The following is a 60,948-nucleotide window of genomic DNA, read 5'->3' as shown; positions in this document are numbered from 1 at the left end:
CAGATTACCTCTCGGCCTGCAAAACGCCTGTGGTAACAGCACCACTGTAATCACCCGAAGTAGCGACAAGCTTGAACTTACATGTATCCTCCTGCCCGGCCGGAGGGAGGCCAAGCCCGGGCGCTGCAAGACGGCGAGGCGGGCAGGTGAGGGCTGGTGGCGGGACAGGCCCGGAGGGGCCAGGGCGCCTTCCTGTGGCAGTTCAAGTCCTGCTGCCGCTGAGAGGACAAGCCCTGATGACTCCAGGTGCGAAGTCTCGGTAAACACCCCCTCCCAGCCCACCGTCATTGCAAAGCCCAGCCACCGCCCAGCAGTCGCCAGCCCTGCAGCTCAGCCCCGCCCGCCCTCACCGCCCCAGCAAGACTACAGTTCCCATCGAGCCTTTCGCCTCCGTAACATCCGCCCTCCCAGAAGGCCGCGCGACGCCGCGTACTGCCATTGGTCGGATTTGAAAAGAAGCCGCGGCCGTGCCGGTTGCGCTGTGCCGGTTGCGCTGCACCGGCGGCCGTTGCCCTCTGAGGTGAGCGGAGCGGCCTGTAGTCGGCGGGGCTCGGCGGTTGTGCCCGTCCGGCGTGGGCTCTCAGGTAAACCCGGGAGTTGCGGAGCTTTCGCTTGAGGAGAGAAGGAGGCGGTGTGAGCTGGGAAGCAGCCTGGGTGGCTTTCGTGGAGGGCGGAGCTGAGGCCGCTTCCCCTCCCTTCTCCCAGCCGCCGTCGTGGGTACCGGTGTTACGGTGGGTGAAAAGTCACGGGAGGTGTGTGAAACCTCGGTGCGTGAGAGTCGCGGGGAAAGCCCAGTATGGGGCCGTGATGCAATAAAGCATAAAGCAATGCGGCAGCGTCCTGTAAGAACGCGACAATCGTGCAAAGCCTTGAAGTGAAAGGTTAATATTTTCAGAGGGAAAAAATTCCTTCTTTTTTTTTTCTCTTTTTTTTTTTTTTTTAAATGTAAGGGCTGATGCTTAATGTTTTATATAACCTGCTATGCTTATTGTGTAGTTTGGAGCCCTTCTTGTGCTGCCTGCCACAGCTACGGGCTGTGTGTGCTGTGGCCACGCGTTGCTGCCTGTGCTGCTCTGGATCCCCTTCTCTTGGCGTGTCTGTAGCTCTAACCTGTGTTGTCATGATAAGCAGAATTACAACAACATATCCCAGTATATAAGTACCTTTCAGTGGCTACAGCCAGGCAATATACCTGTTTATACCAGAATATCTAAGGTAATTACAGTGCTGCATGATACCGCAGTCTGTATCTTGGATTCTGTGTGCTGGCAGGGATTGTACTTTACTGAGACCCAAGTTTGTATGAAAAATTTTGGTTCCATCTTTGCATATATAACTTAATGTTTGTCTTTTGCCTCTTATGTAAAAAGACATAGAATGAGAGCATAATCTTCACAAATCACACTTTGAAATAATCTTATATTTAAATCAACTAAGATGTCAGTTATCTAACAAATATGTTTCTTGTCAAGGTCTTATAAGAGTGTAGCTGATGAATAAGACTTTAGACTGTGGCAACACAGTTATATTTCCTTCCAGTAGTAGCTTATTCACAGGTCAGTGTTTGTTCACTGTGATAATATTTCAGGCCAAGTATTTCCTGGCTTTCATACAGTTGCCTGACAAAAATAAAACCTCTCGATTAGAAGAAACAAAGTAAGCATTGCTGCTTAGCTTATGTATCACTGAGATTTTTCTAGCTTCATGAAGTACTGTATCTGGCTCTTACAGGCTAGACAGGAAGACTGAGCTGTTAAGTGTTTTGACACGTGCGGGCATGTTTCAGGTTTTGAGCAGCCAGAACGTTTTTGTTCCCCCAGCATAACAGGTAATACCCCTTGAGCAAAGGGGCTTTGAATCAACCCTGGTTTGTCTATTGTTTTAATGAACACTGTGTGTTTGCCATTAGTATTTAGAGAGTCAATGCATATGCATTGCTGTAGCATAGACATGGGCATGTAGTATTAGAAGACCACTGATTTGTTGTGTCCAAAGCTTCAAAACTGTAGAAGGCCATGTGGTAGGTGTCTTATTCCTATAACAGTTGCTGCCATAGTCTGTGATATCACAGGAAAAAGCAATAGGAGGATCAAGTGCAGACAAAATATACTGATTTTTTTTTTTTTTTTTTTTTTTTTTTAGTGCAATGCATTTTTAAAGGTTATTTTAAAGTTTACCTGCCTACTATCAACACTGAATCAACGTATTTTCATTTTCTATAGCAATTATTCACTGCCCAGATTTGGAGATGCACAGAAATAATTAAATTAGGAATTAATAAATGAATTGCTGATCTGTAAAGGGACTGAAAAAATTACTCAAAAGCAATATTTTAATTTGTGCTCTGGCATGAGGTCTTCTAATTTTCTACTGTCCCCTTAATAGCCTAATGTATTTATTAGTCTTTGGAATGTTTCTCAACTCTGTCTTTTATTAAGCTACATTGTGTTATGTTTGTAATACCAACTATTTATCAGGTCCTGCAGAGATAACCATGAAGCATGGGTTATTCTTGCAATGAGCTTTTATTCTAAATTGTCACTGTAATGGGATGATGGAGAAGTGGATGTGGAACAATATGATTGTGTTGTCTGGTTTGGATTCTTTTTTTTTGTTCATATCTTCCTTGTCAGACATGATTTTTAGCAAGGTTGTAGTGTATGTGTAAGGTTTTTCCCTGGTAAACAGTTGGTTTTCACTGAGAGAAGAGGAGCTGTTCTTGTTTAATCATAATGCAAACCCCTTTGCAGACCTTCTCCCAAACTATCAGAAACTTATTATACAAATTATGAAGAGGATGAAGAAAGCTTTCTCCTTAAAGAATTTGCAGCTATCAGTCTCAATTTGACTTGTCTTCTAAGGGACTTCAGAAGCTCTACATTATGTGGTCGAAGAGCAAAAAAAATAGTTTTGCTTTATCTTACAGGATGGAACTGACTTGTGGTGATGAGAAACTTTTCAGACCATCCTATATTACTAGTGCTGAGCTGCCTCAAAGAACAGGACCATCAAATGTGGAAGATATTAAAGCAGATCTCTCTGCTGAATTTTCTTTGGCTTCTTCAAGCTCAGACACGAGCCAGGTATGAAAACTTTAATGTTAGCATTCTTTGAGGAGATATATATTTTAAATAAGCTTAGTCCTTTCGTCAGTAAGAATAGTCAGAATTTTACAGAAAAAATGAAAAGCACCTTTAATATGTTTTTAATTTGGAGAAGATAAAAAGGATTAGACTAAGTTGTGTGGCACTGCATTGATGCCTTATTGGGTGCATCAGTTTTTTGTGAATGAGGCTAATTGCTAGTTATAGAATGTTTTTGTGGGTTTTATTCTTGATCTTTAGTTCACCTGAATGTAGAGTGTGTGTATATATATACACATATGTGTTGCAAGATTATTAATTCTAAGTTATCACAGCAAACTCCTACGAGGGTGTAATCCCTTGTCAGAACTGATGTAGTGAATTACTTATGCTACCCATGTCGTCAGTCTGTTCAAATTAGCCTGATGAAAATGAAACTGCCTTAACACACTAGTTAGCAAACAAAGAATTCAGCCAAATTTCTAACTTGCTCTCTGTTTTTTTTTTTTTTTGTTTGTTTTTAATTTAAGAGGAGCACTTTGGAGTCTAAGGAACACATACAAGTTTGCCTGCGTATTAGGCCATTTACACCGTTGGAAAGAGAAAATGAATTTCAGGTGTGGCATTTAGTTTAAAATAACTTAAAAGGATTGGGGTGGTGGGGTGGTGGTGGGGTGTTTTTTCTTGTAAGCTGAGATCTTTGTATTCTTTTAACACCTACATTGCTTGTGTTTCCTTTTAATAGGACTGTGTTTCAATTGAAGACTCAACGAGCATCATACTGAAGCCTCCCAAAAATTCTTTGAGTCGACTAAGTGAAAAAACTGCTGGACAGATGATGCAGAAGTTCACTTTTTCACATGTAAATGAATTGTCCTTAAAAGTTCTTTGTTTATTCCTGGAAAAAAGTTGTTTAACTTCTATTTTTCTTCATATTAAAGACTATTGACAGTTTAAAATATATTATTTAAGATTATGTAAATGTAGAGTTTAAAAAATGATTTAAAAGTCTCTATGATTGTGTAAACAAAACAAAGATGACAGGTGTTTCTTGGTAATGCTTAGGTGTTTGGACCTGAAACAACTCAAGAAGAATTCTTTGAAGGGACCATGAAGCAACCAGTGCAAGATTTCTTAGATGGATGTAATCGTCTTATTTTTACATATGGTGTCACAAATGCTGGGAAAACCTACACATTCAAAGGTATAAGTAGAAATGCATTCTCCTTGAATTAGCTTCATTTTTTTTTTAAGTGAGGATTACTTCTAGCAGAAATACAGTGTGTTTCAAAGAGACGGACCTAATGTCAAAATGAATTGGATTTCAAATTTGGTCAGTCTTTTTGAAACACCCTGTATTATAACTTTTCGCTTTATTTAAACTGTAGGCCCTATATATACCTTGGCTTCTCTTGGATATTAATAAATATCCGTAACAAATGTCACTAAATTGTCAGAGTCATTGCCAGAATTCACATAAATATATAGTGATATTCCTTTGTAAGGCTGTAATAATTTCAACCTGGTGTGTGTGACTCTTATTTTTTCCTCCGAATATCTAGAAAGTCAGTGAGGAGAGGGAGTTAGGAAAGTATATAATCTGTATTTCAGGATTTGAAAAGTGAAGGATGAAGCAGTTTTTTAGGAGGGCTCATTCTTTGCTAGGACCTGTTACTTTGTTCAAGTTAAGTTGAATTAAAGTGGCATTATGATAAACAAAAAATGTTCAAGAAGAGATAAGGACACACAAATGTAATGTGGCAGTACTTGAATTTGCTATGCTACTTGGTTACTAGCTTGTTCTGACCTAGGCAAGACAGCTAGTGCTGTAATTGGTAAAAGCCCATCTCTCTCAGGAGTAGGAGAAATTCAGAGGCTGGAAGATGATGGTGTGAGAGTCTGAGGCAGGACAGTGGTTTCTATCCCTCTCTTTGCTCCTCTTCTTCTCTCTGTATTAGAAATCAAAGTTAAGTGAACCCTTTTTAAAACTGCATTTGGTTTCAGAAAGATCAAGTGTGCACTGAGGCTTTTGTCTCCCTTTTGCCTTTCAGGTGCATAAATAGTATGTGCTGAGAGAAGGGTCTGGGAAAGGAGCAAGTTCTCACAAGACTCCTAGAACTTTTTGTGTAGTTTGTGGAACTACTACAGGACTATGGCTGGGAGATCAGTTGTTAGTTGTATTTCGGGGTTACTTAATTGGAGAGAAGTGAAGGCAGCCTAAGAAATGTGACTGAAAAACTGCAAATCTATATTAAATGTCTCTTGACTGTGGTTTGTTTGGGTTGTTTTTCTTCAGGCCAAGCTTATGCAGAATACCCCAGCAGGTTTTTTTTTGTTTTGTGATGGTGTGGGTTTTTTTTTATTATTATATGTTCCTTACTCTCTAAGAACATGAGCTGTTGCTGAAAGCCAAATACCTTTCAGAACACTCTAACACTTCTGTGACTGTAAGAATACAAAAAACCCCACTGTTTCATGCTGTAAAAAGGCCTCCAAATCTCTCGTGTATGCCCTGAGATTAAATTGCTTATCTTTCTGTATTCATTTATCTGTATAACTTGCTCACAGTAATAATTAGTCTTTCTTTGGTATGTTTCTTTCAGGGACAGAAGATGATGTTGGTATTCTGCCAAGGACTATGGATATGTTGTTCAAAAGTATTCAAGGAAAGCTATATACAGCAATGGATCTCAAACCCCATCGGTGTAGAGATTATATAAAGCTGACTAAAGACCAAGTGAGAGAAGAAACTGCTATTAAAAATTCAATACTTCGGCTAACAAAAGAGGTAGAGGAGTGCGGCTTTTTATACTGATGGATACAGGGATATTTAGATTGCTCGGTGTTACCCTGTGTATTTTTTCAGTGGGAAGATACCATCTGTATTTAAGTGTGGCTATGTCTATTTGCTGTCAGCCAGCTATTCAAAGTAGCAGCAAAGTGAGGAGCAGAGCTGATGAATCCTTTTCTCCTGTGGCTGAGTATTTGATAGGATGTAAACTCTAAGCTTTTCTTTTTTCTGTAGCTTGGGCACCTGATAATTTGTCTTTGGTTACTAGTGCTTAATAAAGACTTATTGCAAATAGCCTCTTCATCTGTGGGGATGCTAGTAGGTCTGTTCTTTTAAATGATTTACTGTCTTTCAGAATACTTGGAAGAAGTTAATGATTTTGAGGTTGTTCCCCTATTCCAGTTTGGAAAACATCCTCAAAGGAGGCAAATGGTCTTTATTTTTTAACAGATTCCTGTTGAGTAGTCTAGAAATACACTTAAATTTCATGAGTTGCCTGGAATTCTAATGCTGTTTAGTCCAATTACAGTTATAGGGAAATTATATTTCATGTAAGCATACCTTAAATTCTGAAGTGAATAATATAAAAAGAACTGAAGATAGGCCAGGAATTAGAACTAGAAAGAGATTACTGTGCTTTTTTATCTTTAACAAAAAGAATTAAGCATCTTCCAAGTGCTATGCTAGGTTATAATGGTGTTCTGGCTGTTGTAGGATGAAATATATTTGTTAACTTGATTTATTTATTTTTTTAAATCCATGAGTTATTAATTGTTAACTGGACTTTTCCAGTCTGGAAAGCAGGTGGCAGCAAAGCTCTTTAAGACTTTACCTCAAAAGCACAGGCATATGCTAAATCTAGCTCTAGCAGTCTTTATGGATTTCAGAAAACTCCGTCACATTTGTGTTTGAATACACATATATGTCCTCCCTAGTTTCTGGGTTTAACTCTGGCTATAAAAAAAATAATTCAGCTCATCAATTTGGTAGCAAAGTTTGCATCCACTTCAACAGAGACAGATTTGGGTAGGTGTTTCACATGTGTAAAGCTTAAATGTAAAAGGTTTGATTACATGAATATTTAAATTTCAGGAATCGCTTCATGGAATCCCAGCTTTACATGAGAGATACTTGTGACAAAATATTGAGAGAGAAAAAAAAAAAGCTCAACTCAAACTACATCTTTGGGGTTTTTGTGTTGTGGGTTTTTTTTGTAATACATGTTTCTTCAGCATACTGGTTTTGGCAATGAGTTGCATTTTTTTTTTTTTTTTTTTTGCAGTTCTGTGCCTAAAAAAAAAAAGTTTAAAAAAGCCCTAACACTGAGAATGGAGTGTATGTCTATGAAACCTCATAAGCTTTAGTTGTAGGGGTTTATGTTGCCCCCCCCCCCCTTTTTTTTTTTTCTTTTTAAGAGCTCAGAGGAAGATACTTTTCCTTTTCTTTTGAAAACTGAGACTCTATTTTGGCTATGAAAGGCTCCCACAGCCTGTATCATGAAGCAGTTAATTACTCACTTGGTTTTTTAAGTGGATGAGTGTTCTATGTTTACCTCTGTTTCTGAGGGTTGACCTAGTAAACTGTAAGATATTGAATCCTGGTTTACCAGATACTAGTAATAAAAAAAAAAAAAACAAAACTGGTCTCTCTGGATTCAGTAGGTTAAGAGTAATGTGTAAACGGTTACTGGACTCCTGCAAATAATCCTGTTAAATCACCCTGTTTCTGTATGGGCTACCACCACTCTATTTTTCTGTGGCTTGCTTTTTTTTCTGGTTCAGCAAGCTGAAATGCTATATACTGTGATAGGGCTTGATGTAATAAAAGTGTCAGGAATGAATGTCAAGGTAAGAACAGCCCTTCCAACAGAACTGTACAGGTGCATTGAACTAGTCATGATGTGTAGCCAGGAACTTTGTACTGACATATTGCAACTATGCTGTATTCCTATCTAGTAGGACAACAGAGCTGTTACAAAAGTAACTGGTGCTGTACTGGTGGAGTACTGTCAACAAAATATCTTAAATTCTCTCTTCTCTTTTGTAGGTAGACCATCAAAATAGCTTTGACAACAATGGACCAGTTGATTATAAGGGTATGTTTTACATTAAACAATTGCAATCAAAGCTGGCAAACATGCTTTCTGAAGGTCAATAACTGACTTCTGGCCTATGTTAATAATGAAATGACTACTTAGCATTTTTATATGCTTGTGTATTAGATAGTGAGCAAGTTATCTGGGCAGAAAACACAAGGATAAAGTGGTTAGAAGAATCCCTGGACAGGCATTAAATGAGATGGAACTGTAGCAAGGAAAAGTAGTACTACTTATGCTCTGGGTCCTAGTGATATCCTGACAGTCTTTTGGAGTACCTATATGGAATCAGATAAACCTAATTCTAACATTTAAAAACTACCTAAGTAATAGGTTCACTTTAAAAAGTTAGAATGAAGTGTACTTGTCAGTTTAATTCTGTTTTCTGAAGATATTGAAGAGATTTGAATAATCCAAGCTGTACATGTTTGATAGAATTTGCAAGTGGAAAAGGAAGTGATAGAGTAGGTGTCTCTTGTGAATATGTAGGTTAAGCACATGACTCCCAGATACTTAAGAAGAAAAGGGGTGGGAAATACAGTGATTTTGTTGTTGTTGTTGTTTTGTTTAGTGTGTTTTTTAGAAGGCTATTCTGATATCAGTTTTTGGTTGTTAATTTTTTAAATTGAATTCACTTTACTAGGCCTATATTAACTTGTAATGTTTTGTACTTGGCAGGTGTAGAAGAACTCTTAAATGACCCGGAACAATCTAGCACAACTGTGAAAAACTATGTTAAGTTTTCTGTTTGGATTTCATTTTTTGAGATTTACAATGAAGGTTTTTATGATCTTCTGATTCCTACATCAAATTACAAGAAGAGAAAAACACTACGTCTTGCTCAAGATGTTAAGGGATGTTCTTATTTAAAAGGTGATTAGAATACATTGCAAATTGCCAAACGTGTAACTTGAAAATTCAGTCTTTCTCTAATAATGTCTCTTCCTAGATTAGGAAACTCCTAACTGCATTCACTGTGGCAGTAGAAGTGTCTATGTTAAGTACAAAAGGCAACAATCTATGTACATAGAAGTATCTGTACTTTTAATAGTGTTTTCTCTTTATTCTTGACTATGACTCTTAAAAGCCTGTATGCACTCCACTGCCTTGATATTTCTTTGAATTGGAGAAATAGTGAAAACAACTGATAAATTTGTTAGTAATTTGTTTCCATTTTCTTAAAAAAGATACTCCAGAAATTCTTGACTATAGTTATAATTAGCTCAACAGTTTGGGGTTTTTTTGGTTTTGTTTTTTTTTTTTTTTAGTATTTTAAGTAGAGAAACAGACTTCTGAGAATATGTGAGGAAGTTCAGTCTGACTACAAATTACATTTTCAGTACTCTTGTTTGATCAAACCTGTGATGTAATTTGTTTTGGGTTGGGAAGGGTGGGGAATTAAGAGTTCAAAAATAACGGTTCAGTATTTGTTTCTGGTCATAGAAAAAATAGGATTTGAAACCTGTTTGCTTTGTTACAGGTTCTTTGTACAATCAAGACACCAATTCTAGATGAAAGGCTTTTTTTGCAGGTGTTTGTCCTACTGCTTTTATCTTTCATATGCCAGGCTATAGATTCAAAAACCTGAACTGGATGATAAACCCAGCTCCTTAATTTCTTCAAACACTAGAAAATGTGTGAAGTATGAAATAGTCTGCTTTGAACTATGCTTCAACATAATCTCTTTTTTATAAATCTTGGAAATGTAAGGCTGTTCCTGATGTTATTGAGGCATACCAATTAATGATTTTCCTGGTCACAGCTAGTATTTTTGCTAGTACAATTCTGGTGACCTCTAGTTCAAGAGGCCATAATGTTTATCTTAAAAGTTCTATTAGCAGGATTGTAGGTATTTACTCTAGTACATACCAAGATGACATATAGTCGTCATGTTGCAGACATAATTCTTTCTTCACTGATCTTTTTCAGTTGATGGCACTGAAATATGTCCATAGTTTCCCCCTCCCTCAAGGTTGTAGCCTAAAACAGAGAAGCTGTCCAGGTAGAATTCTGTCTTGATGACTATGAATGTAGGGCTTTCATACTTATAATAGACCCTACCTTTTGGCTTTTCAGTGTTTAGTCTAAGGTTTCTCACTTAATTTGGATGGAATGTATTTTTGTGTGCTAATAGAATGAAATGATGCAATATACTTGTCCTTCCTTTCCCAGGGAAGGAAGAATCTTGATCTTAATTGTCATCATATAAGTTCTGTCTGAAGTAGGCTTAGTAAAACATTCGTGTGTCTCAAGTAAATGTATTATTTGTGGTGTGCATACATTATCCCCTAATACCTCCTTTCTTTTTTGATAATGATATTTACAAGATTACCATGTTTGTTCTTTCTAAAGATCTGCAGTGGGTTCAGATTTGTGATTCTAAAGAAGCTTTTAAACTTCTAGAACTGGGATTGAAACACCAGAGTACTGCAAGCACAAAACTGAATACTTCCTCCAGCAGAAGGTGAGAAACCATTTGAGTAACATTGGGCATAGAATAGTGTGTGTGAGGAATAAGGAACTAAAATGTGTCTTGTGGCTTTTAGGAGGATAAAAGGCCTTAACGAGGTCTGGATAACTAGGTTTCAGTTTTGGCATTTTGTAGCAGTAATGTGTCCCAATGTTTCGAGCCATAAGGATTAAATCTTTCAATAAGATGAACATATACAAAAGCTAACAGCATTTTATCAAATACTCTGCTTCAAGCAAATGCACTGATCTTTATTCTATTTAAATGTCTGAGGAAAAAAAGCAAAAGTAGTGCTACATAAATATACCTTTAAAAGCTTGTTTCTGATGGAATATATGCTTAGATGTGTTGATAGGTTCAACAATGTTTTGAAAAGATGTTGTGGAGGCCAAACATATTTTGCAAGTATTGGTCTACTTTACTACTTTGCTGATTTTTAAATCTCTCCTTTTAGTCACAGTGTATTCACGGTTAAGATACTGAAAATTGAAGATACAGGAATACAACGAGTGACCCGAGTCAACGAGTAAGTTCAGAGCAGAGTCAATCTACTCTTTTGTGATTAAGTTGTCAATTATCTTCCATGTTGGTGTACTAGTACTGCACTATGTAACCTAGTGCTCCCTGGTAGAACCTCATGTGTATGTGGTGGTTTCCCCATGTTCTACACTCATACAATACTTGGCCATCTACCTCAAGCCATCAGGTTGCAACACTGTTCTGTATCTTGTCCCCTCTGCTTAGTACAGAGTTCTGCTAGCCTGCTATAACTGTGAATTCATCTAAGCCCTCAGAAGGAAGAGAACAGGGAGGAAAATTAGGAAGCATGTGAGGAAGGGTCTGGGAGGAAGTAGTGTGAAATTTGATAGGGGAGACAACATTGAAAAGGGTGAAAGGGTTTACGCAGATAAGACCAAGTAATTCTTCCTCTAAGTAATCATTTTAAAAAGTGAATAACTTGTGTGTGTTCTAAGGTAAGTAAACAGAATTTTCCTTACCTGCTTTCAGACTGTCAATGTGTGACCTTGCTGGTTCGGAAAGATATACCAAGACCCGCAATGAAGGTGACAGATTGAAAGAGAGTGGAAATATAAACACCTCTCTTCTGACTCTCCGCAAGTGTATTAATGCACTCAAGAGCTGTCAACAGGCTAAGTAAGTTGTTTTATGAATTGCAAACTGGTTGTAGTTTTTAGGTATTGCCTACAGTGTTTCAAAGTTATTGTTTAATATACACAATGCTAGTACTAAGTTTTTGGTAGAGAAGATGTACAGACTTGTAAATTCTATACTGTAAAGTCTTGTTATACCAAAGTTATATTCAGTTTTCTTTGTTTTGCTCTTTAAATCAATCAAATTCTAACATCCTTTAAATATACTGTCATAGATACTAGCAAATGAACTTTCTTCTTCTGCGCTTAGTTTTTCAAACAAACTCTGGAATAAGTTCAAAACCCTTCTCTTACTAGTGTCATAGTAAGGGTCAAATTTTCAGCCTTTTATTAGACCTTTGTGAACTAACTAAATTTTCATTCTAATGTAACATTTTTCATCAGCAGGCTATTGCTGTGCTATCATAACTGTGTGCTCTTTGATAAAATTTGTCTGTTTTTCCTAAATCTTGTCGCAACTTTAACACTCTCCTCCTGATCTAGCTAACCACATACAAAAGCAAGCCTTCCCACTGTTTATGCCCCAGTTCAAGTATCTAAATAAGAGTGAAATAAGAAAAGCTAGCTGTCTAAAACCAGTACAATATATAGCCACAGCTGGATGTAGCTGTCCAGGAACTGCTTTCCCCACAGGTTCTCATTTGAAGATCTATTTCCATCTGAGAAGTTAAATGAACTCTGTCTGCTGATTGATATGCCCAGATGTGCTTTGCCAAATTCACTTACTGTGTAACACTGATCCTGACAGCCTATTCAAGGTCTGTCATAACTTAAGATGATGAAGCTTTGCTAGCTTGTGTTCCTGATTTATCCTATTTTTTTTTTTTTTAATTTACAGTCTTTTTATCTTCCTGTTCTTTCCAGATAGAGCACGTTAAAACTAGCAGCTGCTTACAGGGCTGTTAATGTATTCACAATGTCTTTTTCTGATCCTAATAACTTGGAATTTTAACAATATAGAAGAAATGTTTTGAGGCATGATCTGTTGAAGCATTAATGGATGCCCCTTGCAAGTTGAATAGGAAGGAGTAACTTTCTTAAAATTATTCTTGTTTATCAGTCCTGCAGCAAAGCTCCTTATGAGCTGTATATGTATTCTGGTAGGAATCTTGCTGAGTTCTGTAGCATTTCCATATAACTGAATAGCCATCATGTGCCTGAAATGCAAGCGACCTGTTCAGTGGCAGGTGCGTGTTTAGTCATGTTTTATGAATTCTCGTAAAATTTCCTATAAGCGTCAAAAACTAAATCACTAGCTTTTAAATTCAAGGGCACAACTTCTGATTCAGGAAATGCCAAACTGCTGGGAGATTAGGGAAACAATTGTGAAAGTTATCTCCATGTGTTTGGTTTACACTCATTTTCTTGCTTAGGCACTTGCTTTTGTCCATTCTCAGAGGCAGGATATACTGAGTGAGAGATCTCTGGTAATGTTGGATACTGCATGCCTAGAACTAGATACATCCTTTTCATGAATATGGAAAGGAAGAGAGAGATGAGATATAGTTCGGTGTAGCATAAGGCTATGTGACCTACCCTAGGCTAAATGTTGAACGGGCTTTTGGTCTAACTGCTCTCATCAGACATAATGATAAAGCAGCAGCAGTCACCACAGCCATGCAATCTCTTCACAAACAGCTGTGTCTAGTCCAAAACAATTTTAATTGATTTAAAGACTACTGCTTTTGTAAATATTTTTAACTCTTCAGGCTGGATTGCATTTACACTAACCAGAAATTATCAAACTTCTGGTCATCTGTTCTTTTGTCTTTAAAGGTTGCAGCAGCACATATCCTTTCGGGAAAGTAAGTTAACTCATTTTCTTCAAGGATTCTTCACTGGAAAGGGGAAGGTATACATGATAGTAAACATAAGCCAATGTGCTTCAGCATATGATGAAACACTCAATGTGCTAAAGTTCTCAGCAATTGCACAAAAGGTAAGTGTGTTGTAGTTTGTTGATTAGTACTTCTGAATTGCACTTGAAGAGCAGGTTCTCTCACTTCTAAGAATATGAATTTAGTTACTGGATTTTTCTGTCTCATTGCAGTAATATTTTCTAGTTATTCCTAGTCAGGCTTTATTTTTTTTTGTAAAGCTTTTAAAAAGGCTTTAATAGACTGACTTTTTTTCTTTGGATTATGGGAGTGGGAGCATCTCCTACTGAAAATCCATAGTTCCTATAAAATGTCTAGCCTAAAAAGACACTTGCTGTATTTGGAAGAAATTTCTCAAGATCTAGGGAGATTTTTTTCCTCTGTGCTTGTAACATGCTGACACCCAGGAGCAATTCTAGCTGTCCAATAAACTACTGCTATCTTAATTTGGAGTATTGCTCACCTGAAATATTGACAAAAACAGGCTGAGCACCAAAGAGTTTGAAAGGTCATTTCTATGTCCATAGAGGCTTCACTGGGAATGTGGAGGTGAAGCAGAATGAGTAGAAGTACAGTGATATAACCCTGGTGAGGCTGGAAGATGAAAGTATTGAGGATCAGTGCTCTAAACTTAATGGAAGCAATGGGAAACATCTGTTGACAGTTAGGTATGTTCAAATGACAGGAGACCCTTTAGAGTGTTGGCTCATCTCCTCAGGTTAAGTAAAATACCAGAAGTAGTAGAGTGTAAGGGTGATTCAGCTGTTCAAGAATGAATTTGTAGGATGACACTTGTGTAACTCAACTGGAAACTCCAAGTGTAAGAAATACAGAAATTTGTTGGTGCATGATGTGGTGGCTCTCTTGTAGGTTGTCAAGCTAGTGGAAGCTGGTGTTCCTGGGATCAAAAGAAGGGTTAGACTAAAGTGACTCTTTTGTACTCTAGCTGAAAATTGGTCTAAATAGTGACTCTGAGCAGAGAGGATAGGTGGCTGTGGCAATACTATGCTCAGGAGGGCTACAGGAAAGTGCAACAGGTATCTCTTGGAAGTACCAGTAGAGGTATAAAAAATACTGATGTTCTTTATTTTCTGAGTAGGTTTTAGTTATGGACACGTCTATTCTTCCTCAAGATCAGTCATTTGGACAGAAATCAGCAAGAGAATCATCATTACTTAGTGACACTAAAATGCAGGTCCCAAGGAAAACAGCTACTGTCTTATGGGACAGAAGCCTAGAAGATGTGATTGAAGCTGATGATGAGATGGAGGAACAACATAATATGTCAAGAGAAGAAGCAGCGCAGACAGATGAAGAGAGAGTTCTTATTGGAAAACAAGACTATATGGTATGTGCCAGGACTACTTTAAGAATTAGTGTAGCACGGAGTCTTGAAGCAAGGTATTTTCCTAGTTTCTCTCACCTCTCAACTATCTTCTTTTTTTTCTAATCACCCTCATTCTGCCTAAATCCAGTGTTAAGAACTAAAAGTGGGATTACTTATGACTAAATGCCTATTGTGGGAAAACTCTGAAATAAGTGTCTAAATACATACAGAACAGTAAGAATTGCAGATTCAGCTTTCTCTCCTTTTGGTGACCTATGGTCAATGCACAGCAAGTATTACTTGTTTTTTAGCAATACAGGAGGCTGTTCCTTTGTATTCCATGCACAAGAAAACTCTGAAAACAGTTCGAGGAACAGCAATTTTAGTTACTTGTAGGAAAGACAAGGAAGAGGTAACAGAGGACTAGAGACTGTTTTGTGGAAGTTTCATTGATAGTGTCCCAGAAATGAACATCTGGGAAAACATACAAATCCTGTGGAGCTTAAGCCTGTTTTTTTTAAGGCAACTTCAAGAATTCTTGTAATAAACTTAATATTCTTTGCTAATGCCTGCTCTGTGCAAACTTATAAATTGCTGTGTTAGTACCAAAAAGATATTTCAATCTACTCATGAATCCTCCTGTTTTTGAATAAGCTAATAAAAGAACTGGAAGAATTTTGCAAGCTGGAAGAATAAAGTATAATTGTAGTGTTTGAGGAACGCGAAAAAAAAATCTCACTTCTGGGAAACGATTTCTTTATATAAAAACTTAATACTAATGGTAATTCTAGGCGCTGCTAAGTCTCCTAGAAGAGCTGAAAAACAAACTTATTACTGAAAAGAAGAATAAGATACTGCTGGAACTAAAAATTCGTGAAGAAGTGACACAAGAATTTACCCACTATTTTGCTAAGCGGGAAAAAGATTTTGAGTAAGTTAGCTTTAAGTGGTTTTAAAGTTACTGGTTTAAAAAATGAAAGTGAATTAACTTATTTCTTAAACCTGTCTCTTGGCTGTAAGAGACCACATTCTTCTGCTAGACTTATTGCCTTTTTTAATAGATCAATTTGTTTGGACTATGATTTCAGGAAAAATACTGTATAGGAAAGGCCTTGTTTTTTTGGGGGGCGGATAGGGGTGTAACCTGTAAACAGCGTTTGTTCCTGCAGAGCTCTGCCTAAGAGAAGAGCTTTGGTAGGATGTCTACAGAAAGAGTACACTTGCACATTCTTTAGTTAACACAGTGATATTCCAAACAGGTGTTCTGGCTCAAGAAGCTTGGGAAAAAATGCTTGTAGTTAAATATTGTCCATAATCTGCATATATATTTGTGTTCCCCTCCATCTTCAGAAGAGTGAGTGGGGGGAAATATACTTCTGTTTTGGTGTAGCAACACTGTTTTCTGTGTTGTTCTATCGTGCCAATTTTTTTTTTTTTTTCTAAAAAAAGTATGATTATAGGCAACTGTACTAATAACTTCTTAGCAGTTCATGCTGGCTAGCTTGTTGCTGACTTATTTTTCCTACTATAGAGAGTACCTCTCTCAAGAGCGAGAACTCCTTGAAGAAAATTCTGATAGGCGTCTGGAAATCTTCAAGGAACTTGTAAATGGTTATACTGAAAATACAGATGAAGAAGATAAATTGAAGGATCAGCCTTGCAGTGAACAAGCTGAACCTCTGGTATTTTTATCTGCCCTCAATAACATTCCTTTTATTAACTACCTGTTAGGGTGATGATATGTCTCAAGGGTTAGAAGGATGGCTTCAAGGAATTGCAAGCTGTGTAACTGTAGCCACAGCAAGATGTGTTTATCACATTTAATAGGAGTAGTTGCTGAACCTCAGGTATACATTTAGGAATCTTTGGGGTTTTCTGCACTTCTGCAACAAAGTAAAAATTACTATATTCAAAGAAACTGGGAGAAAAGCTGCCGTTATGGTATAAACACTGTTGCATTAAATGTCTATTTAAAGTATTTGAAGCTGACTTCTTAGGCTGTACTGTACTGGTCCCAGAGACTTTTTCTTTAAGGCTATTGAAGCTACAATTGAAGTAATGAGAATTGTGTATACGCTTAAGCCATATCTAGACTCTTAAACTGAGACCAGCTCTTCTGAGTGTGGAAACCTTTGTTTTTAGAAAACACAGATGAAAGATATAAAGTCATTGTTTTGTTTACAACTTAATTTGACCACAAACTTACTTCACTTCACAAACTTTTACAGATACATGAAAACTTCAGATGTTATTAAATGCTATAAAAATAAAATAGCTATTGATACTGGAGACTTGTGTGTGAAGGTAGACAAATTGATGATCAAATTGCATATGAACCCACAACATGACTTTGAAGCCAGAATTAACTGTACTTATTTGTTTGAATTCATAATGGTCTTCCAATTTTTCTGTAGAAATAATGACTATTGTGTAATTTGCTATTTCTAAATGGATATAAATTATCTTTCAGGATGAAGAACATAACATAGGGCCAGGCACCTACATTGATCTTGAAGGCATTATTGATTCTCTGCACAATGATGTCACTGATATCAAAAAGCAAGCAGAAGAAGCACACAGGTACATTGTGTCTCTAGATGAACCGCAGAAGGCTATAGGTTGGCTTGAAAAACAACTGGGAAAAACTACCACTGAACTAATTAAGACCAAAGAAGAGCTGACAAAGAAAACCGATGAACTATTAAAAACTGAACAACAACTGACTCAGAAAACCAAAGGTAAGCTGGGTGTATGCGTGATGCGAAAGACAGAAAAAAGAAATGACAGACTGCTGTAAAATAGAAATAAGTAGAAGGCAACATGAAAAAAAAATCAATTTATTCAAAAGCTATGGGGTACTGTTTAGTGCTGGAGTTAGGTTAGGTTTGGACTCGATGATCCTGAGGGTCTCTTCCAACTGAAATGATTCTATGAGATACCAGTAGATCTGGAAAAATGGATTAGTGAGTGAACTATCTAATAGCTGTTTATTTGATGCAAGTTTCTTTTCCTATTACAGACTTTGAAATGCAGATGATTAAATTGGATGAGTCTGCTGAGCAGCTTAAAGAAGCAACTGAGGTAACTTTGTCAAGGAAAAACTTGTGTGGAATTACTTGCTTTAATACAAAAATAAAGTAGTTTAAAATGATACTATAGTATACTTATAGCAATTTTTATATCAAGTGTAGCTTTACTGGTCTTGCTTCTAAATGCGTGATATAGCTTAACACTGACTGAACTATATTTTTTTTCCCAAGAAAATGAATACACAGAATAAAAGGATTCAAGAACTAATGAACATCGTGGAGCAAAAGGAGGATGTTATTACAAGACTACAAGATTTGATATCCCATTTAGAAGAAACAATAAAAGACTATGTAAGTCTTAAACATCTCAAGTTTCTTTATACAAAACCCTAAATATATGCTTATAATGGATTTAACTACTTGGAAAGTTGAAAGTTTCTATAAGTAATTGCTCTTTGCTTGAAATGGTAGCACATGAAGTTGGCACTGAAAATAAAGTTACAGTAAAATGTGGTGGGGGTGTTTGTGAAAAATGGGACTTTGGGAACTAGTGATCTGGAGTTATTAGTGGTGGTTTGTAGGTGCAACTGCAGAGCCATTCTGAAGAAAACAAACAAACCTCAAATTGGAAGAATTGAAGCACTGGGAGTAGAGGGATTATGTCACTGTCTCTTTATTTTTGCCTGAATGGAAGAGGAGGAAAGGAGGTTTTGCTGCAGTAAAGAGTCAGATTTAATTGAAGTTAGAAGTTAATAATATGAGAAGGACAGTGATTGCATAAATTGGCAACAAAAATCAGGGTGTTCCACCCACCACCACCATGCACAAACACTTTCAAAGGAAAAGCAATAATATGAATGTATTGAGTAGAGTTTGAACTAAGAGAGGATGTGATTAATAAAGCTTGCAATTTACTAGTCTGCTGCTAGCAGCAGACATGCCAGAAGACTAGCCTGGCTAAATGTCTATGGGTTAAAAAAAAAAGTAAGTAGGAGGTTTTGTTGAGCCTGATGTCCAGTAACATGAAGTAGTTCTGATAACATTTTAAAAGAAACTTAGTCAGCACTCTGATCCATTTCTCTCTTCCACTGTAAATGTAAGGTTTTGACTTGCATAGCGACTTAGCGTTCATACTATTGAAAAGCTCTGAGAGCGATAAGTCATGATGACTGCTTCCTATTACTGCTTCTTCCAAGGGCAAGGCTCCAACTCTGTCCTGTGTTTCTATGAGATTGTGTGTCATGAAACTTAAAACATGACCAAAAGCCTCAAATCTGCTCTATAGATTTTTTTTTTCCTAATGATTTACTGAAAGATGAGAAATTGGTCCTTGGCAACCAGCATCGCTTGCCAGTTGTGTCATCCTGCAAGTAAAGAAACTTTGTTCTCAGTGAAATATATAGCTTAAAGTATGTATGACAGAACTGACTAGGCTTTCAAGTTGCATTAGGCCTGTCATAATAAAAATGATATGTGGCTTTGCTGAAGGTAGTTAAAACTCCCAACTCTACCAAAGATAACAAGAAAGTGACAAACTTGTAGTGCTGATCATTTGCCCTTTGAACAAACTGGGACTCTTTTGACACTGGAAATTGTCTTCAGCTGGTAAACAAACTCCTCTTACAGGAAGTCTTGCATTTTTTTTTTTAGTTTCCTACTCTTGTTCTGTTTTCTGTACAGTGCAAAGCATTGTGCTTATTAGTATCTGAAGGTGTACCTGCTTTTGGTTTAAGTAACTCATCTGTAACTGACTTGTTCCTCTGACAATCCCTATATGTATTACCCAGATAATTTTGTGAAAGTATTTGCATATAGGAGATTACTAAGCTTTTTAAGTGCTCACTTTGTAGAACTTCAAAGTAATTAATCTTATTTTAACACAGGACAACACTGTAACTACCATTAAAAGACAATTGGCAGAAAAGAACTGTAACAAAGTGACTGAAAGCAGCCAATTCAAGGATTGTGATGAAACTGTACTGGAAGTGGGAAGAAAACGTTGCTTTGAAAATGAGACTACTGTGGAAGAAGAACCACCTACAAAGAAAGGTACAATTTCTACCATCCCTCAACATGGGGTCTTCCAAAAAAACTTGATTACTATACCAGAACAAAAGCAAAAAGCTGTCAAGCGTAAACATTATGGTATGGGGAGAAAATCCACTATGTTAAACTGTAAACGGAAGTAACTTATGTAACTCTCATCTGTTTTGCAGAAGGTCCTATACTGTTCACTCTTAAATGCTTAAAATAAAAGTTTTTAGTCTCTTTCTGCTGCTTTTTCTCACCTGTTAATGTACTTGCAGACTCAGCTGTAGTTCTTAAGCGATGTCTTAACTGTTCTTTTTGTACTAAACTTGCTGTTGCTGGACTTCTGGGAAAGTAGTGTCTCGTGGTCCAGTTTTAAAAAAAATTATCTAAGCAAGTGTCAACAGCATTAATAACTTGCTGATTGTTCAGTCATACAGTATGTGCTGTGAAACTTGGACTTTCCTTCTGTATGCATGCTGTGAACACACCAGCTCTGGTCAAGGGGACAGTGCTGGCAAAGGAGGACAGCTTTCCATTTAAATGGAAGTAAAATTATTTGAAGTCCAAAGCTGACATATTTGTGTGGCTCTCACACTTGCACTTCCGGTCTTTTTGTTTTCCTTGCTTTATCTGTGAGCTTACCAGTCTTAGAATAAGGTGAATAAACAAGCTGCATTTGAAGACATTCAAGGATAAGGGTGAAACTTAAAAGGACACAACTACTTATGTTATTCATTTCATTAGAGTCCATTTATCACTGAGACTGAGCTATATGGGACCAACTTCAGCACACAGCTAGGCTTCAGTTTCTCATAGAACTATAGAAAGCATACATGAAAGGAGAGAGTAAGTCTTCCCTTTGTGTCCCTTACTTTCTTGCCTTCCTTCTGCAGAACAGGTGCAAATGAGAATATCTTCCAGGCATTGTTTGGGTGAGGGTGGGGTAGAAAAAGAGGAATAAGATTAAAAAATGGGGAGCAGAAATTATTTATCTCCATGAAGAAGAATAAAACATGTTAAAAGGAGACTTGTCAAATTTACATGATCACAGAAAACTAGGACACAGGTGGTGAATAAATTGAATGCTGGACTGTCATCACATTATGCAGTGAAAGAACTAAGGAACACTCAATCCAATAGAAGATGAGTTTCACTTTATGGAACAAAGCACTTCATAGAGAGGGTAGTGAACTTCTAATATTTGCTGCACTGGAAGGTGGGAGAGACAGATAATTCTCATATTCCAGGAGTGGTTCAATAAGCTAACAGCCAACAGGTCGATACATAAACACTAGAAGAGTTAAGCAGGGATGTATTGTCTTGCATTCCTCTAACATTCCCAATTATTTTATGTCAGGAAAAATCTGTAGGAACTGGTTGGGCCTATCAACAATAGCAAAAGGTTGTCAGATATTAGGTGGATCTAGCAATGGTGTGTGTGATCCCCTAGGGCATTTCTGATGTTTGTACAGCTTGTTCAAATAAATATTATTGGAAGCCTGTCATAAGAGAAGCTTCTCTCTCAGCACCAGACACATTGCTCATTTGTCTCTACCATCTTTGGTTGGGGTGAATATTGAGTCCTAGCATGACTGTTTGATGGTGCCACCTATATAAAAGTTACAGGAAAGGGGTGCAAAATGAAGTTGATGTAGACTCCTTGATATGCTAGATAGTAGTAGGTTTGTTTATAATCTCACGACTGAAGCTTGTTTAAACAAACAAAACAAAAATAGAAAAGTGATAGCTCTTCTCAAAGATGAAATTACAGTTGCAATTAATGTCAGCACTGAGGATGTTTTTTTCTTGTTGTGAAGAACAGGCTATTTGCTCATGTTCTAGTTTAGAAAGCAATTGAAAAATAAAGAGAGAGGAAGGTCCCAAACACAAAATGGAAAAACTTGTGCTGAATTTTTAGCTTCATTTTTAACTGAAGGGAATATTGAGTATGAATAAAACTTTTTGGAAAAGTATACGATATTGTTGCTCTTCTAAATGTAGAATCGGTGATTGCTGGCTGTATTAAAGATATTATTTAACCAGTGAAGGTGGAAACTAGATGTAACTGTGGATGTTATCTAGCTCATAGGTATTTCTACGTATTAATAGAACTAGCTAGATTTTTCTACTAGTGGTACAGAGTAAAAGGCTGGGATAGAGCCATGGTAAAGTGTTCTTTAAGGCTCCTGAATACCTCTTGCTACAAAGTATGCCTGGAAGCACAAGAGGCACTTATTGCATGTTAAACTGCTCAGAGGGCTTTAACTACAAGATTTCAAAATGCCGTAAGACATGAGGGTGTGGCTTTCAGATAGTGACCATTTTCAAAATAGCAATTGCTATTTGGTATTACTAGTGACTTGTACTATTGGTTTGAATAAAACTGAGCTGTATGGATGTGGGTTTTTTTCAGGGGATATGAAGGAGAGTTGGGAAGATGACGTTCTAGATGAAAAGAGAACTGAATATGTGAAAACAAATACTTCTGAGAACTATGCAGAAATACTAACACTGAAGGAAAGAGTTGAAACCTTGGAAGGTCAGCTAGCTGCACTTGAAGAACAATGCAGAAGAGAAAAAACCAAAAATGAAGAGTTCAGTGAGCAAATAACAAACCTGCATCTCAAGCTCTCTACTTCTGAAGAAAGGGCCTCTGACTTAAGTCAAGAACTTCAGCAGTGTCAAACTGACTACCAGGAGATTGTTTCTGAATTGGACAAACAGAAAACTATAAACAGGGAGCAAGAAGAAAAGATTATTCAGCTAAATAATGAAGTAGAAGGTGCTGAACAAAATATAATTGATAAAGTTTCACAAATTACAACAATGAAGTCCAAAGTAGATGAGTTGTATAGATGTCACTTAGAGTCTTATGCTATGGATATTGATTTAGTTAACCTAAAGGATTCCTTAAACTCTCAAAAAGATGAACCAGACAGAGCTCAAGTGAGTCCTGCATGTGAGCAGCCCCAAACTGCATCTACAGCAGATCTGAGACGGGAAAGCTCCTTTCATTGTAGTGTTGAAAGCATGTGGGAAGAATGCAAAAATATTGTTAAGGATTCTTTACAAAAAGGTCAGCAGATTCGAGAACTACTACAACAAGTTGAAGACTTAAAGAAGGAACTTGGTGACACTAAGAACTATAACAATCAACTAGAAATAAAATTAAATGAGATTGCAAATCAAGATCGTCAGTCTGTAAAGGAAAAAGAACTTCTGAATCAGTTACAAGAGCAAATCCAGAAGAAAACCCAGGATTTTGAAAAACAGGCTGCAGAAGATCACAGAATAATTGCAGAGTTTGAGGAGGAAGTTACCAGATATAAGGGAAAAATAAGAGAGCTTGAATGCCTCTTGGAGGCTTTCAGAGCTAAGGATGACAACGTAACAGAGTTAGAAGTAGTAATTAAAGAAAAAGAATCTATTATTTTAAATCTAGAAGATAATATAGTATCTCTGCAAGAGAAAATTGCCAATTCAGACAAAAGGCTGAAAGAATTAAATGATCAAGAAGCCAGTCTGAAGGAGGAAGTTGTGCAGTTAATGAACAGCTTGGAGAACATGAAACACTCTCTTAAGGAAAAGGAGAAAAAGGAGGATGAGCAAATACAATCCATAAAACTGTAAGTAAATAATGAGATGTCATAGCCCATTTAGAATAGACTCAAAATTACTTTCTGGGAACATCAGTTTATTTTGACATAACACATTTGCATGTTTTTCTATTTCATTAGTAAAACTGCTTATCTAAGTTTTAATACACTACTTGACTTTCATATTTGCATATTCTCTTTGCTATGTTTTTCTCACCTGTTTGTATTTTCCTTCAAAAATATAGATCTAATCATTAACAACTATTGTAGGTGGAAACAGGAGCATGCAAGGAAATGAAGAATTATTTGGGGATTTCTAATAATTTTATGTTGCATACCCTTTCTGAAGGAAATGGTATAATTTAATGTTCTATCCTGTAACTTGCATAAAAATAGGCAATGTTTTATTTGAAAAGGACTGAATGGTAAAAAGGAAAAAAAGAACCCCAGGGAGGAAACAGTAGACAGCCAGTTTTGGTAACGGCTATTTTAGGTGAACAGAGTCTACTATAAGAACTTGAAGGAATAAAGGGTCTAGGAGAGTAGAGCTTCCCCAGCCCCCTCTATTTTTTTTTAAACTTTTAAAAAATAAGAGAATAAATGTGTCTGAGAGATTATGTTTGCTATACGGTAAGGGAATTACAATAATGTAAACATAGCTTTAATTTGTTATGTAGCCCTTCTTCTGATAAGAGTTTCTTTAGTTCCATGTCAGTAGCTGCCAGCATATATTCTAAAGTACCATTTAGCATGAAGGTCTGGGGATCACTGACTCTGTTCTTGTAAAGCTTTGAAAGCTTTACCTTTTGTGAGGCCTTGTTTTGTGTTGTCAGTTGTAGAATCTAAAAAACCTTCTATTGGTTTGTTTTAAAGTAAAAATCCAAGATGCCTTACTGTAAACTTTTAAAATAAATATGACCATTTAAAAGTAAACCTGTCAAACTTCTTAATTACTTTGTAGCACTTGTTACAGCAGTACTTCCTGCCATGTTATTGTTCTATTTTCTTTTGGTCTTTATTTATTTTGATCTTTACAAGGTCTGGGATGTAGATATTGAGTTTAAACTCACTTGATATTAACCTTGTTCCTTTTGTTACCCTATAAGGACATGTAGTAATAATAATATTAGTTGTGCTAATGTGCTTTAAAAAAAATATTCCAGTGTTCAGAAGTGAATCTAAGCAGTTTGTTACTTCAGAACCATATAATAAGAAGCTGAAATCCAAAAGTACCATTCTGAAGCTTGTAATTGATCTGATAGATCTGAAGTTCAACTCATGAATAAAACCAGCAGTCAAGCCTGAGTTAATGTGTAAAAGCTGATTCTTTGAGATGTGTAATACTAATGTTATTTATGTCTCTTAATTTCTAACACAAGGCTACGTAAAGATCTTTCTGAGAGCTCTGCCCTTGTACAGAGTTTGAAAAAAGATTTGCAGAGGAAAGAGGAAGAATATACAGATTTGAATGAGAAATTTTCTGATGCCAAGAAACAAATTCAGCAAGTAGAAAAAGAGGTTGGTAACTATAGGCCAAATATTTGTTCTACAAGTTTATGCTTGTGGTTCTGTCGTTAAACCCTATTTTCACCGATCTCAAGCTATGAATATTAAAAGCGATTAATGATAAAGCTCTTTTGAATTATACATTTTTAGTAACAGTGAATCTTAAGTTACACTGCCAATGAAAATGTAAACTAAAAATAAGACTGGATGTCAAAACATGGGTTAGTACAGATATTGGAGGAGGGAAGTAAATTTTATTAATACACTTGAAAAAGGCTTGTGAAACTTATGACTAATCTAGTTATGGAGAAGGACTTAGGAATCTTCATAACAATACAGTGCCGTATGTTTTTATTTGTGCTGAATCCAAAGCCTCAGACTTCATACTTATGGAAAACGCTGATCTCTGGTTGGAAGAGATGGATTAATCAGGAAAGGAAAGCACTAAGTTCTAGAGGCTAAATCTAACTTGTAAAATAATTTCTAAATCTAAGCTATGTTTTCTGTTAAGTTTGGGGAGAAGAAATGAAAAGATGCAGTAACTTTTACTAATGTTAATTGTTAGTAGCTTAATTATCAAGCAGTAAGATTTCTCAGAATTTCATGGGGTGTTGCGAGAACTGAATCCAAAATCCAAGCAAGAGTTTGGGCTTGAAGTGTAAGATTTAGAAAAGTATTCATCTTCCCACGCAGCCTAACATTTTGAGGACCTTTTCTTACTCAATATTCAGTGTATAATCTTGTTTGAGAAGTAGCAAGGAGTGGATGGGATCACGTGTCAGAAGACATTGTTTCTTCTTAAAGGACAACTGAACTTGTAGTTTGATTAGGTTATTTCCTGATAGCATGTGCATGTTTTGTGCTGTTGCTGTTGGTTGTTGTTGGGTTGTTTTGTTTTGGTGTTTGTGGGTGTTTTTGTGTGGTTTTTTAAAAAACATATATTAATTTAATTATTATTATTATTACATTTTTCATTTTTTTTCCCCTTTGCCGAATGTAAGACTATTCTATAGCGAAAATCCTTCCCTAGGAAGGATGTACAGTATAGTGCACTTCCTGCAGCCCCTGAAATTTAGCTAAGATGCTTGCAAAAATTTGGCTCTTAAAGTATCTGGTTATTTAGATAACTTATGGAGATAGTAGAAGGCTTATAGCTAAATGTGAGCTTTGCTTGCTGTGTTTGTGCATTGTTACAGGTATGTACAATGCGATCCGAGGAGAAATCCCTGAGGAATAAAGTTAGTGAACTTGAGAAAATCAAAAACAAATTTAGTGAAGAATTAGAGATCAAACAGCGCACAATCCTGCAACTTAAACAGGTATTCTATTATTAAAAATTTTACTCTCTCTCAATTTGTTTAATTAATCTATTAATAAGACAAGTTTTTCAAACAACAGGAGACAGACTTCCAGAAATTGGGGTAAAAATAAGTGTAGCCACCTGAAATTAGTTTTAATGGATGAATAAAAGATATTTTAAGAACTTCTCACTGCAGGACACTGTCAAATTGTTTTAAATAATCTGCTTAATAAATACATAATTAACACTTGAGGATACCCTGATTCTGATCAGTGACACTTAGATATGTTAGTAGTAATATCTTCCTCTAACCATTTTTTTAATCAACTTGAATGCTTCTTTATACTATGTGAAAAACTTATTTATTCTGGACTGTTTGTCTCAAATACTTTACTTATTAAAGCTCAGAATGAAAAGCTTCTTGCACTTCTTGCACATATATTTTTCTTTCAACACATTTTCTTTAATTTGCTTTCAATGTGATATTTAGGAGCAGTTGAATAATGAGAAGCTGGAAGAAATTTCCAAACAGTATGAGAAAACACGTAAAGGTCAGAAAAAGCCATTATCGTTCAATTTTTTTGGTGTGGAATGGCAACATAATGAGTTGTCATGTTGTTAATGAATTTGTAGAGTCTTGTACATTGATATTTTAAAAACTGAACATTAAAGTCTTACAGTCAGGAACTAATTTTTATTGTATCATTATTGGCAGGTATATTTCAAAGTAAAGAAACAGTCTCAGAATAAGAAATATAAGCCTCAGAGAAAGTGTGAATTTGCTGTATCAGTATAAACTTATTAAATGCTGGTATTTATTTGCCATTGTAGTTAGCCATTTTAACAAAATCAAGCACTGAAACATGAACTAGCATAATAACGTTTTTGGCAAGTTTGATAAACTTGAACAGTGGTTGAACAGTGGTTAGTTTCTCATATAATACAAGCCATAATCTATCTGATGTTAACACTGAAACACTCACCTAAATCAAGTTGACAACAATCACTTAAGAATTTGGACTTGGATAGTCTAGTAGAGATGTTCAATTTCTAACAGAGCTTTTGATCTCTGGGAACGGGGGAAATGACTTGTAATGAAGGCACTTTGGGACAAAATGGTGGGATCTAGGAGGGGGCTCATCTGTAAATTTATTTTGAAATCTTCAGATCTGTGTGCAAAGGAAAAAGTCATTGAAGACATGCGGATGACATTAGAAGAGCAAGAGCAGACTCAGATTCAACAAGAGCAAGTGCTTGAAGCCAAATTAGAAGAGACCGACAGATTAGTTTTAGGTAATCTTTCCATGGAAAGGGATCAGAGAAGCAAATTGTATTGAATATGTTGGCATAACTGCTTTAAATTTGTTTTTATTTGTTGACTTATTTAGGCATTAATTTTTCATAGTACATAATGAACTTGAAACAGTTAAAGGTTCCTGTTGTCTCTTTGTGGTCATAGCTGATAGTTCCAAGTAACTTTAGTAGAAGGATGTGAATGTGGTCAAACATGCGTTTGAAACTATACATTATGTGACCTCATTTTGTGTACTGACTAGAACTGGAAGCATGGAAGCAGAAATATAGAGAGCTGAATAACCAAACTGATAGTGACTGTTGGCAAAAGATGAGCAGAAATGAGGAGAAAAACATAAAAGAAAATGAAGAATTAATAAAGCTGCAAAAAGAACTGAAGGTAAAATATGGTGACATAATTAATACTTAGTCTTAAAGCCATAGCTTTCATTTAGGAGTCTAAATTATGTGTGTGTCGCTATCTTCAAGAGGTAGAGCGTGATATGGCAAGTTGTTACACTGGTAATGGAAACCTGTGAAAGCTCCAGTACATCAGTGCAGCAAAGCCTGGAAGCAGTGTCTTTGTAATATGCAGCATCACTGGTGCCCCATAATGGAGTGTACCCTTCCTGACGTTATGCTACCACTGATGGTGCTTCTGTAGCTGAGCTCCTCTTACAGTTGTCTTAACCAATTCAACTCCTGATATTCATTCTGCACCTCTTACCTGACAGTTGCTTGGGTGACTAAATCAAACTCTTTGAAGATCCTGTGCTGACTGCATGATGTAGAAACCCTTCCTGTTAGGCTGAGGATTTACCTCTACTTCTTGGATTAGAAAGCCAACTTTTTTTCCAAGCAACTTTTCAGGTGCCTCCTGTTTTATGTGGGAGAATGTCTGACACGAAGTTTGTGATAGAAAAGGAGGCAAAGTTGCTGTGGATTGAAGTGATGTTCTTAGGTATACACTATCTCTGCCTACCATTCAATTTGTACTGCATTCGTTGTCTTTAAGTCTTGAAGTATAAGTAAGTTTTCTAACAGGTCTTGTAAGGCACTGTAAAATATTGGGAATATGTAAGTTAAGTGTCTCTTTACCATTACTTTTGGTGTAACTTTCATAGTGTTTGACTTATCCAGAGCATTTTTAGAGGATAAAAAATTCTGTTCCATGAAGATGTACCAGACTGAATAGGAAGTGCTGCAATTTGTTTGCGTGATGGCTTTTTGTTTGTTTTTGTTTTGGTTTTGTTTGTTTGTTTGTGGTTTGTTGTTGTTGCTTTGGTTTTGTGTGGTTTTTTTGTTGTTTGTTTTTGTGAGTTTTTTTGTTTCTTTTTTCTTTTTAATAGAGAAGAACAAATGAGGATGTAGTACTTGGGAATATGCTGGAGTAAAACTGTGCTAGTATTTCTGTTACCTGAAATGAATCCATTTAATAGTAATTTGGATTTTAAGACTTTTTTTGTTTAATCTCTACTTATGTTATTATTTCTGGTTAAATAAAATAGGAAAATGAGGCGAAGTATCTAACTGATAGAAAGAAGTGGCTGGAAGAAAAAATGGGACTCATAAATCAAGTAAAGGAAGCTGAGAGCCATCGCAACAGAGAAATGAGAAAATTTGCAGAGGACAGAGAACGTCATGTAGACCAACAAGCAGAAATTGTAAGTGACTGGAGGCCTCAGAAGAGGCCTCTAGTTTAAGTCTTCAGTACAGAGCAAATCTCATGTCAAATGATAAGTGTAGGCACTTGAGGGTAGCTGACCTTTGTCAAAGTCACCTCACCTTATCACATTAGCAAAGCCTAGATGAGATCTTCTCAATATGAAAAAGGAAGAATAGGGGAGTCACAAAATGAAAAAGCTTAGTATGTAATGGAAGCTGACGTGTTTTCCTTTCCAATCACCACCACCTCAGTATGAATTCTTCAAGCTTCATCTTGTGTGTAAAACACCAATAAGTAACCTACACTGAAATTGCCACTTAATGAAGCTAAGAAAACGTACTTTGAAAAACAAGATTCGTTGCTTGGCTTTTCTGAGGTGGAGGTGGGGCAGGAAGAATATGCTGCTTTAGAAGGAACAGAAAAAACAAGCAGAAGTTGACCAAAAAAGAAATTAGTTTGTAGAAATACTTGGTCTGAATTCTAGTGGTTTTGCTCCTGTGTCACTTTGAAAGTAGAGTGACCAACAGTTAATAACAAGGTGGATACCTTGCCTGTTCACTCTACTGTGTCAAGGTTGTAATTTCTTAAGCATATTAAGTGATTACACGAATCTGTACAATCTAAAACTATATTTGCAGCTAGAAGTCGTTAGCAATGACTTTCTGGACCTGCAATCAGTAAAGAGAGTGTTAGGAACTTAGGACTACTTTCGCTTTGTCTGTGACTTTATTTGCCTGAGACTTGTTAGTAATAAAATTACAAAGCAAGCAAACAGGAGTGGTAGTTCTTACAAAAAATTATCTTCATAAAGATTATAAATATAGATATGGACTTGCTAAGTGAAGGATGATTTGCTGTTTACTTTTGTGTATTTATAGTGTAACTAGTTCTATGTGTGCTTTTTAAGATCTATGTACGCTCTTGAGTTTATTTAAGCCATAAAATACTAACTACACAAAACAAAATTATCAGAACAGTTCAGATAGTGTGTAGAAGTGGGGTTTGTTTCTAACCTATTTTTCCCCATTTAGGAAAGACTTGCTGCACAGCTGGTAGAAAAGGACAGCAATCTCCAAAAGTGGCGTGATGAAAGAGATAAATTAGTAGAAGCTTTGGAAGTACAGCTCAGGACTTTGGCTTCTAAAACTACAGAAAAAGATAAAGAAATAGCAGAACTGAAGCAGGCTGCGCTAAAGGTAAAAGATTCAGGAATTCTCTCATTCCTGTGTGGTTTGTTGTTGGGTTTTTTTTGTTGTTGTTTGTTTTGGTTTTGGGGGGTATATCCACTAGTTCTGCAAAACACTATCCTTGCTCTGCATTTTGGCTTTGCTTTTTGTTCATAAACACTATCATATTGAAACCATTTGCAGCTTTTTTTAAGCTTTATATTGTTTTGAAACTGAATATGTAGCAGTAACTAAGGTTTCAAAATATTTGTAGTTCAAATAAACACTCAAGTCTATTTGATCCTTTGTTTGCAAACTTGAACTAGAAATCTGAAACAACTGTCACATTTGCTGCCTTTTCCACAGCACAAGAACAAATACGAGGTGAATTTATAACTCTACATAAGTAAAATAAGAATGTAGCATTACGTCTTCCTAGGCTATTATATGACTTGACTTTAAATAGTGGCCACTCTTACATGAAATTGACTTTGTTGGATAGGTGACTGTTTTAGCCTGCAATTCCAAAACTGATGTTCCCAAGTAATCATAATGATACTTGTGTTATTTGTTAATTTCTTTTCTCAATCCTGCAATTTGTGGCTATTTTTGCTATGTTTATTAGGATAAGGAAACTGATATAGAAGAACTAAAAAAACAGCTGTCTGAGAAAGATGATGTTATAAAGGAATTGAAACAATGCATTAGCCATGAAAGTCTTCAATCTTTGGCAAAAGTACCTTTACCTGAAGAAGGACAGGATAAAATAGAGGAGTCTGTAAACAAAGAGGTATGTTTGTTATATTTCTAGAAAGTATGTATTAATTATATATTGTTAATAACTTGGTTTTGTTTTGTTGTTTTCTTAGTATATATTTCAGCAACATTGGGAATCTCTCAAAAGTTACTTTTTGTGGTTCTTCATAGTTTATCTTCAGTTCTGAGTTCTTGTTCATTCTTTCCCTCTCCTGCTCACATGCTTGTTCTCAGGGAAACAAACAAGTACTTGAGTTAAGAGAATACCACCTCGTTCTGCATTATAGAACTTTTATACCTGAGGGAAAAACTAGTTAACTAATCCAGGTTCTAGAGATCTGAAGACATACTATTTGTAGTCTCATCTCAGTTTGGTTATATAAGTGTTAAGGTGATTTTGGCTCAAACAACTTTCATTATATCACCTATAGTGTGGTAATAGAGATGATTCTGTAATTAGAGCTGCTAGCCCATATAGGGGTTCGTAGGAAAAAAGGCATCTTGCATCCCACTTAAAACAAAAGCAAAACAATCTTTGCAGTTTACATAAAGAAAAGATCAACTTCGCATATTTCCTGAACAAAACTTAAGACTTGCAACTGTACTGAGACTCTTGATTCTGACTGAACCCTTGTGTGCTGCATGTACAGTATTTAATGAGAGAGTTCTCCTGCTAAACTGAATTAATGCTATGTGGCTTAATTGTTCATTACTAATGAATAGAGCTGAACATATATTGCCTAGCAGTCCCTCCCCTGGCTGCTAGAAGATGTGATTCTCCTCTCTTGTTGCAGTACTGGACTGTTTGACAAAATGCACCTCTTAATCTCTTTCCTGCCTGCTGCCAAATAAGACAAGCTATTTTCTTGCTGCTTCATCAATTCAATTAATGTTGTATAGATAAATCTTGGGGTGTATGAGGAAGAGTGGAATACCTCTCAGAAGGGTTACAGCTTTATACAGCTTTGTAATAGCAGCTAAGAGAGCACCATAAAATTAGTTGTTTTCGCTCTAAAATCAGTTATAGAGAATCATTGTGAAAAGCTGGTGCTGAAGTACTTACTTCAAGCCAGTAGCAAAATACTTTTTACGAGTAAGGAGTGGCTGCTAACTGGATTATCATGTGAGAAACTGTTAGGGTAGTGTTGAAGTGAATAGGGTGAAGTTTTGGGGGAAATCAAATAGTTCTCAGGAAAGACATATTGGAGATAAAGAAGAAAAACTAAGGTGATTAAGGTTGATATGTGTCTCCTGCCATGCGAGGGAGAGGCTAAGAAGCCAGCACTCTGACTAGGAGATGTTAAAGCCACCAGAGGGCTATGGGGCTGAGCCTTACAAAATCATGCTTGTGGTGGGTAAGCAGAAGGCAGAACTGTCCTTCCTAAAATCCTGCAAGAACTGGCCAGCACTTGATGAAGCTAATAGGAGAGTTAATTTTAAAACAGTTAAAATAACATGCTCCAGTAGGAAGCAGCTAGTGATTTTCTGGAGGTGGTAGAAACAGGCACTGTCATTGGCAATTAGAATAATCTGTAGCAGAAATCCAGAAATGCATTTGTAAATGGATACTTGGAGAATTAGGCAGAGGTGTACTCTCTGATACTTCCAATGCAACAACCAAGAGTGCTGGGAGAGTATGGAGGGAACAGATGTCAAGGTGGCCAGGACCACGTGTGTTATCCCTAGATAGCATTTACCTTTGCCACACTTGGAGACAGAACATTGAACTATAATAGTGAGAAGCAATAGATCACATCTTATGATTACACTGTCAATAGATATTACTGACTTAAACATGTGTTGTCTTTCAGCCCAGGTGTTCATTAGCTGTCTGTGCTTCAGCTTTTGTATTGTAAATTTAGAAAACTCAAAATATTTTCAGGTTTACAGTCCATCGTAATCTCTAATCATTCTAAATATTTACAGGTTGTGGAAAAAAGAAGCAAGACTAATCCTATAGCTGGACGAACAATTCCAGTGAGAGAGGATGAAGTTAAAGAGAATTGCTCATTACCTCAGTGTTCTAGCGGTGTGTCTTCTTTAAGTGAGGTTGGTATAAAACTTCAAATTTGAAAATTCTATGCAATTGTATTGAATTTGCTAAATACAGAATAGAGAAGAAAATGTGGCCCATTGCCTGAAGAATTCTAAAGTTTTATTCTGCAAATCCCTTTCCTGGTGATCAGGTCGTTTGATTTAGTGGCTTTGGCTAAAAATTAAAGCTATATATCTTAATCATGTGAGCAATTATATCTGACTTCAACTGTGTTCTCTTGAAAACTTACCTCTCACCAATGCTTATGAAGTGGCTAATTATTAGGTAAGTCACCTGAAAAAAAATCTTAAAAGAATGAGCAATAGCAGGGCAAAATTGCTTTCTTCCACTGCAGGATTCCTGTCTGTAGCTTTGTTAGCTAATGATACTAACCATTCCTATGTAACTTTTAGCTTACTAACTCTTTCATGAAATAGCAGTTATAAATGTGTTTATTAGCTAACTCTGTTCTTAGAAAGGCAGTGGTGCTGGTATTCGTACCAAAAATCCCAGCAGAGCCTGTTGAAGGTGGCTACCTTTTGCCTTTCCATGAGCTTTGATCACTTCCCTTTTAGAGAGGAGAAAGGTATACTTCAAGGTGAAGCAGCTGGTGTGTTTGGGACCCTACCAGCAGCAGGAATAGCAGCCACCTGTCACTTCTCACCATCATCAACCCCAGCAACCCATCTCCAATGTTTTGTTCAAACAGCTGCTGAATTCATTTTTGTGTGCTAGCCAGCAGTGGAACTGCTGCCACAGAGATGCAAGAGCCAGGGAGACCACAGGTCTTTCTTGCTGGTTGTTTTTTTTTTTTTTTTAAGAAAAACAGGGTTGTGTGGATGGAGGAAGGTAAGTGCTGCTGGGGAAGGGGAGATATGTGACCTGACCTTTCCATCTCACCCTCACTCTGCAGTTCTTGAATTTTGGCTGTAAGCAGGTACAAGAGAAGGCCTTCAGCTTGCAGGCAGTTGTGGTGCCTGAATGTCTGTTCTTCTTCCAGAGAACGAATAGTGATGTAGAAGTCTCTCATAGGTTGAATTTGGCTTGTTGATTGCCTGTTGGACCTTGTTACTCTATAAAATTAACTTCTCTAATGTAGAAGAGGAAGGGAAAACTCCATAAAAAGATAAAGATTATACTTTTCTTTCAAAAGCTCCTATTGCTTCCTAGTTCCTGAGGAGCAGCAGAGATAAGATGAAGGAAATCATGCCGATTCTAACTGTGAAAATTGTGACTAGCTGACTCTGCCCTTGAGAAAAATGATTTGGAAGTGAAGTATGAGGCTGAATTCAGCAAGGAAAACTTCTGTGATCGTAGATAGAAATGTTAACTTTTTAAAATTTAACAAAAAAGGTTTAGAAAGCAAGAGTTAAACTCTACTGTAGTTGAAGTAGAATTCTTCAATTCTGTTAAGTGTTGTGAAAGCTAACAGCTGGAAAATGGAATGCTTACTTTGAAATCCACTGGGGAGGGATATGTATTCTAGTTGTTTTTTTTTTTTTAATTCATAGTTATTTTAAAACTTATTTTCTTAAAACTTATTTTATTAAAATTTCCATATGTTTGCAGGACCATTCGGAAATTGTCCTTGACTCTTCTGAAGTGTCCACAGAGAATGGGAAAACTAGTCGGTTCCCAAAGCCAGAGATGGAAATCCAGTTCACACCTCTGCAACCCAATAAGATGGAGGTGAAGCACCAGGGCAGCACCTTACCAGTTACCGTTAAAATGCTCAAGCCAAGAAAGAAAAGGAAGAGTGAAGAGATGGATGAGGTATGACCTAGACCAACTGATGAAATATGTTGTGCAATTTTTCAGTGTATTATCCTGATAATTTGCTAAAATCATATATTTATCTTCTGATTCTCACCAAGATCCTAAGGATATGTCTAGGATGTATTTAAGCTACTCTGTCCCCTCCCCCAGAAGTGGTGGATCTCTCTCCTGTGGTGAATGAGGTCATTGACTTCAATTTATTCAGACTCTGGCCCCTTGTCTCAGATTTGCACTTTCTATTTACCTTCTATATATTTCTCTCTCCGTGCTGGTACCATTTGCTCTTGTCTCCAGCTCCAATCTGTGGGATTACAGACCAGTTTTATAGAACTGGGTCTTTTTTTGTATAGGTAATCATTGGTATCAATTATAATCTCTTCCAACAGCCAATTACAAATTAAGCCCCTGGGTTTAATGCATTTCAGAGTTTCAAGACCACTTCCTTTGACTCATTTCTCCAGCCTGTGTTTTCTTTGAATTTTAGATTGCAAAAGTAACTGTTAAAAGCTGTTTGTTTGGAGTTCAACACTTCGAAATCATGAATCCTAGTTAAAATTTGCTGTATTTATTTTCTTAGGATTTTGTGAAAAATGAGAACAAGAAAAATGCAAAACCTGCTATGACTAATTCGCCTTCTACAAGCAACAAGAAAATGGTTTGGTTTTGTTCTATTTTTGAAGCTAGCTTTGCCTCTTCTAGAAAGGTGGACTTGTGAAAGGAGCAAACATTCTTATATAGCAAAATATTATCTATGTATTTGAATAAGATTCTTAAACACTTAGGTTTTCTTCCTACTGAACTATGAGCTAACCAAAGAGGGTGATTTTGTATTTGCCAAGAACATGTACTAGCTGCAGTGTTGGGATGTTGCGTATTGAATAGTTATGAAGACTAATTTGAACATACTATTAGTGTATGTGATGTTAGAGACAATACCTTTGAAGTAAAACTAAGGTTCATGTCATCTGCATGCATGACAATTATAAAAATATGATTTTAGACCTTAGTAGTAATCTGGTCAGGTTCAAAGGGTGGGTAGTAGATTTATTTTCCCCATCAATTTCCTCCTGGTTTACTTATGACTAGAACCATTTGTCTAATGAAATACTCTATAATTTTGAATCTACTTTTTTTTTTTTTTTAAAGAAACTTTTTGTTTCCTATATTACTCATGCCCTTACATGTATTCTGTGAAACTTTTTTACTTCAGGGTATGAAAGGAGTTTGTCTACATGGCTTATTGTGGTAGTATCATTAGTATAATGAACAGAGTTGTCAGTAGCAAAGCTCAAAATGCCAGCTTGAAAATAATATTGAAGTCAAACAAAATGGAATTAAACCTGAAGTCAATTTTGAACTTAAACAATGATCTTGTATTTCTGTACAGATGTCTACTACACAGTCATTGGGAAAAGAAAGGCCCTTAAGAAAGCAAGAATCTTCTTCAGGTAAAAAGTCATCTAAGAAGAAAGATGGAAGACTACAAAAAATTGGAGATTTTTTTCAAAGTTCTCCTACTGTTATTCAGTCTAAAGGTTTGTACAGAATAAATAAGGCTTATTTCATGTTCTCTGGTTATTGTGGAATGGCTTTTTTTTTTCCACTTTAATCGATTAATGTATATGTTGTTGAAGGACATGTCTGCTGCATTGAGTTGTTCTTTTGTTTGTGAAATAATAGATTCTGAACCAGGGCCTACTATATTGAATCTTGCAGAGTAGAAAAGACTGTCTTGATTGCAAGGACCATTTGGTTCTAAAATGTAGGATAAGTGCAAGAGGTAAACTGGGTGGAATGAAAAGATGCAGCATAGAATATGTGCATATAAATTTATCATAAAAGCAATTATATCTGTTAAGCTCAAAATGTCTGAGTCACTTTGTTCTTGCTTACAGTAAAATAGTTAAAGGCAATTTCAGAAGCTTGCCCTGCTGCTTTAAAAAAAAATCAAATCTGAATCTAAGCTCCAAATCTTACCTTGTTCTATAAGCAATCCCACTTTCCCCTTGGCCCACTTTGTTTCTGTGGAAACACTATTGACTTTTTTCATGTATGTATGTGGGAGGGGAATATTAGTTCTCTAGAATCCGAGAGACCATGTCTTGTGAAAATATTTGGATTTCTTCAATATTTATGGATGATAGAGCTATTAATGGATTTCATTAAGTTTAAGCATAGTCTTGGGAAGAATAACTGCTAGGACTGTCTACTGGAAAACATATTTTTATTCTTTCCTACAGTAAGACATGATCTCTGAGTTAGTGTTTCTAAAAGAAAGATTAAAACTAGCAGAGTGCACAAGGAATCACCAGTATTAAATTCTAAAAGATGCTATTATGTGTTTGGTTAAAACCAGGTCAGTTATTATTCAATGTGGGCAGTTAAAATGAAGGTCCCTACCAGCTTGAAAATTTGACTTGCTACAGAGTACATCTTACTTAACTGCTGTAAGACAGTCTAGATGATGATAGTGAGAATTTTAAAATTTTACAGGTTTGTTAGATTGGTTCCATAAGGACAACATATCATTATTAATAGAAGCCAAAGTCAAACTGCATAAAATTTCACCCTGAACATAATTAATTTGAGCAAATGAGTTCTAGTTTGTAACCTTTATTACTATGTCCTGTAATTTTTTTTTCTTCTTTTGTGTGGCATAGCATTGTTCAGGATTTCTTCTGTGCTTCTAGATCATAATCTCTTTATTGAGCTAGTACTATTTTTATAAAAGTTTACAAGTATATAAAGAAAATTTACTCTACCCTGTGCTTCTGTCAGCACAAAGAATTTAGGTCTGTTGTTCAACTCATGTTGAGGTGTTTAACTTCCAGGGAAATCTGAATCCTAACTGATTTTTAATGTGCTATTTAAATGTGTCCTTTAAGCTTTTGCATCTGAAGCTGTGGAAAACTTTACAGGTAGAAAAAACTGTGGTAGTCAAGTAGCACTTCTGAATTTTTATATTTAAACTTTAGACTATATCTGCAGACTACATCTCTTTCATTTTTAAACTTTGTGATAAAACAAGTTTTATTCATTAATTTTGAGACCTGTAAGGTATTGATTTAGAATAATTTTTTTCTTCTAGCAAAGAAGCTGATTGAGACAATAACCTCTCCCAAATCTGCAGAACCAGAAGGCATCAAAAAAAATGAGCTCAAGCCAAAACGAGCTAAGAGAAAGCTGTATTCAAATGACATTTCTTACCCTCTAGATATTCCTGCTTCTTCAGTAAGTGATTACAGGTTACCATTCTGTCCACTGTAATGTATTTCTGTACTCTTGACTTAAAATAAACTATTAAGGAGACAGAATAAACCTAAAGATTTAATCAAGTTGCAGAAGGGCTTGAAAGTACTGACTTATTTCTTGATTCTACCTAACCATTCCTCCTTCTTCCTGCTGTTTTACTTAATTTTCTGCTTTTTCTCACCCGTCTTCTATGTGTTTGACTGCTGAATTACTGTGTAGGTGATACAGCAGTTGTGGAGGTATCTAAGTTTGGATTTGTAGATATCTTAGTTATGGTATGCGAAGGATTACTTTTTCCTATACTATAGCAGTTGAGTCTTAAATTGGTTTTTTCCAGTAGCTGGTGGTCATTTAAGTGTAGCATAAAGGGAGAATAGAAATAGACACCATTAAGGGATCCATAAATTTGGAACAGCATGATTGAAACACTAAAGATAAAGGTCTACATGTACAATTAACTTTGCAGGGCAAGTCTACACCTAAAGTAATTTCTGATTCCATCTATGCCCAGCTAATATTTGGGTTACTTTAGTCTCTGGATACATCTATACTTTTCAAAGCTCAGTTTAGATAGCCTGCTCAATGTGCTTAAATTGTGTTGCCCTGTCTAAGCCTATAAAAAGTCTTATAGGCCACAGCTTGATGTATTGTCTCTGAAATCTAACTTTATGGTTTTGACAGGAACTATAGTGCTGAGTGTACTCTGGCTTTGTCAGATGTACATCTCTTCTATTCAGCCCTTTCTTCCTGTCATTATGGTGAATGTTTGCCCATACTGAAATATCTTGCTGAATTTTCTGTATGTTGTATGAATGGATGTGTCAGAAACTGAAATGTTGTCTGCAGGAAGGAAGATGCAGGAAAAAAAAGTTAAGAAGCTTGGAAGTGAAAGGAAAAGTGAAAGACTGAATCCCAGGATAGTCAGACAAAGCTAAAGAAATTTAAGATAAGAATGTGTTTTCTGAACACTTCCTGCTTCATCAAATAAGTATTAGAGTTTAGAAGTGATAGATGCTTTCAGATCACATTTTTCTTTGGACTTTGATATTTGTTTCAGCAAAAATAGGATGTTGCATGTTCCCAGTCTTTGTTGCTGCTTATGACATACTAAAATGGTCTCTCTATACTGGAAACCTCAGAATAAAAGATAATAAGCAAATTTTATTCTGAAAACAGCTTCTGGGGGTTAAAAAAAAGTTGTTCATTACATGGGTCTAGAAGTACATCTCATTTGTGTCTGGAGAAATGCTGAGTAACTCTTGAAATATTGTCTTTTACAGGTCCTTATAGAAGAAAAAGAGAAGGAAAGTGATCATCTGATCATCAAGCGACGGCTACGACCAAAACCAGCTAAATAACTTTGCAAAAGCATGTTTGTATTTCCTAGTTAGGGCATATGTCCATTGCGTTATTTTGGTTCATTGTATATAGGAAGTAATACTTATTCAGGCTCTGAAGTCTGTATATAGATGTACAGAATTGTTCTGATGGCTTCCAGTTCTGACTCCATTAAAGCTGAAATACTGTTCAAGAAATCTTGTGCCTGAATCCTTTTGTGCATTTTTTGTTTGTGTAGTGTGGTTTGTGGATTTTTTAGTAGGTTTTCCTTAATTTTTTATGTGGACAACGATTAGAGTCGGTTTAGTGGCAACAAACTGATATGCTTTTCTCTACTGTTCTCCATTAAATTGTCTGAGCATGAAATATCTCTTCCTAAGGATAATGCAGGGTTCAGTTCTGTAGATCTTGACTTGTTAAGATTAGGTTCCTACACTGTTTTGTCTAGTTTCCTGACTGTGAGATGGAGTTGTATGCCTATAGTCTTCCATATCTTGTCCTGAGCGAAGACAGATTGATGTTTTGTTCTGTCTAACTTGCAAGTGACAGTAAGCTTGATTCACAAATCACTCAGCTCTTCCATTGCTTCAGCTTTTTGTCTTCATCTTCTGTCTCTGCAAATGAAAACTTAGATTTCCTCTTCATAAGCTCATGGTTGGTATTGCCACATTCTTTCTTCCCTCTTTTCATTCTAATAGAAAAATGTAAAATTCAGGTGATGGTCAGATAATTCTAAATAAAAATAAATGTGATATGACTTAATATCTCTTCACAGGAAGGATTTTGCACTTTGAGACCCTTTACCCTTTCCCACATCTTCTGTTTTCTGCTATCTCTGGTCCAGGTATCTGGATTGATCTCTTTCAGGGCTAGAGAAGAGCAGAGCAGTGAAGATTCTTTCTTCATGTAGGTACAAGTTGCTCTTTTTACAGAAGTCTTATAGCTGGAGACAGTTAATATACAAGTTGAAGTCCTTTGACAGTCTTAAACAATGGAACAGCACTTGAAATGTCTGTCTCTTGACATCTTGTCTGTATTTTCACATTTTTAGCAGATGTTCTCAGTCAGCTGTTCATGTTGACCCTAAACTTTTTTTTCTGAATAGTTTCCGCTAATTTTAGAAGCTATCAGCACATGCCTGTTAAGCTGGATCATTCCTTCTGTTGTGTATAACCTTGCACTTGCCTGCAGTGAAATTCATATGCCATTGTGTTGCCTTGAATGACAGTTTGATTACTTACCATTAAATCATCAAATGGCCTGATAGCTTTTATCTAACCAAAAAACATTCACAAGGTAAATGCAGGATTGGAAGGATGCTGAATTAATTGATTGTTGTATGTATGGTTTCTTTATTTATTCAAATGTTTGGAAAATAATAGAAATATCTTCTGCCATTTGACATCTCTGAAATTGCTGATTGTTTCGTCTCCCTATCAAATAGAAAATTTCATCATTTCAAATAATTTATGCTTCTTTCTGGTTTTGTGGGTAAATAACAAGTGACAAGGCATTTAATGGTTTATTTCAATTACTCTGGTAAATGATTTATTTATCTGTGCAACTAACTAGGAAGTAGAATCTCTCAACTAGGTCAAGCCATTAATGACACTCAGGAATGCTACCATATTTCTATCCATATTGCCAATTTTTTTTTTTTAAGTTCTTGTATTCACTAAAATTTTATCAGTGTTGCTGAGCTATTTGGAGGCTATATGAAAACCTGTTTTTTCTGGATGTCATTTGAATGAGCGTTTTCATTACACTCTGAGGATTAGAGTAGCTTTACATATGCACAAAATTTTGACTATTTCACTGTCCTTCCCCTGTAGGGGTAGCCTTTGCAATTGCAAGCACTATCCTGAATTAACTTCATTCATAGGTGTAGGTTTGGTTATCAAACTCCATGGTTACAGATTTTTAATACATACAGAAATGAAGCATGCTTCTTTTGCTTTGGTAAAGGGATTGTGATTTCTGCACATGGGTCATACTTTGTGTACCCTCTGACTGTGTCAGGATTATCAGTTATTTCCTGAGCAGGAAGAACATGGGTATGATATGACAGCGAAAAATAATCCAAGAAAACAGGTTTTTTTGATGCTATCACACTTCACTTTCAGTTCTATGGAAGTAATGGGAAACACTTTTTGCTGGTCAAGACTGAAGGCTGGCTTGGTACTATCCTCCTTCAGCTCTTCTGCAGGATGAAGCAAAAAGCTGGTTTAGGACTTCATTTCCCTTTTGTCTTCAGACCTTTCTGATAAGTATTGTAGCTAACTAAAATCTGAGCATGAATATGCCTCTTTATTTTATTCTTACCTTAGTGTAAGGTTCATCAGCTTGCAGAGCAAAGAATAGTTTTTGTCCGTTAATGAAGAAGAGCTCATTATTTACCTAGCAAAGACTAAGGTAAGAGGCACTTAATGGAAATTTGGTCAGTATTTTGACACGGAAAGCACATTTGGTAATACTTAAATTTTCCTTTTGCTCTTCAGAACTTTCTTGTCTGTAGGAATATTGTACCCAAACAATGTTGTATGGTGCATGTATCACTGGGGAATAAGAGCTTCCATATGTGAAAGAGGGTTGCACAGTGCTGATACCTTAAGAGAACTCAAGTTCCACAAAGTCTCCTGGGCTAGCAACAGTGAGTTCCACTGTTGTGCCAGCCCTGCACACCTCTCCCCATACCACCCATTTGAGTAAATCTACTTTCTGAAACTATCTGAAATAGGATAACCTAGTTCAATATCAATCTCTATGTACTGAAAACTTCCGGTATTTAAGATGAAATTTCCTGTTCCCGAGAGGATAAGCTTAGATCCTTTTTACTTTTGTAAAAGACTTGTAAGACTTGGCTCATTTCTTTGGAGTTTTGTTCTCCCACACAAGGAGGGAAACTTTTGTAGTATGAAATGGTTCTATTTCCGGTGTAACACCTAAATTCTGTAAAGTGCCTTTTACAGCAACACCATTGTCTTTGAATAGTTCTTTTTGAGCATGTCATGCTGTGAGGGATAATTCTTAGAAAAGACCCTATGCTATATTTGTATCAAGCTGCCCCAACTTTTCCAATGGTTAAGCTTTACCTTGCTCAGCTTCAGCTCGTTTGTGGTGAATGCTTTTTTCTCTTGCCATCCTCATGGCATCCCAATTACAGACATAATGAAGGCTTCTGGAAGGAAAATATGAGGACACTACTTCATATAAGTCAAGCTTTCCTCTTCAACAAAAGGAACAGTGGTAGCACTTAATTAGACAGACTGTTTATCAAGTGAGGGTGTTTCTGGAGTAAAGAAAGCAAGAAAAGTGAGAAGAATATTTAGGAGATGATTTTTCAGGGGTAGGACAGCTTTCTGTAGATAATGTAAATACTCGAACGGTCTTGAGACTTTATTAGTGCTGAGAGAAGAAAAATAAACCCTTAATGAAACATGCCTACTTGGGTCTCTGCAAAGCCCGCTCCTGAGTGTCTGGTGTAGGACAGCAGAACCACCAGGAGATGGCGCCGAGACGCTGCTGGAGATCGCGAGTCTTCACACCAAGAGCTGTGGCTGGGAGATGCGGGGCAGGAAGAAAGGTTTACTTGGTTTTCAGCTAACTCACTTTTCATCCCATTTAGTCAAGCTTCATTAAAAAATTCAGAACGGGCCCTTGCTGGACTGTATTCTCCTGGCAAAGTCCTAGTCCTCCTGATAATTTTTTCCTGCTACAATGACACCATGCACACAAGCAAGCCAGCATATAGCCCTCTCATATTTTGCTTGTCAAATTGGGATTTTGAGGTGAACTGTTGGTTTTACATGCACTGATGTCTACTGTAACCTGTTCATCCATTGCTGCACACTAACATTTTGCAGGAGTTGAGGTACTTACATTTTTTAATGAAAATAAGGACACTTCCACTGAAAATTCATTAGGCAGAACTCTAGAGGTCCTTCAAGGTTTAAGAAGAAGTATGAGATCATATTTGTTACGGTAGAGTTTGTTTCCAAAGTTGCTGGGTTTAATATTTATAGATCTTTGTACTGAAGGATAAAGTTGGACTATATAGTCACATTATAACATTATTTTCTTTTTTGAATGATCTATGAGAATAAGAAATCTGAGAAGTAAGCTTTGGCTTATAACATAAAAATGCCAGTTGTACTCTTCCTGCCGTGCACTGAAAACTCCATGTGCTTTCAAACTGCTACTGAAAAGTGAGTTGTGAAACTCTTATTTGGGAACAAAGAGTTTTTTAGAGTTAAACTGAAAAACAGTTACAAGATAACACTGCTTGAACTTTGGCAGAAACTGGTTTAAAAAGTTTTATTTTACTTACTCTAAAGGGATGCAGGCAATGTCTTACTCTACAGGGAAATGCCTGTATTACATCTATCCCATAATACTTTTTGTTGTTGTTTGTGTTTTGGATGGGATTGGGAGGAACAAACAAACAAACAAACTCACACACACAATCAAACCCCACATTAATACGAACATGGGAGACAAAATGACCTAGAAAAAAGGAATTAACTCAGATAAAACCTGCTATCTCCTTCCAGTATTAATGAGACCTGGGCAAATGCTTCCAGCAGAGAGCAGGATGCCTCAGGATCAGGTTGCAAAATTAAAGACCATAGCTTGAAATGACTGGTGAGGCCATTGAAGCTGACTCTGATTAACTGCAATCTGTACATTGTCTGAGCAAATATTTCCATTTCAGAAATCTGCAGTTGTTGTCTATGTGATACTAGAGGCAAAGATGTTGTAGGGCTAAGATCAAACAACTTGGAATAAGAGATGTTAACAGAGCTTTCATCCATATCAAACATTTCATAATACACAATTATATCACAGAAGCACTATTTTTCTAAAAAATAGCATTTTTATCATAAGAGACTAATTGCTAGTTTCTATTGTGTAAAAAAAAAAAAAAAAAAAAAAAAAAAAAGGGTGGGGGGAGGCAGTAGTGCATTTACTACTCTGATTTTGTGTTTTGCTGCTATAAAATTGACCTTTTATACTGATTTTGTGTTTTGCTGCTGTAAAATTGACCTTTTATAAAATGCCACTTTGTGTTTAGTGAGTCTCAGACTTATTTGTGTGCATTTTCATAATGCACAACAGGCAGGGAAAATAAGTTGCTTCACTTTATTTTGTTTTTAATGGAAACATGTAACCCAGCACTTTTATCACTGTGACTTAATAGGGTGTTTTACCAAGCTATTGACAATTTTTTAAGACAGTATGTTGCCAGTAGGTTCCATCTGAGCTGAGGCCTTCATAAGGTGATGAAGGCAAGTGAGATGTTATTACTACACAACTTCTTTTCAGTAGTACTCTGTTACTACTAGATGTTCCCAGAAAAGTAGACAGTACCGACTCTCTGCAACCCTCCAGGATGCTGCAGCGTTGTCATCCAAAGCTGGGCCATGAGCACCACGTAGCAGTCAGCTAACGAACAGATACACTCGCAGTTTTGTTGCTTCCTCAAAGTCTCTGAGGTTTCTATTGCCCAAGGGTCTGAAATTACCTGTGTTTACTACCAGCTACATCAGCCTCTCAGCATTTAACATGTTACTTTTCATGCTTTCAATGAATTTTTTTATACTGTGTTAGTGACTTCAGTGGAACTGGGATTTGACTTTGAAATGCAAGAGTTGACTTAGATTTCCCTCCGCACAGATGAGGTCACAACTTTCTCTTCTGAAGCAGATGTTATCATCACAGATCCAAGTGTTTCCTTTTGGGAAGAAAGTTTAACAATCATCTGCGGTAATGGCTGGTTTTCAGTGACAGCCAAGACGCTGCTGCGGAGGTTGTCATCGTCTCTTTCTCCCATGAGGAACTCTGGTTTTAAGAGCCATGCCAATTTGGACATGATTTATCTGTATTTTTGTATTTAGGGTTTAAGATGCTGATGAGTAAGAGGCATTTGGAGAGATGATGATAAAACCTGTGCCTTTTGTCTGCCCAGAAGGACCATACTGCTGCTGTTAGAGGGATGTCTTTGAAAAGTGGGTTTAAGCAGTGTTATTCTTTGAGTGTAGGTAGATGTGCAAGTAAAGGCAACGACTGAATTCCTGAGGAAAGTAGTTTTACAGAGACATCTCTGTGCTCATGCATATTTGAAGAAGTCACTTATTCTTCTTTTGGCAGAAAGGAATCTCACTAGCACTGATTTGATATTATTAACTGTGAGCTTCATGTGGGTACTTAAGTATGATGTATTTCATTCCTTTTAGGCAAAACCAACAGGAATATCCCAGAAAATGCTTCACTTGGACACGTTCCAGCTTCTCTGTTGTTAAAGTGTTTCTTTCTTTCCTGAACTATGATGGCAGGTCAGGAGAACGAGGCTACTTTTCAGTCATCTGTTTAACTTATGAAGTTAGAACACACCTTATGAAGTGTAAATCACCTAGTTCGCAGCTTTCAGAGCACTAAGCATTCCACAGCCCCTAAGAAACAGTCTCTGTTTGTTTGCTTTCAGTGGTTTGATGAATAATTCTGAAATTAGAGAAGTGGTTGCTTTGTGGAAACTCTGTGCGCAAGGTGGTCAGGATGTCTTTCTTTCCAAGCAGTTTAGCCAGCTAAAACATCTTATCCAAGTAATACATTTGAATAATCCTTGTTTTTTTTCAAATGAGAATTAAAAACATTTTGAAACAAATTCTGGAAGAAAATGCCTTGAGTTTATGTCACCTCTTTAATCATACAACCACAATGTGTGAAATGTCACATGGCATTAATTTTTTCTAACATATATTAATAAAGTTAAGATGATTAGATAGATGCTCTCATCGCTAATATTTACTGCTAAGTTTATTGTTTATGCAAAAAGGCCAGGTGTAGTGTTTTCTCTTGCAGGCACTGCTTAAGCAAAGCTGGAACACTGAGTTCCCAGTAAGAAATCTCTTGGACAATCTCACACAGAGGAAGTTTTCTCTTTCTGGTAAATTAAACTTCATAAACATAGTCAGAATCTAGTGATACAGTCAGTCTCTTTAAGTCTCAGGACAGCTTTTAAAAGAAAAACCCTGAAGTTGAATTTCATGAAAGGAGTGACTCCTGTTTGCTAACGAAATAAACGTAACTGATGAGAGGGTAAATTTCTGTTATACAGATATTGCCAAAATACTAAGTACTTCGTAACTTATGTTTCAGCATTGTGGAAACTAGCAATCAATCTTCCACTACAAGATTGCGTATATACACACACAATCCGTGCAAGCCATATTTGCTTATTTGTGATTAACAGAAATGAAATGTTCTGCTTGACTTTAACACATTTATAATATTTCGTTCCTAAAGAATTCTGAAATTTCCTTTCTACTTCAGGGGGAAAAAAAAATCAATCCTGTATAAAGTGACCTTTCTTATCTCTCCATTATTTTGATGTTATAGCTACTAGGGAAAATATTTCATTTGTAGGTCAGTGTTCTACAGATAAAAAGCAAAATGGACACTAACTGCTATGGTTATGAATTCCTTAATCTCTCCAACAAACAAGATGAAGTTAGGGGAAAAAGAGGGCTCGCTAAATATGGAGTATTTCAATCTAGTGAAGAATACTATATTAAAACTCATATTTTGCATGAAATAATGTTTTCTAATATCTCTTTTGAATGCTTTTAGAAGTGTTGATGTCTGTATCACTGCCTTTCTCTCTCTGACTTGTTTTGCCTCTGTCGTTTTTAGTTACCTCATAAGCATTGAAGTTGCATGTAATTTTTAATCTCTAGGAAATGAAGAATAAATGGAATTACAGACATTTGAAGTGCTGTGCACAGTTTTTATGCATTTTTTTCTCTCACATTCTTCCTCAAAATCCAGACCATCTGAGCAACTTTATGTAGAACTCAAGGATATGGTTCCCAGTTTAATCATAAGTGTGATACCTTTTGCTACTTTATAGCTTGATGGGAGCGTGCAACTGTTTCTGATTTTGGCTATATTAATGCATCTTGAGTTTGTATCAGCAATTGTGCTTCTTTCAGCAGGAATTTGAAGGGAGATTGGAACTTATCTGCCAATCTGATACTGAGAGAGGAAGCTGGATCTTCAGATAACTTCTCCTATTGAATGCTGCTTTGTCTTTGTATTGACAGTAAGGGCCCATTCCTTGCATTAAGATTTTAAATAAATGAGCAGCAATGGCATTATTTAGGGAAATGCATGAAAGAAACATTTTCAAGGAGCTGATGGAACAGCATTAGCAACTTATTTCACTATGTGGACCAGTTTGTCTGTCAGCATTGCTGAATATACAGTCTGCAAATTGCTCATCTGGACCAGTTCTGTGTTTACAACAGGTACGAGGGTTGTGCTGTATTCACCTTTGCTGACTGATACAGTTTTTGAATAGAAGTATCACCAAGCTCATGTGAACTGTTAGAAGAAGAGACTGGAATGTTTCCTCTCTTGTATAAGGTTTTTCTCATGCGGACACCACTCATTCAACTGCTGAAAAATTAATTCATGACAAGTTAAACAAGGACAGATGACACAGAAACCACTTCTGGTTGGGTGTCCTTGACTGCTTCCCTGGCAGCAGGGGCAGCTGAATGATCTAGTAAATGCTCCTAAGCTGTTAAGAGTATAGAGACTAATGTAGCTTAGAGAGCAGCCCTCTGACAGTTTTTCCACTAACACAGGAGATCTGTGGTGGTTTAGTATGAGATTTAAGGCTTCAAGAAGTCACTGGTGCTGTCTCCCACTCCCCTGGAGTGGTTTGCAGCTCACAGTGCGGGGAGGGTGCCTTTATGGGAATGGACAAAGAACTCCTCCTTTCAAAGGTGGCAAAGTTGATCCCAAGTATCCAAAGCTGAAGATGGCCTGACCTACTTTTCTGCCTTCCTCTGTAAATTACATAACAAAGGCGAAGGAAGCAATAGATCTGTCTCTCCATGGTGAAGAGACCAAAATGTTATCATGGCAGAACTAAATCAAACATGAATCCTGTTAAAGGAACTTAGAGGAGCAGGGAGAAGGGTAGTAAAAAGGAAGAGGAGAAGTCCACATGACTTGCGGAGATGGAAAGACACAGCTTTAGGCAAAGGAATGCTATGAGCTCCTAAAGCAAGTACACTACAAACTCCGTGGGCTACTCAGTGGTGACATTGACTTGGAGAACATAATTTTGGTGTATGCAGACCCCAGGTAAAGGCATTCAGGCATTTCTCTTTTAAGCCACAGGGAAGAACGTCCAGAATTAGCCTTGAATCTCAGCTTTTTACCTATACTCTTTCCTGAGCATGGGACTTAAATTTCCATAAACTCAAATAGCTACAGCATGGTCAGTACCTGAATTTTTGCCAGCAGAACATTTTGGTCATGAGATGGCAGGAGTGGTTTTTGACCACCAGAGGGGTCAGCCCATGTTTGAATCAGCTATAGAACTATATGAACTTGTGCTGCTAAGCGGTATCTGCTGCCTGCTCAGAGCTGCAGTGGTGCCCCTGTACCCATATGCTGGTCTGAATAACTATGTTCTCAGAGCCTCCCCTCTTTATATCTGCTCTGTGGCTTAAGGAGTAGGTGTCTTACCACACACAGCTCCCAGCCAGGGCTAGTGTTTTTTGACTACCAGCTTTATTTACTGCAGAGAGACTAACTAACTTCACAGTGTTGAGGCTGTTCTGCTCTTGTAGATGAGGAGAAGGTGCTTATAAAGTATTGAAGTCATACCATCTTGAGATAAAACAAATGTCTTGGTAGATGTTTCCTCAACCCTTCCTTCTCCCCCTTCCCTTGCTTTTTCTCCTAACACGTCACAACTTTCAAAATAGAGGCAGTGCTTATTCCACAGTTCATTCTATTCTCTTACAAAGATTTATGCTCTTCATCAGTATTTTGGTTTTATAGTCCAACAAAATATCATCTACAGTAAAACAATGCTTGAGGGTCCTGTTTACTACAGTTAGAATGAGCTGATGACTCTCAGTTCCCTTTTTATGTAATGTTAATTGACTTCACTATTTTTCTTCCAGCCCACATGGGGAATCAAAATATCAATTTTGCCTTTGTTTTTAACTTTGCTGACAGAGATCTTATTGCTAGAGAAAAGCACAATAGGACTTGTGACATGTTTTTAAAAGTTGGTTTTTCAGAATTTGTAATATTCTAATATTCTATTAGTTAACAAAGTCTTATTGTTTAAATAAAAACTGGGTTTGAGATGCAATGAGTCACTAAACAGTATTTTTTTTAATGTCAACGTTCAAATGACTGAAAATGAATTAAGTTATTACTATATAGACAACAGTGGATTAAAACTGGGCGGAGTATTTTTCTCTTGATTGTTATCAGTTTTTCTTGCATTAGCTGAAGACACTTGAAACATGAATCCATGCAGTAGTAAGACTAATTTCAGGTGATTTTGAAGAGCTCATGACAGATGTGGTGATGGACAAAACCCCCAAAATACATTCAGAACTGAGACACTGCAGAATATTAGGTACTTGGATAAAATAATATTGCAGAGAATACTGATATGAGAGTGTACCAATTTTAAAATTTTAGATAATTGATTAATGTTTTTCATACCTCGCAGCTTTGCTTTCCAATGCTGTAATTCAAAGATATGCACACTAAGGACTAATGCAGAAAGAGGAAACTACGTCATTATTTGGAAACGTACATACCTTTTTGTTAGAGTGTCCTATCACAGCTTGGAAGGTGATTTAATTTGTAAATTGCATTGGAACAAATTGCCCGTGTGATAAACAATATGTATTAGCTGCTATATTATCCAACCTGCCCTGACTGACTGCTGTGTTAACTATAGTGTGCCAAAACCTGTCCTTAAATGCAATCAGATGTTATTGTGTTGACTGCCATGGAAATTTTCCTGCAAGCAGAATTTAGCCCTGTGGCTTCATGAGGAACTGTATTCAGAAGCAAATACTTTAGGAGATATAACCTCAGAGTTCTGAATGAAAAGCAATAAATTTGTGGCCTAGAGCCTGCCAAAACAGAAATAATCCCTACAATTTCATAGACACCGGTCAACCAAAACCACTGAATTACTTGCTGATATTACCAGAGATTCATTGACAAGCAAATGCTGACAAGTTGATTTTGTTTAAACAAGGAGTTGCAGAAGCTGATAGCAGCTGCTACTAAGAGTATAGCCTCAAAATTAGCAGAAGCATAAAGGCTAAACTGCCTCAAGTGTTTGAAATAGTTTTTCACTAACAGGTACTTAGTCTCTGTAGTGCTTCTTTGTAGCACTGCAAACAATGAAGTGATGAAAAATAAATGAATTAAACAAAATTGCTATATTTCTAGCCTCCTGCCTTTAGTGAACACCAGATACTTTTTGACCAAAAAAAGAAGTTCTACAAGTCTGTCTCAACAATTTAATGTGAACTTCCTCTTTCTCACAGTTAAGGTGTCAGCAGTAACAGAAGCAGAGAAACATCATGGAGCTCCATCAGTGACCAGTGAGAACAAAAACCAGCGTGGTAGAAAGCTGAACTTCTACTTCTCCCCAATCTGATCTGTATTCTGTCAAAGCCGTTACCTGACAACTGTGAATTTATCCATGAAAATAGGAAAGGTAGAAGCTTGAGGCTAACCATCTGAGGAGGTGGTATTATCTGTTGCCTATCAGCAAAAAGACTTTCTACAGTCAATGCGGTAATTTTCCTGTAATAGAGATCAGCAGTGTCTGCAGGCTATTCAGGTGTGATCTCTGTTAGAGGGGTACAACAAAAGCACAAAAGAACAGCACACCTCTGGCAAGGAGAAAGCTAATTTGTAACTTCAACAGTAGCTGCAGTCAACCTTTGCAGGACACAATCTTCAGAAAATGTCCTACATTGCATATCTCTGTGAAATTTGTTTTCCCCTTTTAAACAACACAACCTTCAGAAAATATATAGGCATAAACATTTCAAATGTGTTTTGATCTTGCTGACTTCAGATGCTTTTCATGGGGTTTTTGTCTTTTGAGTGTTTCAGTAAACTAAACAACAGAAAATTAAGGGGAAAAAAGGGTGGATTATCTCTATGAAAAGTTAGGAAAAGGATTGCTGATTGCAGTTAAAATAGCCTGAAGAATGACAATATGTAGAACTAGAAGATAAAAGAGAAATCCATAGGAATAAGAGACTGGAAGAGGGTTAGACTGAATGAGTTTTCCAAGAATTAGGTTGCTCTGCTGTATCTGTGATGGATGGTAGCCCCATTCAGCATCAAAGCCCCCAGAATGGGAGTCCAGGCCTTTCTGGAAATCTAGTCCAAGAGCTCATCCTCTTTACCCTTAGATTTCCTTGTCTTCTAAATATCCATACTACCATATCAATTCATTATTCCTTGTTCTGTCCTAATAGCATATAACCCTTTTATAACCACTTGGATGTATTTGAAGATAGCCTTTCATGTTTTGCGGTTTTCAGCCATTCTTGAAAGGTCATGTTTTCTAGATGTCTGCTCATTCCCTGTTCTTGCTCCTTTGGTTATCCCTTATTTGGGGGAAGAAACATTTCTCTCTCCTGGTCAGCATGAGGTGCCAGCTCTACTTGCTTCAGGTCTTCCCAGCTTGGTATGTTCTGGGCTACCTGGAAGGTGTGCTAAAACGTGAGATTTTTCTATAGCTATGAAGGCCCAAAACCACGTGTGTAACGAGATTCTGTAAACAGAGGTAATACATTTGAGATTTTTTTAGACAGACAGATATTTCTACAAAAAATAGACAAGCTTGTGCCCACACAGACTCAGTCCTCACTTCTTAGTTACTGCTTCATACAGCAATTTTTATTTTATCTTCTGTGCTAGGCATGGACATATACATGTAGGATCTTGCCAATATAATAGGCTCAGGCGGGATCTCTCAGCAAAGTATATTTTACTAACAACTTTTAAAACCAGCTGTTCTACCTAATAGTAAGCACACAGAATAGGGCAAACAGCCCCACAAATTCTCTGCCCTCTTCCCCATTGGTTGGGTACTGCAGGGTTTACAGGCTACCTGACACCTGCCTCAGTTTACCCATCTCATTCACCTAGTTCTAACAACCCTCTCCCTTTATTGATTTAAAGTATGGATACCTGGCTCTTTGGCTACCCTTCCCCCTAGCTTAACTTTTTAAATACAGTAATCAGTTTGCATTTTTTGATTAGTTCAAAGAGGCTTCGTTTTACGTTAAAAATTCATAGCCAGGTGTCTCTCAGTCCTCCCTGAACTGGGTTCAGGCGCCAGATCAGTTGTAAAAACAACATTTATCCTTCAATGACTCCTTACATATATATATAGCACATATACCATCCAACATACAGGATTTGTGGTAGCTGTGATGGTCTAAGGATGTAATCATCCTTATAAGATCAATAAGGGCTTACATGTCTAAAGGCTTGTTTTATTCTTCCATTTGTACAAGACAAGTTAGTCTACTAAGTTACATTTTGTCTATTTGTAATCCTTGTCTTGCATGAAAATTCAGAGCTTTTATGCCCTATTGTGGCCACTTTATAAATCTATCGGATCTATGGTTGGGGAGTGGATTCTTGTTATTCATTTACATTGAAATGACTTTTAACTCAAGGAAAGCTAAGGTAAAATGTGAATAACACATCTAGAATAGAAAAGGCAGGTCTGATCTACTCATCTTGCCATAATGAATTAAATGCTTCAGCAAGTTCGTGAGGACATTTAAAGATTGTTTAATTTGGAAAAACAAGATGTGATTTTACCACAGCTGAAGGTAAGACTCTGTTCTCTAGTCCCATGCTAAATGTTTTCCGTTCTTAGAGCTACTGATGTGCCATGTTTAGGGCTCACTTTTCTGAGTAGCTAACTATCAGTCTTTCTCATTGAGGAGCTCATGTGGACAAGGTGTAATCTAATGGCAATTAGACACAGATGAAACACTTTTTTATTTTAAGTATCAGCCTTCTGCTGAAGACTGAGAGTGAAAAACCTTCAATTCAAAACAATTACTCAGAATTTACAGGATGTTGTTTGTTTTTAATCAAAATGTAGGTATTAAAAAAAAATCTTGCTTTTGCACTAAGAAATAAAAACTAATTTATAGACCACAGAAATCCAGTGAGCCAGTCTCTTCAGGACCAAGTTCTGAACGTCTAATAGGTGTAAATCATAGCTGAGTTTGCAGTTAAAGAGGACCCAAGAAAATGAAAGTTTCTTCTTATGCATGTACAAAGTTTATGAAACAACTGTGCATGTTACAATCCCTGCCCACCAACTAAGGCCTTGATTTTCTGTAAAGTAGGAGTTGAAATACTTCTGAGGGTTTGTCTGGGAACTTCGTGCTTTAAAAGAAAATGTAAAGTGTATCTTTTAAACCTGCCAGAATACTACAAGTTGTAGAGCTGGAAAGGCTAATCTTTGTTATCATACCAAGAGTGTATGGGGCAACACTTGGAAGTGGGACAGATGTGATTTTTCATGTGAGTTTTCAGCTTCATGTGAGTTTTCAGCTTTGTCTATTTGACCACATTTCCAGGGCAATGTAGATTATGAGATTTGGTAAGTGCAATATTAATTGGTATCAGGAGAAATTGTTTCATGCCTGATCACTAAACTGAGTGTGGGATATGCAGATTACTTTAGAGGTTTTCACATAAACAGCAGTCACAAATAAGATAGGACTATTAAATCTCATGTCAGAAAAAAAAGGATTTACCAACTTCTGGCAACAACGATGCTAGTAACTTTGTGAAATCTTTAAGATGAAACAGTGGTGTACAGCACTTTGACAATTAGTAAGAATAGCTGATTGGTTAGAGGTGCCTAAATTACATAAATATTGTTTGTTTGCTCACAGAGAAGTGTGAAATTGTACTTTTAGGAGGTTTGTGGTACATGAAACACTAGACAAAACAAGTGCCATATCTCTGCTGAAGATAGATTCTCCTTCCCTTGTCCCACAGCTTGAAAGACACAGAGTAATACAAATTGAATGATTTTCTAGTTTTGGTTTTACTTTTAGCTTTTTTCAGTAGAACCACTGTTTTAAATCAGCATCATGAAGTGACATTTTTTATCATTGCTTGTGGCAATTCATTAGCGGCAAGATGTAACACAGTACTTATTATTAAGGGTTAACTGTAGCAATAAACCTGTTATTGTTAATATAAGTAATCCCAGACCTCAGCTCTAAAGTTGAACTTTGCCAAAGTTCAGGTAGAGAAACTAGGTGATATGAATTTCCCCAGAAATCTTATTTCCCTGTTTCAAAAGCATCTTCTCTGCCATGCAATCTATGCATTTGCAATCCACATGCAAGCATGTTAGTTTTGGGTTATGCACTAAAACAATTGAGATAAGGACTTAACATTACAAGTTGAGATCTATGGGCTTCTTACTCTTGAGAGAAAACATCTTCTCAAAATATGTAAAGAAACTTAGTGATGTGAGCTGTGTTGTGTTGGGACCTGCACTGGCTTCCCTTCTGAACTGAGTGGAACTGGCAAAATCTGCACACATGGACCCAGCTGGGGGGCTGGAAAACTGTTGACAGTGGTGATTTGTTCAATTGATCTTTTGGGGAATAAATACTTTAAAAAAAAAAAAATTAAATTTCTGTTTCAAAAATTATTTTTGTTTGATTTATTCAATAACATTCTGGATCAAACCAGGAATAAAACATTTTAGCTTTTGCAAAATAAACAGCTCAACTGCCTTAAAGTGCAGTTTATTTAGAGATTAAGATGTGACTTCAGAGTCTTCCTGCTTACATGTTTGAAAATGAAAAACTGTATTAAAGGAAGAAAGTCACGTTCTCTTACTTCTAGAGAAAAAGCTCTCCTCGCAAATTTCTGGAGTCAAATATAAGGCATTTGAGCACATAGCAAGTGAGTTAGGCTCTGCTTCTAATTAAGGACTCTCAACAGCATACTATACTGAGGTAAACACACTAAAAGTGTGAGAGTTTACAGGTGTCTCTGCAGAGATAACGTGATGCCTGAGAAGTTGCTCAGGTGTTGGTAATGAAGTTTGATCTGAGAGATATTAATTGCAGCTGAAGTAATTAACTAGATAGATTTTTCCGGGACTGGAGAGAAGGGATGTGTTGTGGTATAATATGTTGTGGCGTCTGATCTGTGCTATGATGGGTGGAAGAGAAAAACTTTAAAGAGCAGGTGCTAACGTAGGTCTGCATCACTGAGCACAAGTTTGGGCTCTGTCTGCTGAAGGCGTGGAATGAACTGCTGTAGCTCCAGTTCTCTGTTAGGTAAGAATTAGGTGCTTATTTTCTTCTTTGCATCTTTTATTAAATCTTATTTTTCTCAAGAGGTTAATAATTTCACTTACCTCTAAAGTGTTTCTGCTGTTTGTCTGGGAGGTTATTGCAGTGGGTTCTGATGTAGACTTTAGCTTGTAGGATAGAGAAAGATAAAAATACCAGATGTTTTTCAAGTTCTCTGATCTTTATTTAGCCTGTGTTTTGTAAAACTTTGTTTCATTTCAAAGAGCTCTTTACTTGCATAAGAACTAAAGTGAGTGGTTTTAAAGAACAGTTATTTTTGCAACAGATGAAAAGACCTAGTATTTTGCTGGTGCATTGGGTTGCATATTTATTGCTATAGAAGTGAATACTTGACTAAGAATTTGGTTAAGTTAGTATTAATCTTCGGGCTTTCACAAGTGCAATGTGTTGGTTTTGTCTGTATTTCAGTAAGCAGATTTTTAAATAAATGTGCAGGTAAATGTTACGGTGTTGTTAAGACATAAAAGGATATGAATTTAACCAAGTATTCAACAGAGCTCTTTGTTCTCCCTTTCTCACATAATTGCATATGAAAATCTTTTAAGTGGCCACTCTAAATAAAATTTAGGCATGTTGTGTTTTAATGTGAAAAATGTAATGTTTTTGTAGTCTCACTCTCAAGTTGTTCCTTTTCCCTCACAGATAACTTTGCAGGTGTTTCTATTCAGAACGCTATGTAACCTAAAGGATTAATTCTGTATTGCTCAAAATCCTTATTGCCAAACATTTCAAATGTCGTTCTTGAAACACAGACAATCAAAGCTGTCATCTAACATGATAAAACTCTGCTGTAAAATGGTGAGGCTCACCCATAATCAGATTGATATGCAGAGCTGCAAGGTCATTTTCTTTGTGTGATGGTGAATTTGTTGTGGGTGTAGTGCCTACTAGTTTTTTGGCATACTGCATAGGTTTCTGCCTTAATCTCTTATACTGCTGGTTTGCCCATGCTCCTAAGGGCTCAAATGTAGAAGCTAGAAGGAGAGAATAGGGGCTGGCAGGCTGTCCTGAGGTCATGCAGGTGAAGGTCAAGTGATGGGCTGCCTACATCGAAGGTGACCCTGAAGTTAGCCGAAGCCTTTTGTGGTGAGTCTGAGCAGATAAATGGCTTCATGTGTTTGCTTGTATAAAGACCAGCTTAGAACAACAAAATATAGGGTCACATTTGAAACGAATGCTCTGGGAGAAATGTGCTTGAGACAGTTGCATGATCTGGGGAACTGGAGGATCCATAGGTGGCTTGGAGTGTGGCTTTCTCTTAAGATTTGTGTTAAACTTATTTAACTTTGCAGTGTCTTTGACTCTTACTGCAAGCAGCCCAAGTGGGAAGTAACAATTTCATTGAAATGTGAGAGTCTGAAATACCGAGTTTTTAGTTGAAACACATGAGGTTTGTTTGAAGGATACAATTCGTCTGCCATTTGTTTTGTAAAGTGTTATAAGAACTTCATTGCAGAAGTACTATCAGCTAAGAGCTGGGATTAAAACTTCAGGCAACTGGGAGGAAGGAAGGAAGGACAGCTATACCTGTAAGTCAGCTATGTTCAATAAACCATGCTTGCTCTTGGTAGATCTAGTTTCTGCAAGCAGGAGCCACGCTAATACATAATCAAGTGTTTCTGTTAAAACTTTGAACTTCATTGGCAGTGTTTCCATCATGACACCTCTGGATGGTACTTTCAGCAGATGGCTAAAGTAAAACCTGTCAGACATATTAAGTGGTATAGAAAGAAGTATAGCCAAGAGCTGCAGCATCTCTTTCTTGAAATACATGTGGGGGGATAGAGCCTCTCTACCTTCACCTCTCCTCAAGTCTCCTTTCTCCCTCATATACTATGAAAACAAATGTTAAAACCACTGGTTTCTTCCCAGACAGAACTCTTACTGTTGTGGCTAGTGGTATTTTAACAGTTGATGCTGTTATGAGAGGGAAAGGTTTAATGAAACCTCTCAAGAAAACTGACAGACCTCGTGAGGAAAGACTTCTGAAACTCTTACTATTAAAAAAAAGTCATTGGTCAACAACCATGGAACAGGACTACTGGAAAATTATTACCAACTGATTTCAGAACCATAATTTACACCTGAATAACAACAGACATGGTATCTTTTCAGAGAGATTAAAAGCAAACAAACAAAAAACCCACCAAAAACAAAAAGGCAAAAACAAAACAACAACAGCAAAAAAGACCCAAACCAGCCAGTTCATAGTGATTTATTGAAGGTTTTAACAGTCTGTAATTTGAATATTATGAATAGTTAAGGTTTAGAGGTACAGCCAGACAATGAAATTTATTATCCTGGATTTAGGATATGTACAGTGATTATATCAATGGGTTGATATCACCCGTATTGCTATGACCCAATATAGATAGATGGAATTAGCTGCTTCTATTTCCACATCATTAGGGACTTGTTTTTTCTATAAATTTATGCAGTCAAACCCTTTCTCTCACCTTGCTCCAAAAACTTACACACTGTCAGGTTCATATGCTCTCCAGGATCACAAGCTATTGCTCAAGACCAGGTTGGAAATGAAATGGGCAAAATTAACAGATGACAGAAAAAAGACCAACTTGTTTTTACTTTTATTGCTTATCTATGACAAGACAGCTGTCCTTACTGAACCTCGCTGCCTAATTCACCAAACTTACTGAAGAATTATATCCTCAGTATGTTACACAATCCAATTAGCTCAGTCACTCTCATTTCTTGAGAAAATGATAGTCTGACTAATTTCCTCTGTTTTCTTGATATTTTTTTACAAGTAATTTAACATCTTGTAAAGATTAATGTCTCAGAAATGTCATTTTGTTCTTTGCTCCAATCTGATAACTATTCTTTTCATTTTGCAGCAAGAGCAGATTAGTGAATTTCAATTAATGCAATAATCCGTCTTCCTGGATACAAATTTGCCTTTGAGCACTTTCTCTTTAAACTAAAATATTTTAACAGTAGTAAATATTACTGTTGAAGGAAACCAAATTCAATCATATAATTTCTCTGCCTACAGTACTCTATTACACAAGCTACAATAGATGGTTGATTTTACTGTTCCATTAACTCTGAACTATTTCAGTAAGGGTCCCACTGGATTTTGAAGCTGAATAGGTCTTGACAATCTGACATGCTCTTGGATGTTCTTAACAGATTTTCATGATTCGGTAATTTTATTTCTTGGTTTGAGTTTTCTTCATTTTCAAAGAAATCTAAAATGTTGAGTTGAATAAAAATAATTCATGAACTGGCTTTAGTTATCCAAGACATAAATCATTCACATGCTGTTCACTGTATTGAAATAATTTTGGTGACTATTTTGACCTAGGCATTAACTTCAGGTGCCTTAAAGGTTTTGTTATTCTTTTTTTATGAAACAATATTTTGTGGCATTTTTGTGTATAAAAATCAGACACGTGCCCCTTAAGACAATACTTTATATGCGCACACACACACACACATATATATATATATATATTATGACTTCCATTAAAGAGACCTGAATAATTTCTGAAAATCCTCAGTTACTTTTGCTGTCACTGTACATGGACAAAAATCTAAATAGAAAAAGAAGCAGATGTTGCCTAGGTAACTGCAGTATTCACAGCTCTGATTCTAAATGATACTTGACCTTACTGTTGCTATGTATTTATTTATACTTCTAATTGACTCTTAAAATTAACATTAATGTATTTTGGATTCTTTACATTAAAGTTAGCCTGATCTCTCTCTGCCTATGTCTGCTCCTCTCCACCTGGATGCCTGTACGGATAAGCATCCGAATTTGCATGATGATCGCTAATATGACTGATGGGCTAAAGAAAAATGTCTTCAAATGTGCTGGTGGGGTGGAAGTAGACACATCATCATTTTAACTTTCTGGTTACCACATACTAATGCATGCACTTAATATACATATAGTTTTGCTGGGGATTGTTAGTAAGAGAATTAAATTTAGGAAATGGAATTATATTTCATTTCTGCTTGCAATTAAGTTACTCAGATCCATATCAGTAACTCCTCTTGACTCTTTCTGTCTACAAATCAGTGCTACATAAGAGCACTCATTTTTCATCTCAACCACTAGCACCATTTGTACTATAGCTGCAGAAAAAGCTATAAAGTTTATCAGCTGTGTGTGGTACAGGGAGCTAGAAGGTGGCTGAGCAGTTGGTAATAGCCAGGCAGCAAAGATTTGAAATGCAGCAATCTGAAACTTTCTGAATGAAGAAAACCTTTTAATGTGCAGTCACTGGGGCACAGAGGATAACCTTGTTTCTCTTGGTTGTGCATTGCCAGTATTTCCTCATCCTCTGACACATGAGGTAAGGTGGCACACGTGCATTAGCCTGTTCAAGAACTTGTAAGAGTATAACGCAAGAGAAGTTGATGCTCCCAGGAAGGGCTTGGTGCTTTAGTCTGTGTGGGTGCAACTGGCTGCTGGACCTGGGACAAGGGGAAAAAGCTCTGTTGCTGCTGGGAAAGTTTTGTTTACCTGATGTATTTCCACTGAACTTTAACTCATCAGCAAAAAACTCACATTAAAAGTGAGCATGTTTAGGGAGGACTTTCACTGAGGTGAAAGTAAATTGCTGCTGTGCTTTATAGCACTGTAACCTGTTAAATACAAAGAGTAGGACAGCCTGCTAATATAGAGTGTATATATACATAGTTTTAATACCAATCAAGTGCTCAAGTTTAATAATTTGAATATATAAATCACTTGGCGGAAGTTGTTATATTTATGCATGAAATGTTGGTAGTGTATGTTTTTATAATGCATGTTCGCTGGATGCTGCTGATTGAAGTGTAGTAAATTTTCTGTGTGATTCCTTTGATATCCTCTAAGTAAATTTCCTGTTTAAAACTCTTTGTCACTGCCTAAAGAGCTTCCCATCACCTGTATTACATCCATTTATGTTATACATAATACGGGTTGGGGGGAGGGAGGAAGAATTTTATCATCTGTTGCAGTCATGTATCTCTATGAAATATATTGAGATTTCAATAGCTGCAAGATGGTCAAAAATTCACCAATGTGGTTCTTCCCCACCCTGAAGCAGCACCATGTCTTTCTGCCAAGAGACTAGGGCTGCTATCTTTTGAGGTGTGTTTGCTCTGTAATGCCCCTGAAAATTTTCTCATTAAACATCTATCCCCTAAAAT

General features: G+C 36.7%; 1 protein-coding gene across 1 annotated transcript; it reads left to right on the top strand.

Moving 5' to 3' along the window:
• Positions 1-549: 549 nt before the first annotated feature.
• KIF20B (kinesin family member 20B) lies at positions 550-39,579 on the top strand (the record flags this gene model as incomplete). The annotated part of the gene is made up of 34 exons (XM_080347640.1): positions 550-584; positions 2,927-3,083; positions 3,614-3,700; positions 3,829-3,945; positions 4,149-4,287; positions 5,687-5,871; positions 7,921-7,969; positions 8,648-8,842; positions 10,322-10,433; positions 10,894-10,965; positions 11,448-11,594; positions 13,388-13,550; positions 14,588-14,836; positions 15,607-15,746; positions 16,347-16,497; positions 17,286-17,562; positions 17,835-17,896; positions 18,076-18,195; positions 19,728-19,893; positions 22,289-23,501; positions 24,851-24,989; positions 26,174-26,296; positions 26,768-26,828; positions 27,445-27,570; positions 27,834-27,970; positions 29,079-29,234; positions 30,268-30,432; positions 31,028-31,192; positions 33,085-33,207; positions 34,763-34,966; positions 35,547-35,630; positions 36,357-36,504; positions 38,058-38,200; positions 39,502-39,579. The coding sequence occupies exons 2-34, from the start codon at positions 2,928-2,930 to the stop codon at positions 39,577-39,579; spliced, it is 5,652 nt and encodes a 1,883-aa protein (XP_080203766.1). The 5' UTR covers positions 550-584; position 2,927.
• Positions 39,580-60,948: the final 21,369 nt, after the last annotated feature.

This window comes from Nesoenas mayeri (genome assembly GCF_963082525.1).
Source record: "Nesoenas mayeri genome assembly, chromosome: 7".
NCBI lineage: Eukaryota > Metazoa > Chordata > Aves > Columbiformes > Columbidae > Nesoenas > Nesoenas mayeri.
The sequence above is the reverse complement of the archived record's forward strand: the minus strand, read 5'-3'. Positions and strand labels throughout refer to the sequence as shown.